At 36.8% G+C, this 62,277-nt stretch overlaps 2 protein-coding genes and 1 long non-coding RNA gene across 5 annotated transcripts; 2 read left to right on the forward strand and 1 right to left on the reverse strand.

Annotated features, from left to right (window-relative positions):
* Positions 1-13,008: 13,008 nt before the first annotated feature.
* On the forward strand, positions 13,009-13,244 carry LOC102530909 (dolichyl-diphosphooligosaccharide--protein glycosyltransferase subunit TMEM258-like). Its single transcript, XM_072971768.1, is given in 2 exon segments — positions 13,009-13,201; positions 13,204-13,244. Coding segments are annotated over 2 exon segments (234 nt in total).
* A 4,705-nt stretch (positions 13,245-17,949) lies between these two features.
* LOC140699392 (uncharacterized) lies at positions 17,950-19,356 on the reverse strand. The gene is made up of 3 exons (XR_012077546.1): positions 18,747-19,356; positions 18,524-18,639; positions 17,950-18,003 (listed from the first exon to the last, which is right to left on the reverse strand). It is a non-coding gene; the product is annotated as an uncharacterized lncRNA (long non-coding RNA).
* On the forward strand, positions 19,247-59,170 carry SLF2 (SMC5-SMC6 complex localization factor 2). 3 transcript variants are annotated; one of them, XM_006210508.4, is made up of 20 exons: positions 19,247-19,550; positions 22,177-22,220; positions 22,723-23,450; positions 24,759-24,816; positions 28,970-29,958; positions 30,946-31,016; positions 33,317-33,439; positions 34,360-34,527; positions 35,491-35,593; positions 38,740-38,815; positions 39,607-39,748; positions 44,212-44,314; positions 45,234-45,410; positions 46,752-46,849; positions 47,409-47,496; positions 48,899-49,030; positions 49,483-49,560; positions 51,302-51,388; positions 53,597-53,665; positions 55,825-59,170. In XM_006210508.4, the coding sequence occupies exons 1-20, from the start codon at positions 19,411-19,413 to the stop codon at positions 55,858-55,860; spliced, it is 3,510 nt and encodes a 1,169-aa protein (XP_006210570.1). In that variant the 5' UTR covers positions 19,247-19,410; the 3' UTR covers positions 55,861-59,170. The 3 variants fall into 3 exon arrangements, with proteins under 3 accessions (XP_006210570.1, XP_031538580.1, XP_072827868.1); XM_031682720.2 differs by having other exon boundaries at positions 19,253-19,550; positions 28,973-29,958; XM_072971767.1 differs by lacking the exon at positions 19,247-19,550 and adding an exon at positions 19,614-19,799.
* The last annotated feature ends 3,107 nt before the right edge of the window (positions 59,171-62,277 follow it).

Consider the following 62,277-nt stretch of genomic DNA (forward strand, 5'->3'; position numbering starts at 1 on the left):
TGCTCTTTGTAGGGACCCCTAACCAGGCCCCTGGACAAGGAAAGCACTTCCATGTCTCCTCCTCCTTACACTGGCTTCAGGCTGCACCTTCCAGGGAGCTCAATGAATAACACCTTCTCCCCAAGGCTGCTTCTACCTGTCCTCAAAGTTAAGATCTTGGTCTCTTGGTCTGCTTAGGTGCTGGGCCTATTGGGTTAATGGCCTTCTGGCAAGATGGTGGTGAAGCCACTAACGCAGGAGCCTTTCTCCTCTGCGCTTCTAACCCTGGCAGCTCCCTAGGGTGCCCTGTCCTAGCCCGTTCAGATGCCTACCCAGCCCAGGTGAGCTTCCTGCATTCTGTCACTTCAGTGGAGTTAAAAAGCACAAATATTTATCCTCTAGCAAGAAAAATTGAGAAGCTCTCCCAGAAGAGGAAGCATATATTGGATGGTGTGTCTCATTTCCATCGCAAGATCTAGGCTCAGCAGAGATCCATTTCCAAAGGTCCCATCACTTAAAGGAAATTTTCATCTGGCTGATTCATCAGCACCTCAGCATCCATTATCCAACTCTCCCCCAAGCTAATTTGTCATCCCAACATTGCCAGGTAGTTGAGCTTTATTAGTCCAACCACGGGCTTTGGGTTCCAACCCTGGTTTTGTCACCTATTAGCTGGATGATCTCAGTTAAACAATTTAACCCTGAACTGCTTTCTTTCTGTGAAATAGGGATGAGTGTTTGTAGCTCCCTCTCATGGCTGATGGGAGGAATTAATAGAATTATGTCTGTAAAACATGTAGCATTTTGCCTGGCATATAGTAAGAATGTTAAAAATAGATTAAAATGTAGATATAGATATATAAATACACTTCCTTTCTTCTGCAAAATGGTGCTCCATGTCAACTCTCCAGTATCCTTTAGTGATGCCATCATTTCCAGAAAAGTCTGCCACCTCAGAGAGACAGTGATGCCTATAGGAGCGTCCTAGCTGCAAGTGACAGATTTATTATAAATTAATGAATTCACATTCTGGTTTTAGGCATCAGTCTTTCAAGCCTGATTAATATGCTTTTGCTACCAGGACAAGGATCTGTTTCTAGTTGCACACGAAGTGAGTTTTCTGAACCTGTAAGGCTGAGGCTTAGACCCTGGACCAGAGAAAAGTCTTCAGGTTAATGGTTATTCCCTGAGAAACCTCCCAGAAGACAGACTGATCACCATCCTTGGGACAACTGGTCACCCCTATCTCTGACATCCCTGGGTTTGCTGCCTCTTCTTCCTTTTGGAACTGTTCTACATTGGGTACGGGTGTTCACACATAGTAGGTGTTTAGGACCGACTTGTTTTGTCAGCGTGTGGCTGGGTGCGTGGACGGTTGAGTGGGTCAACGGGAATGTGTGCCTCTTTTTGAGGCAGGGGAAAAGCACTGGTGGCCTAGCAACAGGGGAATCTGCCTAGCAACAGGGGTGGGAGGCAGAGCCTGTTGGAATAGTGTAGAATGGCTGACTGAAAGGCAGATAGAAGGGAGAACTTTCTGAATCTTGTCAGCCTGGGTCTCAGGCCAAAAAAGAGAACGCAGACCCAGAGAGACCAGGAGAGATGTGTGGGAGGCAGGGCAGGAAGAGAGGCAGCCCATCTGGAAACGTTACAAACCCAAACTGGAAAAGCCTTGTGCATTTCCCAAAGTTTGCTGAAGCAAAAAGGTGTGCACCCGACCCCAACGCCGAGCGAGCTGATGCCCCCAAATAGACATACTGGAAGAGGACAGCACCTTTCTCGCCCTCCAGTTTGCAAGGGTGCAGCAGGATATGCTTTCTTGCATGCTGCCAAGTCTGGAATTTGTTCAGCTCAGAAAGCCACAACCGCCCCCTGCCCCCAGAAAGAATAAAGACCTATATTCACTTAAAATCAATCCAGAGACAGATTAAGCAACTTTCGAACACAGTCTGTCTAGGGCAAGGAACCATTAAGAACTCGGGACTGGTCTGGCATGAATCGCTCCCCTCATCCCTCCTTTCCACCCATCACAGGACGAGGGCTTGGTCATCCCCTCCTGTGAACTTGCAAGACCTTCCCCTAAAGAGAAGAAAAATTGTCATCAGCCTTTGACCTGATTAATAATTAAAAGTGCTGAGTCTGAGCTGCCCCTAACAGCGAGGTGCTCCAAAACCCCAGCAAACTTTAACAAATAACCAGCCCGCTCAGGGGAGAGAGGAAGCTTTTTTCACTAGACAAACTGACAATTAGCCGCTATTCAAATTCCCCTCTAGTCTTAGCATATTGGTTCTCCTTTGAAAGTGGCTCGGCATGGGGTAGAATTTTTGGCCTTGAGTTTAGAACTACTGTGCATAAAATCAAAGCAAGGAAGCCAGCGGTTGAGAGAATAGAGGCTATTTGGGGATTAGTGATTTCAGACTTAGATTTCTAATAACTTGGTGAGTGGTGAGTTAGGAATGTCCTCAAGGAGCATCAGGCAGTCGACACCGTGGGACATGTCCCCACATTGAACTGGAAAGCAGTGAGTCACTACCCTAGAAGGCGGAAATACAAAATGGCACGAACTGCAACTCAGAAGCACTGCGTGGTAATCTGCTTTTTGTAACTGCTGCAGGCTGCATCCGATGCTTACAATCTTGGGGTAACATGTGAAACCCCAAGTTGGGCTCAAAGTTTTCTCCCCAAAGAGCTGCAAATACTGGCACCCCCACATCGGGGAACTATTCATGGAGAACAAAGGGAGGAGAGTGGGTTAGATGGGAGAGGGGAGGAGGGGGCAGGCATTCAAACTGCTCATTTTCCCCTAGGAAGCATAAGGCCCAGCCACTACGGTGGGTGAGCAAAGCAAATTGGTAATGGGTGATCCAGATTGCATTGCAGAGTCTTGCCTGCTTTCCAGGCACTTACTGAACTTTATAACTCTTTTGGGGGTAAGGTACAAAAATTCAGAGTTTCTTATTGACCAGTGGGGGAGAGGGCATTTGAGCTGGCTGGTCCAGGTCTGCTGCTTTTCCACAATACTGTACTGTATTCCATCAAGAGGTTTTTTTTTTTTTTTTTTTTTTTGATGTATTTTTTGGAAGAGGGGGAGGGAGCTGGAAAATCACGAAGTGAACAGCAGCTGCAGGCACTTCAAGACTGCAAGAGCCCCGCCTGGAAAGCACTGGAAAATTCAGTTTTTTAGCAATGGAGAAAGCAGAAGACAGAAGTGGGCAGATGGCTGCTCACCCTAGGCACCTGCAGGGCAGGAAGGCAGTTCTGTGAGGATGAAGTTCCCTTTTATTCTTTTTTGTTTTAATTGAAGTATTCTTATAAACAGTGAGGTGGATAATGCATAACATATGGCTTGATGAAAGTATATAAGTAGTCGTGTAATCACTGGTCAGATCCAATGTAAAGCATTACCACCACCCCAGAAGTTTCCCTGTGTCCCCACGTCATCAGCATGCAACCATCCCCTGAAAGTAGCCACTGTTCTACCCCATCTCTGGATAAGATCTGCCTGTTTTTGAACTTCACATAAATGGGATCATAGAGTAGGTACTCTTTTGTGTCCATCTTGTTATGCACAACATAACATCTGTGAGAGTCATCTCTGTTCTTGTCTATTTATCCATTCTACTGTAGGGACATTTGTGTTACTTGCAGCATTTTTTCTGTTGTGTATTAAGCTGCCATGAGTATTCTTCTGCATGTCTTTTGGTGGATGTTAGCACTCATTTCTGTTGGCTATATACCCAAAAGTGGAATTGCTGGGCTGTTTATTTATTTAAAAAATAACCTGAACTCAGAAAGGCTGAGACCATGTCTGTCTTCGCTGTTCTATTCCCAGAGCTTGTCACAAAGCAGGTACTCAGTAAATATCTTTGAAAACAATATTGATAGAAATGTCATTTTTTTCCAAAATTAATGTACACATTTGATGCAATTGTAATTAGATAACAAGAAAGTTTTGACTGGGGGTAAAATGAATAAAATGGTCTTAAATTTATACAGAAAAATAAATGCGTTAGAATGGCAAATAAAAACATGAGAAAGAAAAAGGGGGAGATTTGTCTTACCAGAGATCAGAATGTACTATAAAACCACTGTAATTAAATCAATTCATTATTGGCATGGGAATAGATAAATGTATATTCGGAATAAAATAGAGAACCCAGAAATAGACCAAGTGTGTATATATGAGAATTTACTATATGACACAGTTTCAATTCCATGAAAAAGGATGGATTATTTAATAAATGGTGCCAAGACAACTTCCATCTGCAAGAAAATAAAACCAGACTCCTATTTTATACCACATACAAATATAAATTTCATATAGATTAAAGACAAATGTAAAAAATAAGACAATAACAATCTTGAAAATTTAGGAGGCTACTTGTTCGATACAGAGGCAGTGGGGCAGGGAGGGGGGAACTTGGTAAACCGAAACTGGAATCCAGAGGCTATAAAAGAAATATAGACATATTTTACCTTGTAACTATAAAAAAAAAAAAAAGCTTTGTATGGCAATAAAATCAAAAGACAAACAATACATTTGGGGGGAAATATTCCTAATATACAGGACAGATGAATAATTAAAAACAACAATAAACAAAAAGGTTTTATAAGTGGACAAGAAGGAGACCCAATAGAAAAATGAGCAAAAGCTGTTAGAAAGCACTCCACAAAAAAAAGCATATTTAAATGGTCAATATGCTTAGGAAAAAAGCTCAAAATGATTAGCATTCAAAGAGACGCAAATTAAAGTACAATGAGATATTATTTTATACCTTTCAAACTAGCAAAAATTAAAATGAGGCTAATTTCCATTGCTGGCAAGGATGCACAGAAAAAAGTTTTTACATTGCTTTGTAGAAATGTACGTTTCTACAATCCTTTATAATCAGGCAACATCTTTTGAAACTGGAAATACATATTCTCTTTGATCCATCAATCCTCCTCTTACATCCCATAGATATGAAAACACCAGTACATAATGAGATAGATATAGGTATATACGTGTGTGTGTGTGTGTGTGTGTTTGTGTATCAGCATTATTTGTTTTTACTGGCCATTCTCCACCCATACCTCCACCCCAGGGGAAAAAAAAAAACTAGAAACAAACTAAAACCCACTAATAGAGATCAGTGGTTTGCTAGTTAAAACCAGGAAAAAGCCCTAATTTGTAGCTTTGGCAGATTCCTATCATGTAAATATTTCCACCATACCTAGTTTCAAGCTACCAGCCTGTCATCATGAATGCCAGGATCAGAAGACATATGAACTATCAGCTCTAGAAAGAAAGCTGGGGGCTCTAGCACAACCCTACTTTGAATGAATTATAACACAGCCACACCTTGGAGTATTATACAGCCATTAGAAAGAATGATTGTCCCATAGAAGTTTACTTGGTAGATTTCCAAGAGGTATTACTGGGGAAGAAAAGCAAGAGGCAGGAGAGTGTTTAAGATGACATAATAATACTTTTGTAAAATATCTATTGACAAAAAAAGATATGTGTGTGTGTGTGTATTCTATTTATGTATGGTCATAAAAACATAAGAGGAGGCAGGCAGCACCAGGAAAAAAGAGTAAACAAAAAGAGCACACTTGTGCATTATGTATCTATATAAAAGTAAAATTACTTTTAATTTACAAAAATAAAGACATATTGAGCCTCTGATACATACCCAGTTCTGTAATAGGCTTTTAAGAATATAGGAATATGTGAGTCATGAGTTCATTCTAGCCGGAAGTATAAAAAGAAATAGTCACAGGGCAATTTATTTTCTCCTATTAAGTGTTAAACAATAGTGCAACAATAGATGGATAAGTACAGTGAGGGGAGGGGCAAGAAAATCCCCTAGGGGAGAGGTTTTTTTTTCACTAAGGCCCTCTTGGCACAAGCTTGCTGCCGGGTCGGGGTCTCCTCCACCTTCTCACAGTGGGCCCTGGGGACCAGCGGGCTTTTGTCTCCTTGGAGAGAGGCCATTGCCAGCCTTCCCAGCTCCCCCATCCTTGCTGCCCCCAAAGACAAACCCGTTTCATTTTAAAACTTTTGCTGCTTTACTGCTACTGGTTTACTGCTAATCACCATGGAAACAGATATGGGAAGACATAAACACCACAATTGGGGAAGCCACAAACAGTTAAGAATCACACAGGAGTCACCAGGTTTGGTGCCTGGGCCTGGCCCTTGACTCTTTTCTCATATAGTAACTGGAAGTACTCACGGGGATACCTCCATCCCCTTTCATTCCCGCTCCCAGTCTTTCTCTCCCAGAGCCTCTCTCTTTGGGTGGCCAACTATTCACCAAGCAAGACCTACTCTGACTTGCAATCAGCTTTACCTTGGGGAAGGGTCCTTCCACCTGAGAGGAGTTCTGCTCTCTCACCTCTCTTTTGCTGGGTTTTGTTTATGTATAACACACCAAATAAGCCAGACAGGTAATCTGAGTGTCTCTAAACCAAGGATTAGCTAAAGCTCAGTAAATCCCACTTGCCCCCAATAGACTTTATCTTCAGGAAGCTTCAGACCCTGATGAATTCTCCACCCAAAGAAGTCTTTCATCTGTCAAAACCCCTCAACACCACCCCATACCTTCTTCTCCGGAAACACTATCCCCCTCACAGCCCAACTAGCCATCTCTCGTCTTGCGCTCTCTTGCAGTGGTTTAGCCTTCATCCCTAGACTGCCAGGAAACTGGTGCCCATCCTTCACCTGGTGTCAGCCATCTCCCATTCAAGCACAGCTTTAAGAACTAACTGTGCTTCATATCTTGAATGGATCACATATTACATGCCTCCAGCTTGCCAGAGCATTTACGTAAAGTTATGAATCACACACAAGGCCTGTTTACATAGGAAAAAGAAATAGGGTTTTATTAGAAAATCTGCAGTGATGTGAACCCTAGGGGATCAAGCCAAGTGGGAAAAGAAAAAAACAGAGTTGGGAATCTTAATAGATGAATGCTCACCGAGACCAGCGGGACAAGGGGACAGGTAGAGTGTGGCCAGAGATCAGAGGTGGCAGCAGAAGGTCACAAAGAAGTCATGGGAAATTGCAGTGAATAAGGACGAGCCTTCGAGCTGGGCTTGTGGGAAAGATTTCATATCTGAGTTTGGCAGCAGTATCTCAGGAGTTAAAAAGGAGTGGTAAGACCACACAACCACAACAACTGATGAGTGATATTCCCAGACAAGGCCTAACTGCCTGCTGCCTAAAATAAATTCATTTTATTTTGTTTTTAATCTTCATTGTTTTCCTGATTACAAAAGAAAGCATACTCACTATAAAAATGTCAAAAGTTACAGAAATGTATAATGGAGAAACTAAAATTCTATCCTTCAGAAATAACCACTTTTAATTAGAGGTATATTTACTCAGATTGCTTTCCCTGCATATATGAACATTTACTATATATGCACATATATGTAAAGTTTTACAAAATCAGTATCATAAAATCATGGCCAGACTTAGAACTTAGTCAACCCTAAGCCTGAAAATGGTTATGGTGTCCCCTACTCTGTCCAAGGTTCATTCAAAATAAAAAGTACTGAACAGCAAAACAACATATGGAGGTTAACATTTTTATTTTTTCTTTAATTATTATTTCAGTACTTTAAAAAACGTGTATCTATATATTCTTTCAAAATTGTTTTTTTTTTTTTGCTTCCCTAGCACCCCAACCATCCACCTGGTTTGTACATTAGGTCATCTAATACTACATATAATACACATTGTCTTGCAACTTGTTTTTCTTTTTCATGTAAGATATATCTTGGGCATCTGTTCATGTCAGTGTCTAAACATTATTGTGACTGGCAGGTGTGGGCTCTTCTCCAGAGAAAAACATGATCCTTCAGCCGCTGGTGCCTGTAGCCAAGTGTTAGAATCTTGGTGGAATTTCACAGCTTTAATACACTAGCGTTATAACCACTGACAGACAGTTCCTCCAGATTCAGAATTGAGTTCACAAGCAACTGAACTGCCTTTAAACCTTCATGGAAAGAGGTGAGATATAAATAAATAGATTGACTTGTTCATTTAGTCACAGTGGAGTTCAACTTAGGAGCAGAGAATATCCTCATCATAATTAAGAGTGAAGGTAAAAATCTGACAAAATTCATTAACAGAGGTTTTTGTTATACATTATCACTCTTACAGAATTTAGAATTGGATTACACCTTAATTTTAATTTGGTTATTAAACTATTACTTAAATACGGTACTTTTGTTACTGATTTCTAATTGCAGTACATTGTGGACTGAGACTGTTATTTATCTTCTATCAGTTCTTTGGCATCCTGTTGAATCCTGCTGTGACTTAGAACATGGTCATTGTAAATATTCCACATGTCAATGAAAAGAACATACCCTAAAACTGCAATTTTTATCCAACATCCTGGATAAAGGAAGAAATCAGGAAACTACAGTCCATATTCCTATTTGAAATTCAAATTGAGAGACAGTTTCTCCAAAATTGTAAATCCTGAAACTTGCTTGGCTGAAACCCTCAAAAGCTTTACAAAAAACAGTTTTTTTTTAATTATGAATGTTTTCTAAAACTTTCCAATAGAATTTAAATGATCAAGTTGAAAATAACAATTCCCTGACAATCCCTTTAAGTCTCAATTCCAGAGAGGGGAAGCAGGGGCACTGCTAATTTTTTTTTATGTATTTTCTTCCAGACATTGTCTATACATACAAAAAATGCAAATACATATTACATGCCTAACCTTTAAAGGAAATAGTAGAGGGGAGGGTATAGCTCAAGTGGTAGAGCACATGCTTAGCATGCATGAGGTTCTGTGTTCAATCCCCAGTACCTCCATTAAAAAATAATAATTAAAATAAATAAGCTCAATTATCTGCTCTCAAGAAAAAAAGAAATAACATATAGAAATAGGATTTTATATATATATACTGTTATGTACTTTGTTTTTTTACTAAACATATCTCAGGCATCTTTTTATTTCAGCACAATTATATCCTCTTCATTCTTTTTAATGGCTGAATGGTATTCCACAGTAAAGGTGGTCCATAATTCATTTAGCAATCCCCTATTGATGGTCACTTGGGTTGTTACTAATTTTCTATTACAGACAACATTGGTATGAGCAATCTTTGTTCATACATGAAATTGCTGCTGCTCTGCTCAGTCTTATCTCAGGCCAACTGCTCCCCGCCACTGTATACCTCACCCAAAGCTCTCCTCTTTTTCCTTTGCTGCAGACCCAGGTATTCAACCTGCTTCCCTCTCCTTCAGAGGCTGCCATTCCACCACCCATCCTAAGCCTGGCTAAGGAGTAGCATGTAGGTCCCTAAGCTCCCTGTTTTGCTGGTGCTTGATGACTAGCACACAGGCCTGTTGGGTTTTACTTGTTTTGTGCCATCACTCCAAGAAACACAGAATAACATCAAGAAAAGCTGTGGAGTGGTACAAAGCTTACGATGTTTTTACTTTAGTAGTTCCTGGCTTTGGTTTCTGTCTACCTTAAGAAACAGTAAATGAAAAGCCTAATTTCCAAAGTTTGCCAACCGCATTTCTGATTCCCAAATTAGGGAAGTCATCCATATGACTTCTTTTTTCCATCGTATTCCTTCTTTCCAAGTCTGCAAATGTCTTCTTGCAAGACAACACTTTGTGGTGCTGAGGACACATGACTGGGTTCCTGATTCAACAGGTCTCTGTCCTGTCATTTATGGTCACCCTGAGTGTTTGCTCCAACCATAGTTTTTCATTATTATGCAACGTCTGTAGGTAGGCTGCAACATTCTATGACTAATAAACAGCTTGAAAATGTCAGAACTTTGAGTCCTAAAGCCAGCTAATTCTGAGTGAGTCACACATATCCTCCTGGTACCTATAACATAAGGCCAGCAGAATGCATAATTTCCTGAGCCCTGCAGAGTGGGTGATGGAGGCCGCACAAAGAGGGGGCAGATTTCAATGAGAGAATTCAATCCCAAAATAAGCTTTGGGTATGAGTGTCTCATGGGTCAGTACATCTGTGGACACCTGTTGTTTTGCCATTTGTTCTGCTGAATTGGAGACACCCAGAATCCCCCAGGGTGGGCCCTTGACTTTCACACCTGTCCAAATCTGAATTTTTCATTTGTGATTTAAGTCAGCAACAACTAAGGGCCTCTAGAAAATCAGGCATGGCACTTCTAGGCTGTGCTCTACAAAACAAAAACAAAGCATATTTTCCTGCTCCCATCTACCCAGGAAACGTTTGTTTCTGTTCTGGTCATAAGAACACAAAGTGAGAATTTTGTGCTTGAAAGAGTTCAGAAAAAGAACATTACGATAAAGACCATCTGAGGCCCCAACATGGACAACTAGATTCTGGAGGAGTCTTGGAACGGATGGTTTGGATTTACCACATGTTGAGACCACAGACTGAAGCCTGCTTCAAGGGTGAAGAGAAGAGGGAAAGTGCAGATTTGGTGAGTGGCTTGGAGAGGACTAGAGTGGAAATAGCACTGGTTTTTAAAATGCAAAGAATGTTCTCAGACTCGTTTAATGTAATGTATTTTTCTAATGCCTCCAGTTATTCCTGGTATGGTAGCTATGTGCCTGGGATGGATGAGCTGGAGAAAGAAGAGGGGAAGACAGAGTCACTACTGACCAAGACTCAAGCCAGGATTAAGTGAACAGTGGGAGTTGCCCCTGAAATTTAAGTTAGGGGGACACCCATGTGTCACCTAGGCCAGCACTGCTTGTACACCAAGTATATTCTCTTGCCCTAGGAATCTCCTTCTGAGGAATTGACCCTGTGTCAGGAAATTGGAGGAAGTTAGGACTAGGCAGGGGACAGACTGGGGGAAATGACCAGCTGTCAGAGCAAGCCACATGGAGAATATAACACCCCAAAGACAGTGGATAGGTGTTTCAACATTCTCAGTCCTAATTCTGAAAATAGCATTAAGACATCCAGAACAGGTGGACAAGCCATCCATGCAAAGATAACCAGGTGCCTACAATGAATAAATACTGGGTATTAGTAATGGATTGTTAATGAATAGGGGTAATCAGAATTAATCTTTATTGAGCACCTTCTATATACTGGACACTATTATAAGCACTTTATATTTATTAACTGATTTAATACAAGCCAGTGAGAGATGTACCATTACTTCCCCATTACAAATGAGGAATCTGAGGCATGGAGAAACTAAGTAACTCCCCAAACAGTAACAGAGCTCAGATTCAAACCCAGGCAATCCGGCTTCAGAGCCCGTACGCCTGACCACTCTGCTATACTGCTTCTTGAGGCCAACAGACAGAACCCTGTCCTACTGAAGCTTCCAATCTCGAGAGAAGACATATAGACAATAAATCATTTCAATCCAGAGACATAAAGATTATAATGCAAAAAAGGGTTGAACAAGGAGCAACCAGGTCTCCTTAGGGATGTCAAGGAAATTTTTCTAGGAGGACAACATAGCAGTACAAATGGAGTGCACAAAACCCCAGAAGCACAAGTGAGGCTGATATGTTCGAAGAATGGCCAATACCATTGTTCTAATACGTGGGTAAAAGGAGAGGAACAGCGTGATGGCCTCACACAAGCAGAGAAGGATTGGATCGTGGAGTACCTGGTATGGCATGCCAGAGAGTTTAGTTGTAGATTTAGGGCTTTAAAATTGGTTTATTTGGTGATTGTTTTTGTTGACGATATTTTTGTGCTGCTTTGTTTCCCTGTAAGTAATGAATTTGGGAGTGGCATTCTCAGATTTGCTGGTTAGAAAGATTGTTCAGGCTGCAGTGTGGAAGTTGGAATGAAGAAGGGCAAACTGAAGTCGGAGAGACCAATTTGGAAGCTGTTGCAAGAGACTTTGCAAGGGACGATTAGGACCTATATCAGGGTGCAGAGGAAAGATGGAAAGGATTTTTGAGTATTCAAAATATGTATTTTTCAAAATTCTACAAACTAAAGAAAAATACAAGAGCTTATAAAATGGGTGAAATATAGAAATAGGCAATTAACAAAAGAAGAATCCAAATGTCCCAACCCGACAAGGTGTGAAGAGATACCCAACCTAATAGTTAAGGGAATGCAAAATAAAACAGTAAGAAACCACTTTCACCTTTTAAATTAGCAAAAATAAAAAAGGATGACAATATCAAATATTTGAGCAGACATGAGGAAAACAGTGCTCTCATATATTGCTAGTGGGACTGTAAATTAATTCAGCCATTTATAGAAAGCAATTTGGCAGCATACAATAAACTTGATAATGCAAATGCCCTATGACCCAGCAATTTCCCTTTTGAATATATAACCCATAGAAATCCTGCACATGGGCACAAAGACACATATACAGAGATGTCTGTGACAGCATTGTCTGTAATGAACAAATAAAATGTATGCATATGAACTGCATACATAAATAAAATGTACATGTGTGCATATCTTTAAAAAACATATACAAAATAATCCTATATATTCTTTATGATTAAATATACATATATGTAAAAAATGAGGAATCATAGGCTTGGAGAACTTGTAGACTTGAAGACCACAGTAGTTGGGAGAAGGGAATTAAACTGGGTCAATGAAGAGACTTAGCTACTTTTGTAATGTTTTAATATAAAAAATAAAGAAAACCAGAAAAGAGGAGTAACTGGTTAAAACTGTAACAGTTGTGAGTTCAGAGTGGTGAATATGTGTTTGTAATATTATTCTTTGTATTTGTCTATATCTTTTACATTTCTAAAATGAATCAGATACAGATATGTGTGTGTGTGTGTACATCTATTTTTAAGAGAGAAGAAACGATACAAATGATATTTAGAGTGCAAAATCACTAAGATTTGGTGACATAACAGGTGGGGGCTAAGGGTGACAGAAGGGAGAGATTAGTAGGACTCCCAGGTTTCTGGCTTGAGTGACAGGTGAGAGGAGATGCTGACACCATTCACCAAGATAAGAAATACAGGAGGATAGAACATCAAATTTGGAAGTCAGGGAGGGAAGATAATGAGTTATATTTAAGACACATTGAGGCAGAGCGGCAGATTACCCTGTGCCCAGCAAAATGGAGCTTGAGGCTATGAGCAGATACACTAGTCCAGTGAACCCAGCTGTCTTTCCCCATCTGACCGTGGTGCTGTTGGCCACTGGCATGTTCTTCACTGCCTGGTTCTTCATACATGAGGTCACCTCCACCAAGTATACTCAGGATATCTGCAAAGAGCTCATCTCTTTGGTGGCTTCACTCTTCATGGGCTTTGCGTCCTCTTTCTGCTGCTCTAGGTCAGCATCTACGTATGAGCTCCCAAGGGTTCCAACCAGGCAGCTTCAATGAATCCTTGCTTTTGTAAGTTAATTTTTTTTTTTTACTATTGCTGGAAGTATCCCACCTGCTACTCACAATAAAGGCAAATGTGTGACCAAAAAAAAAGAAAAAAGAAAAAAAAAAAAGACACGTTGAGTTTGAGAACCCAGCAACAAACATTTGTTCTACCAAATCCCTGATCAGGCAACATAACTTAATGTCCTCCACGTTGCCCACAAGGGGCCAGTAAGGACAGGGGTGTCAGTGGCAAGGTCTTACAGAAGGGAGGTGAAGGAGAAATGAGCAAAGGTTCACAGAAATAGTGGAGGTCTTCATGGAAAACGATTAGTGTAACACAGTGTAACTTCTCCTCTAAAACCATTGATTCTTTTATTGGGTGGTAGGTAGGTAGGTAGGTAGGTAGGTAGATAGATAGATAGATAGATAGATAGATAGATAGATAGATAGATAGATGATAGAAGTTTCTTTGGAAAAGTAACATGTGCACCTGGTAAAAAACAAATTTCACAAATAGGAAAAAACCTCTCTCCAGAGGCAACTGCTGGTATTAGCTTCTTTACCTATGTTCCAGTTAGATACTTAAAAGAACCAATGGATGACATCTATTAAAAATATAAAATGTAGGGGGAAGGGAATAGCTCAGTGGTAGAGGACATGTTTAGCATGCATAAGGTCCTGGGTTCAATCCCCAGTACCTCCATTAAAATAAATAAATAAATAAATCTAATTACCTTCCCCCAAAATAAATATATATAAGTGTATATAAAATGTACATATCCTTTGACCCAGCAATTCCCTTCCCAATGTATCTTACAGATATTCTTCTATGTTAACAAAAGTAGATGTATAAAAGTATTTGTTGCATCATTGCCCGTAGTATAAGGCTGAAAAGGAACTAACTAGTCCAGCAATGGGGGACCAGATAAGTAAACAGTGGCACATCCATACAGTAGAATATTATGCTGCAGTTAGGAAGTCTTTTGGAAAGCACAGCATCCTTGCAGAGGTAGGCTTGGCGTATACAGCCAATAACCCCTTTCATTGATATAAGCAGTGATATGTATACACTGTAGCATACACTGTTCTGCAACTTAATTTTTCATTTAATATATCTTAGAGATTATTCTATACCCATTTATATTGTTTACAAGTGTTGAGAGTTCAGCTAAACTACTCCATAATATTGCTGCCTCAGCATTCATGTTGTATGGCCACGCAGCCTGCGGGGGCCTTGAACTGACCTGATTCATGTAATTATATTACCTACCTGGCCCCTGTACACATAAATGTGAGACCCTTCTTTGTACTTCTTGAAGCCAGAAATCTAGAATTTTGTGTAAAATCTCTTGATTTTTAAATGCTGCCCTCCATCTTTGGAAAAAAAAAAAACTCTTTGGGAGCTAAAAGGAGATGAGGATGGTTCCTTCAGGAGGCCATCTTATCAGGCCTGGCATAGAGGGCTCAGTAGCTTCGCGCTGTGGAAGTTTATAGTGTAAGGACAGTGGTAGTGGAACAGACAGGTCAGAGCCCTGTAAAGAAAGGCCTGATGGGTCATGATAGGTATGTTGAATTCTGAAAAAAGCATTGCAAGAGTGTGAGATCAAATGTACTATCCTCAAGAGATTCTCTCCTTTCCAGGGTGGTAGGGTTTTACGTGAGGGACAGATTGGACAAGGGATATAAGATCTTTCTGTCTCTCTTGCATCATTCTCCCTTCTCTCCCTCGTAGTCCCTAGATTACTGAGGACAAGGAGCAATCTGATAGGGCCACCTCAGCCCCTCCTCTCCATCTTTAAGTTATTATAGCCTGGGAAAGGTAAAAGAAAGCTTCTTTGGAGAAAGTCTCCCCCACTCCTGAAGGGTATGATCTTAAAAGAGCATAAGAAGAGCTCAAGTTATGTCTTCCCATCCTCTCCACCTGCAGAAGTGACCAAGGAAGCCTATCTTTCCCCACATCTTTTCTGCTGTTCAGTGCCACCGATACACAGAAGTGTGAAGTATGAACACAGATTATAGCAGCAACTTTCAAACACTCCCACCCACAATAGGGTCCACAGAAACACCTTTTACATCACAGCCCTATAAGATACCTATGTACGATTAAACAAGTAAAATTCTTCCAAAACAACACGTACTCATATACTATGCTCAGTGTAACAATCCTCTCTATTCCATTGACTCTCTCTCTTTTTTCCAGTGTGGTCTGTGACTCATTACATCAGTTTCAAACCCTCTAATGAGTTACTAACCAAGTGTGAAAAACTGATTCCAAGCTGGAGTCCCCAAAACCATTATTTCCCAAGCAGTCTCTTATATTTCGGATGTACAAATACTATATATGCCTACCACGATTAGTAAACAAGATGTCTCTAGAAGAAATGTGGAGATTTTTTTCTAGTTAGTTAGTTATTAGCTTTTATGGTTAACTTCCATTTGGAAAGTTATCCCTTTCCAAATGATGCTGATTTTCCACGAGTGGAAGTGATTTTAAGTTTCCTTCTAAAATTAATGTATTTAAGTTTAAAAAGTGATTTACAGAAAAATGTTAAGTAAACATTAGTATAGGAAATATTCAGGTATGTCAAAAATTACAAATATGTTACTTGTATCCTAAAGTGCGGAAAATATTATCTTGCACCATTCCATAATGAAATTATAAGAAACTTACTACTTTCCTTAACATTAGATCTGCTTCTGCAGAGTCTTACTAATTGCTCCCAGGAAGTTTAAGTTTCACGACATGGCATTATATGATGTTACATTTGGCTTTTCTGCAGCAGCCCCTTAAAACCAAGCCAGGGCTATTTCCAAGCACTTGTTGGGCAGTTTTGAGTTCAGCATCTATTTGCAAAGTGATTTGTGCAGTTCTAGAGACATTGGAGCTCGCCCTCCATCTTCAGATCATCACGTGGTCTTTCTTTCTCTGTCAGGCTTTCAAGTTAATTATTTCCTGTTTTTCTGAATCTGTTCCTCATCCCCCTTCACAGGTCACCCTCCACTCTCCCCTCCCCACACATTCTTGGCCACCAGCAGGCAGCTCTACAGCAAACCCATCTTTGTCTCTCAGCCTACCCTAGAGTACCCTCCAACAAGAGCCTTGGAGTTTATTCCAGAGTGTAACAATCTCAGAGCAAAAGTATGTCATTACTGTAGAATCAAAAGTTATATTCCCCGCTTGTTAGTAACATTCTGCATACCTCACTGACCTTTTGTTCTTTCGTCCCTGCTTGCTAAGGGACTGTGTGAGCCAGTCTCCCCAGATTGTTTTCTCTTTTTGTGACTGTTTGGATCTCTGGCATCAGCTGTATTGTCACTCCTTTCAGGACTCCCACATTATCTTGATGCTTTTAGCAAACTTGATCAGTTGTTCATGTAACATTTTTTCTGCAGCTGCCTCATCCCTTCCCCTCAAGGCCAGTCTGTTCTCCTCCTGTTGTCTTCAGCAATTCAGGGTGCTAAACTAAGCTGAGGGGTTACCCCATAGCAGCTTCATGCCTGGAATTCACTCCATTCCTGTCATCCTTGCCTCTTCATCCCCATACCCAGAAATCTTCTCAAACTGGCTTTTTATGATCATCCAGCCAAATTACTTTTCCTCCAAATTACTTTTCCAACCCTGGCTGAAGTTTTATCTTAAGTCTCTAACTCAGTTTTGTATACTTTATTCATCATCCTTTTCCCCCAGCCCCACCCCAGGTTTTCTCTCCCCTATTCTTCTCGTGTGCAAATACCTGAGCTCTTTAACACCTTTCACCTCATATAGCTTCCAGGCCATCTATTTCCTGCCCACTATAAATTAATATGTAAAAAGCCATTACATTAACTGTGCTCATCCACGTGGTACATATGTATGTGTAGGGAGAGAGAGAGAGAAATTCAAAGTAGGAAAGAGGATATAAACACATAACGGACTGCCCAATGCTACCTGGAGGGAAGCTCCCAGCAGTTCTGGTTAGTATGTTCAGCATATTTCACTCTGCAATCCAAATCTGTATCACTTTCAAACACAGTTTAAACAAAGAAAAGCCTTGATGCTTATTGAGGATTTAGATAACTACTCCCTGTTAAGAAGAGTTTTTTTTAAATGGTGTTTTCATTATGACTCCATCTCCATTTATTGATCAAGGGATTTCTTGCCTCACTTAACTCCATAATCTGTTGCTCAGATTAAGAAAATTTGAAAACTATTGTTTGGTAGCATAAGTACAGATTTTAAAGTGATACCTTGGAGGCTGAATGATTCAAATACTATAATCCAAGAAAAGCAACTAACTGATCTCGCAGAACATGTTTTTACACATTACTCTATTTCATGGACTGAGCATGCAATGAAATGAATCAGATTAAATGTTTTGTAGATGTGCTGTTATAGAAACAGGAACTTGCTAGTGCAGTAACATCCAACAGAAAGCAATAATAAAAGAGATTGGAAATAACACATGTAAAAAACCCTTAATAAACAAATATATAAGTCACTATTCATTCAACACATTTGGAGCATCTATTGTATTCTTTTTTATGTGAGGAACAATGCTAGGTATAGTAACTTCTCAGTTATTAGGAACAGAAAATTGCCCCTTACTTCAGTATTTCCTTTCTTGCATCCCTACTATGTAGTATAGCTATATATGTATACTTTGGGGATGAATGAGAGATCTTGTACGTTCACTGTTCACCTACCCTCCATTTTGCCACTTTGTTAGCCACTTTGTTCCTCATTTTTCCTCCTGAGGGCTAACAGGGAAGGGAAGGAGGTAAACTTCAGGTCAGTCAGGCATGCTTAGCTACCAAAGCAGTTAAATCTCAGTACAATAAACTTTAAAGACTTGTCTAAATTCTTTAGTGTCATTTAAGATTTTGTTCCATCCAGTTGATTGAACAGGCCTGCCAGTTAAAGCTTGAACATATTTGAGATTGATATTTTGGTAATAGCTATTGTAACAATATTTGACTGTCTCTAGACGATTTTGTAGTAAAGTGTTAAGAGTCTGTCTAAAGAATAAATGAAAGGGAACACTAACTTGCCCAGTACTTATTACATGAGAGGCTCTGACCTGTGCAATTTACATTGCTTATCATTTTGTGGTTTATAATTACCCAGAAAAGTAGAATGCCCATTTTACAGATGCGGAAACTGAGGGTCAGAGATGCTCTGACCAGCCTCTCAATTTGTAGCAAAAACCCTGGCTAACAGCCTCCAAAGCACAAGCCCTTTGCAAAGTACGATTGGAGATTGCCGGCAGTTTTCACTTACCTATGCTGTCCACACTTAACATGGGTAGTTGAAAGCTAACTCTATGTTCCTTTCAAAAATCCCCAAGGAATCTGGTTATGGATAACTCATTTCAGCAACTGAGAAACAAAATGCGTCTGTGAAATAAAAACAACCTTTATTTCAATTGGTTTTTTCTCTTTCCTTCTTAAAAAGAGAAAAAGGACACCACCACCCCCGCCCCAGTACTTAACAAGAACCTCACAGAAGGAACATGTCTTCAGATTGGGCTGTGCAGACTACCAAGGAAATGGTGACAGCATCAGGGTACTCTGGCCTAAGATTCAGAGACGATGCAATGAACAGCTGGGGATTTCTGAAGCACAAGTGTGTCACACAGGAAACCCAACTGTTGGCCATTCTCGCCGAGGGCAGCTGCCAGCTAGGGTTTGCTTCTGCAAACCTAGCCCTTCTCCCTCCTCAAGACGGATGCCACCAGCTGCCGCAGCACCCTCGACTGCCCGCGACTTCCCGCCCCCGCGAACCCGCCTAGGCCGAGGCGGCCGGGACGCCGCGGCGCCCCCCCACCCCCGTGCACGTGACGAGGGGCAGTTTTCCTTCTCCCCTCCCCCTTCCTGAAACCCCGCCTTCCCTGAGAGGCTGCGGCATTTTATTGCGCCATTACTGGAATGACCACCGTGCCAGCCAATCAGAATGCGAGGCTTCAAGTAAGCCCCGCCCCCTTGGTCCTCAGGTTCCTTCCCGCTCACACCGGAGTCACTTCCGAAGAGAGAGAACCGCCATGAAGAGAGAAGGGGGTGCCGCCCACCTCTGCTCCGACAGCCTCCCTGAGTCCCAGCAGCAAGACGGCAACCACGCACCCAACTTCTCCAGCCACAGCTCATGCCGCCGTCGCCAGCGGCGCCGACATGACAAGGCGCTGCATGCCCGCTAGGCCAGGTTTCCCCTCATCCCCAGCCCCGGGGTCGTCGCCCCCGCGCTGTCATCTGAGACCCGGTAGTACCACCCCTGCTGCAGCGGGAAAGAGAACAGAGAGTCCTGGGGACAGGTACCGTGCAGAGGGCTTGAGAAGGGGCCGGGTCGCGGGGGCAAGGGTATGAGGGAGGACTGCGGACGGCCGCTCTTCCAGTTCCCGCCATCCTCCGCGAGCTCGGGCCTCCGCGTTCCGGGGCCTGGCAAACCCCCGCCCCGCCTCCGCGCGGGGGCTGCTGGGAGTTCGAGTCTCCTTTGCCGTAGTTGGGACGCTGTTCTCGGTCCAGTGACCACAGCCTGGAGGGCTACGGACAACCTGCCTTAGGTAGAACTTGATTTTTGTCCTTTACTTTAGCTGGACCCGGGGCCCTAACTGCTAAATGCATATTTAAGTGGTTTTCTGTACGTTGCCTGTTCTACTTATCTTAGTGGTTGAATAATATAAGCCTTTTTTATATTGTGGGTAAAATTATGTAAGGTGTGATGAGGGAAACCGTTCCACGAATTGCTTTATAGTCCAGTACACACGATAAGTCATAATTAAAAGAACATACGGATTTGAAATGTGATGTGTTTTCAACTTCAGTAACTTTACACCTCTCCAGGAGGTCGGTTTTTTGTAAAGATTTTGTGGGAGCTGTGTAATGAGATGGGGAGTTTCGTCAAATGACATCCTCTGACAATAAAATATGTTTAAATTCTCTGCGCACTTGGTACTGTCTTTTTTATTTTAAGTTTAAAAGCTTGTAACATCAGTTTAACAGTAAATTTATTTTCTAATATTGTGGTTCAGGTCCACAACCCCTTATCTTAATTCTGAAAGCCAGAATAAGCTATGAAAACCGGAAGTTTTCCGTTAAGTTTGGCACCACATCTTGCTTGCTTGGCAGCCAAACCTGACCAGAACTGATAGAAGGCTATAGATGGTCTCTATCCCGTTAAGTGTTGTTGTTCTTAAGTTTTGCTGGAGCAATATTAATGTTTGCTTATGGACCCCACTGGGGGCTTTACATAATGCATCCACGTTACCCCCTTTATAAAATCCAGTAAATTCAGAATTCTAAAGCACATTTGGCCCCAAAAGTTTCAGATAAGGGTTTGTGAGCTGTTACAATTTTTTAACCTAGCTATAAAGTATAAGTAAGTAATGGACCTTTCTGTGCATATGAACTTAGGAAGTTGTTCCTCCTTGAAAGTTACATTCATGGTTATTTTACAAATTTTTTGTATGTTTTATCTAAAACCATTTTTCTCTCAGGTGTATTAATCGAAAAGATACAATATTTTAAGGAAGAGATACAGTGTTACAGTTAGTAATTAATGTAAAAACTTTTAGTATTATCTTGTTTTGAGTTATTTACCTGCTTTTTAGTCCATTTTCATCTCTCTTTTCTCAACCAATAACTGAAGGCATTTCTTTCTTCCCTTTGCAGAACCTCTAGTATTTATTATTTTACTCTTCCGTGAAGTTAATTTGCCTGCTATAATTTATTTTATGAAAACAAATACATAGATTCTTCCTTAGCCTGTCACTCATTCATTTCATAGCTACTTAGCTTTTCTACCACATCTCAAACAAACATTGTGGACTCTCAGTAAACCATTAAAGATGGGCATTGCTATTCTAATGTGACCAGTAAAGTGTACAGATGTAGAAGCAGCTTAACCTTCAAGGGACTTGGATTGTTCAAGTTTTCTCTGAGCATTCCAACTTCATAGTGGATAAATGTTTAGAGAAACTCATTTACCGCTTATTCTTTTTCAGTAAAATGAATACGTTTTTAGCAAAATTTACCAGAAAAGTAATTTTTTGCTCTATGTATAATAACATCCTTCTTTATGCTGTTGACAATTCTAAATACATGAACAAACCAGAATACATATTCTGGTAATGTGGTCCTAGTTCACTTTGTGTCCGTTGTAGGGTACAGAAAGCCTTAAAAATTGAAACAGTTTGGTTTTTGTTATTCTTTAGCTTTCTTCCTTTTCTCTTTGTTTTTCCAGGGCAAGGCATTATTTTTATAAATATCTTAAGAATTCTTAGTAAAAAGTTAAGATTTTGAAACATTACTTACTTAGTTGTGAAGACTCATTCCAGTTTTTCCTGTTACTTAGATTAGCATCTAACTGTAGATGTAGTGTAAAGTTACTTGATCCATTGTGCCTTTTGCCCAGCACACTCTTCAGCTGCCTCTCCAGACAAGCCAAATCACCCATATTTGCCATTCTACCACCTACTTTTGTTGAGTCTGTTCGGGTTTTACTCAGTTTTTGTAATCTCCATTATTCATTCAGCAAACATCTATTAACCATTATTTTGTATCTGTCACTGGATATAATAAGGAATAGAATCAGATCCCTTCAAGATCTTTTATTCTAACATATAGCAGCAAGCACTTCAGTCTTAGGAAGCACTCTACCAATTCCTTGGATCCACACTCCAGAATTGTATCAGTAGTATGGATTATGTAAACCTCAGTTTTTTTTTTGCTTTTATAAATTTCTTCCTATAGGAAGTAGTGAATTATATTTTTAATTTTTTATAATCAGCAAAGCATTATTGTCATTGTCAGAACTTGATTAAACCAGATAGTGAAATTCAGCCTATAGTCTATAAATCTAGTATTCTCCACTTAATCTGGTTTATTAAGGTTTTAATATTTGCTAATGTGATCCCATATTAGTTATGCTTTTATTTTCAGGAAGCAGTCAATTATAGATTTCTTCAAACCAGCTTCAAAACAAGGTATGTATACTGCATTTTTTGTGGGATCTTTTGGGAAGGGAGACAAATTCAGTTTTTAAATCTACTCTAAACTCATTAGTTTTACTAAACCTGGTATTCAAAATTGAAAATACAGTGAAGATGCAGTTCTGTTTACAAAGATAAACAAGTTCTAAACATCGTGAAGAAACTCTTTGCTGTTATGCTTTCTTACATTTAAAATATTCCAGGCAGTAATGTTCATAATGTGTACTATTTTGATTCTCTAATAAAGTAACTTATTTTGTTAAGTAGAGCCATAGGGAGCTGACATGATGTAGCAAAAGGGAGCTTTATGAAAGTAAGTCTTAAATTCTTAATTCCCCCACAATAAAATGTGTATCATCTAAATAACAATTTGAAAACTTGTAGTAGCTTAATATTTTAAATATTAATAATTTATAATAAATATATATTTTAAATGTAATAGTTTGTGTTATTTTTAATAATATACAATGTGTATATGTTTTAATTGGCTGTTTAGACAGACATATGTTGGATTCTCCACAAAAATCGAGCATCAAATATGGAGGAAGTGGATTGTCCATCACTGGGACAGAGCAGTTTGAAAGGAAACTATCTTCACCAAAAAGATCTAAACCCAAAAGTGTGCCATCAGAAAAGAGCCCTATCTTAGAAGCTTTCATGAAAGGTGTTAAAGAGCACCATAGAGATCGTGGTGGTGTACATGAGTCACATCGGCCTTGTGTGTCACTGGCCACCAAATGTCCAAAGACGGTTACAAAATATGTTCCTCCTTCATACCTCTTGTCAAAAGAGACGAAGAAAAAACATCAGACTCCAGAGGGAAGGAAGTCACATTTCATTCATGAAAACAGCAGGGAGAAAAATGATGGAGATCGAGGCAAGACCAGTGCAGATTCTAAAAAGCAGGCCACAGTTACAGAAGCTGACATCTTCAAGAGCAGCTCCAGAAGTCTTAGCAGCAGGAGCAGCCTATCCAGGCACCACCCAGGAGAAAGCCCACTGGGAGCTAAGTTCCAGTTGTCACTAGCTTCTTACTGCAGAGAAAGAGAACTAAAGAAGTTGAGAAGGGAGCAAATGGAGCAGAGAATCAACTCAGAAAATTCTTTCTCAGAAGCAAGCAATCTTTCCTTAAAATCCTCTAGTATAGGACGAAAATGTAAACCAAGTCAGGAACAGAGTAAACAGAATGATGTCACATCTGGAAACAGTAATCTTTCAAACCTGGTATGTGCAATAATTGCTAAATTAGCTTGACTACTACTGCTTTATCATATTTAGAATACTAAATCTAAAAATACTTGATAATTGTTAATATCATCCTGGTGCCTTTTGTTAAGGAAATACTGATACACAATTTGTGTAGAAGCTAGTTTCATTAACTTTCCTCAAACTGTCCATTGAACCTCAGTAAAGCAGTGTGTCTTGCCCTAAATTTTTTCCGACCAGGAACAAAGATCTTTTTTAATCAAGAAAGTAAGTATTTTTTTTTTTTTTGGCAAGTATAGTCGTTTTTAAATTAAGCTGCACTGAAAAGAGATTCTTGAGGAGTGGAACATCTGAAGCAGCAGGAAACGGTTTAGAACAGAGGTTTTCAAAATGTGGTCCCTGGACTAGAAACATCAGCATCACCTGAGAACTTGTTAGAAATGCAGATTCTCAGACCCCAAGCCAAACTCACTGACCCAGAAATTGTGGAGGTTAAGTCCAACCATCTGCAATTAACAAGCCTTCTGGGTTATTCTGGCGCACTTTAAAGTTTGAGAACCACTGGTTTAGGTAATATATGTCTTAAATAATTGAGTATCTTAGAAAACTTAGAATATGATGTCTTAGAAAACTACCCAGATGCATCTTTGGCTCATCAAACTTCTCTCTTGAGAATAGACTAAGCTTAGATTAGCATAAAAGCTGGCCCTCTCCCCTGGAAAGTCAAGTTGTTAAGTACATGTGTTTCAGAGAGCTTCTCTACAAAAAGCAACTAAAGGAAGACAAGATATCAGCAAAGTGCTATGTTGATGCTGTGGGATTTTAAAACCAAATGGACCAAAAATAAACCAAACTCTGACATTCTAAGAGTAAACGGAGGTGGTTGCATTTTATATTGCTGAAAGGTATATTTATAAACTCGGGCTCATTTGCAAGGAATTTGGTGCCTCTACCAGTGAGGTTTACTAATGATCAATAGAAGTTAGTAACACTTGGTCCATTTTTATAAGATTTCAGTGTTTGGTGGTATGTCAGTACCTAAACAGAAGTATTGAAGAGTGAGTTGTAACCATTTGATTGGCAAATATTAGACTTACTATTTCTTTATTAAAATAATAATAAAGTGTGCTAATATTAACCTTGAGTTACTAAAAAATCTACATGTGAAAAAAGAATTCAGAATATGTTATTATAGAAGTTTGGACTTACCTCCAGATTTGGAGCTTGCTTTATAGTATAGAAATCTGTGTTTAAGAACTATGAAGAAAAGCTTACATTCTTGACTGCTCCCAACTCCTAATTAATTTTATCTCATTTTGCTAATAGGAAAATGGACACTTCTCAAGAAAAAGATCCTCCTCTGATTCATGGGAACCTGCTTCAGGTAGACTTAAATTTAAAAATTTTAAATGAATTTGCATTTTAATAGCACTGTTTTTTATTTATATTTGTTTAAATGTACAGTTTCCTTCTTAGAGGTAAATTGTGTCTCAGATTAACTAATAATTTCTCATAAAGTTACATTCAAAAAGAATAGTTCTTGAATTTAGTATATGTAACTGTGGATTGTCTTGATTCTCCTCTGCCTTCTTCAGGAGTTCCTAACAATGTGTTCCTCATATTGGTATTCATTGTTCTACTTTTGAATCCTTGGCTACATTAGGAAGCATAATCTTATATTCTTAGAATTGTGAACTCTCTGAGGTCTTGATATTGTAGATGCTTTGTATTAAGTTTGAAACTGTTACCATGGCCCAAAACAATGTTTCTTAATATTTGAAATACAAAGATTTTTAATAGCAAATTTCAAGGACATCTACATGATATTAATTTGTACTTTCAGTATCTATTGGTTGGAAAAAATACATAATAACAAACAGCTACTGTTAATTGAGTAATTCTTAAAGTATTCTAAAAAGAATAGTTAAAAAACTAGAAAATAGAACAGTGTAAAATTCAAATACCATAGAAATGTGTAACACAGAAAATGAAAGGCCCCCAGAAATACCACTGTTAACAATAGTCTGGTGTATCTTTGTTTTTTCCTGCTATGACTGCAAACTTTGAAAAATGGACTTTACAGATTTTCACAATCAGTAAGAAACATTGGACATACTGATAATAATAGCCAACATTTATTGAACACTTACTGTGTGCCATGCCCTGTTCTATGTGCTTTTAATCATTTTGATTCACATTCTTACAAAGTGGTTGCTTGTTTTGTTTTGAGGGTAGAGGGAGGTAATTAAGCTTTTATTCATTAATTTTTAATGGAGGTAGTCAGGATTGAACCCAGGACCTTGTGCATGCTGTGCACACACTGAGCTATACCCTACCCTCTACCCCCCCCACCCCCCACCCCCGGTGATTACTTTTAGAGATGAAAAAACAGAAATACAGAGAGACAATTCTGACTTGTTCTTCTTTAGGTTTTTAGAGGTGTATTTATTGCATTTTGACCAAATGATCTGGAGTATTAAAATCAGTCTTCAGCCAAGGCTGAAATCATATCTTGCTATCACAGAAGGAGCTTCTAGGATAACAGGAATAATTTTGAAGTATATGTATTATTTTTAATTTTTTACAATATTGCTGGTTTTAGTGATCAAATTTTAGTGGATTTTGACATTATAGTACAAGAACAGTGATTTCTCAGGCATGAGATTGCTCTTAAACTCACTGTATTACATATTTGTAACACTGACTAAATTATCACTTCTGCAGCAAGGTGATTAGAAAAACAAAATATTTTTAGGCTAACTCTGCCAGTATAAGGGGCCACTGGTAGTGGTGTTACCACTAAGCTGTTCCGCACTTTTTTCCTCTGCTAATGACTGAGATAAAAATTCTCTTCAATTCATGCTTACAGATTTCATCAGTGGTGACTGAAGTAGTTTCATTTATATAATCCCACATACTGAAGTTCCTGAACACTGCTTGAAAAAGATGTTTTCTACATATTTTCAGAGGCAGGCTTAAGATAATTGCCTTCACTTATATTTTGATTTCTAATAGTTTTTGCTTGTGTTTCATAATCTTCATTTATAATTATGGTATTGTACTCTTAGTAAATATACATTTATACTTCGGTTGACTACCAATAGAATATAAAAGGACAGAAGGGGATTTTTCACTGTAGATTACATGAAGAATGTTTATCTGATCAATAGATAAATAGTAAATAGACATAAGAACCCAAATGTTATGTTATATTTGTACTACTGCTGTTAGACTTAACAGTTGAGGTGGTGATGTGCCTAATCACACATTCATTAATCACACACAAGTTCTGGGATTTCAGAAATGTTGGAAGGGTAGGCATTTAGCTCTTTGGTCTTCCAGAGCCCTGTCCTTTGGCAGAATTCTGAGGACCAACTTAATCCATCCCTAGTTTATTCCGTAATATTTTTGTTTGGGTTTTTTGTGGGAGGAGATAATTAGCTTTATTTATTTACCTGTTTATTTTAATGGTGGTACTGGGGCTTGAACCCAGGACCTCATCCATGCTAAGCATGCAATCTACCACTGAGCTATACCCTCCCCCTCTGAAATTTATTAATAACCAATCCCTTATTGAGTATTTGGATTTTTTCTTTTTACAAACTCAATCCCTGTCTTACCTGAATATTTTATATATTAATAGATACTTGAAGTTTTGTAAAATAGATATTCAGCCTACAGGTTGTACAAGGGGTACAAAAAGAATTATGAAAGTTTTACAGTTACACCACTGCCCTAGAGAGTTTGCAAAAGGGGGGCTGCAGTACCAGTTCACCACCCTCTTAATGCTAGATGCTTAAAAGCTCTTATGAGCTGATTTTTCCTAAACTTTGCCCACATTTTCTCTTTCCTCCTAGATAAGTCTGTAATTCTTGAATAAAGCAGGAATTTCTCATTACTAGTTGTGTATAAATTCATCTGACTTCTCCAGGGAATGGAACAAAACTCAAAACTGGCAGCTCTGTAGCTATCTTTTTTGTAACCCTCAAACTTAAGATAGTCAGACAGATAAGTCTTCCCCCGAGTCTTCTCTTTTTCTTATTTTATTTCTTATCCTGCACTATAAGGGACTCCTGTCCTTTTTTTAACAAGACATTTAACCCCAGAAAACTGAGTGAGCATGGAATGATTTCTTCGGGTAATAGGAGATATCTGTAGAAGAATGAAGATAGAAGCATTTGTTTATAAATTGATTTTTTATTTTTATAAATTGAATTTTCCAGACTATATGTTGATCAAGTTATCCAAATAATTGCTTAACTCGAGGGTTTTTTTGGTTTCTTGTTTTTTTAACACAAACTGTTGAGGATTTGGAGACATCTCTCAATGCACAGAAAGAAACTTGATTTAGGGAAATTTGATTTTGAGAATACTGATTATATAAATTGTGAATTTTTAATGAATAATGAATTTTAAGAGTGATTTAATGAAACATCACATGTTTAAACCAGGAAGAAATTTTTGAAATTTTAAGAAACTGGTTAATTCAAATATATGTGGTTATTAAAGTGCTTCTGGATGGAGCTCTTAACACAGAGATAGGTTGTATTAGTTTCCTAAGGCTGCCAAAACAAAGTACCTAAGCCTACGTGCCTTAAAACAGCAGAAATTTATTGTCTCATGATTGTGAAAGCTAGAATTCCCAAGCTAAGTTTATCAGCAGGGCTATGCTGTAACAGCTCTAGGGGGAGAATCCTTCTTTGCCTCTTTTAGCTTCTGGTGTTTGTCTGCAATCTTTGGCATTCCTTGACTTGTAGAGCATCACTCCAGTCACATGACATCTTGTCCCTAGGTGTCTTCACATTATCTCCCCCTGCATGTTTTTCTCCATGTCCAAATTTCCCCTTTTCATAAGGACACCAGTCATATTGAATTAAGGCCCACCCTAATGACCTCGTTTGAATTTATTACCCCTATAAAGACCCTATTTCTAATTAAGATCACATTCTGAGGTTCTGAGAGTTAAGACTTCAACATATCATTTTGGGAGCTACAATTCAACCCATAATACAGCTGAAGATTAGAAGGATAACATGGGAAAAAAATAAACAAATAGTAGGGAAGAAGACTTAGGTGAGTTTTTTAAAATTGAGAAATTACAATTTGTCTGCCTTCAACTAGCTATTGTATACTTGTTTTAAGGTACTATAAATTTAGATACAAAAGTGTTAATTTCTAGAACTAGGGTAGGCTTTAGTCTAAGAAAGTGTATGCACTTGGAGGGAAAGTGCCTTTGGAATTCTTTACTTGATACAAATGTTGGAGAGTAACACCTTTAATTCTATTTGGTAGTAAGCTTTTAAATAGCTTTTGAATGAAGGTGAACATTTGTCATTAGCTTTGAATTTCTTGGTCTCCAGTATTGATCAGTTAATAAATATAATATTAACTCTTTTTCTTCATTCCATATGTGGTAAATAATCTCAGCCTAAACTTTCCGATTTTAAGCATTTTGTCAGAGTGTTCTAGACACTCATTGAATAAACTTTAATAAGGAAAATATACTTTTCACTAATCTGGCAAAAATTAAATTTTAGCAGGCTCTAAGCAGAATAAATTCCCTGACAAAAGAAAAAGGAACTCTGTGGACTCAGATCTGAAAAGCACAAGAGAATCTATAATGCCAAAAGCAAAAGAGTCCTTCTTTGAGAAGCGTCCTGACGGACCACATCAGAGAGAAAAATTTATAAAACATATTGCACTGAAGACACCTGGTGGTGTATTGCGCTTGGAAGATATATCCAAGGAACCAAGTGAAGAAGCTGATTGCTCCTCTGCAGGCTTGGCAACTTCAAATTCTGGCCACCATTCTTCCAGGAATAGTGACCAGATCCGTGTGGCAAGTACCAAAGAGACTAAGATGCACAAACCCCACTTATCTTTACCTCAGGAAAAGTCTGCAGTTAAAAAAGCTAGCAACCTTCAGAAAAACAAAACTTCTAGCTCTGTGTCATCAGAGGAGACTAAACTTCTACCTTTACTTTCCCATGTTCCAAGTGCTGGTTCTTCTCGGGTTCCATTAAATGCTAAAAATTGCACTCTTCCAGTTCCTAAAAAAGATAAAGAGCGTTCCTCATCTAAAGAATGTTCTGGGCATTCTACAGAGTCCTCCAAACACAAGGAACACAAAGCAAAGACTAATAAGGCTGATTCTAATGTATCTTCAGGGAAAATTTCTGGGGGATCCTTGCATTCAGAATATGGCACTCCTACAAAGTCTCCCCCAGCTGCTTTGGAAGTTGTGCCATGTATTCCAAGCCCAACAGCACCTTCAGATAAAGCCCCTTCAGATAAAGAGAGTTCAGGAAATTCCAATGCAGGTAGCAGTGCACTGAAAAGAAAACTAAGGGGTGATTTTGATAGTGATGAAGAAAGTTTAGGTTACAACCTAGACAGTGATGAGGAAGAGGAAACATTAAAATCACTGGAAGAAATAATGGCTTTGAACTTCAATCAGACTCCTGCAGCTCCAGGAAAGCCTCCTGCTGTTTCTAAGGGGCTTAGATCTCAGTCATCAGACTATACAGTAAGTAGTTCTGTGACATTTATCCTTACTCAAAGAAAGATGGAGGATTGACTAGTGAAAGAGGAATAGGTTTTTAGAACTTACTTTAAAATTCAGTATTTGTTACAACTTATAATTGGACTGAAAGTGATATAGTTCTTGTTTGGTTAATGGGTTTCCCATGTCTTTAGCTTTATAACTGTAAGTCAGTGGTCTCCAAACTTTTTTGATTGCATACACGTTAATTAGTAAAAGGAATTTTGAGCATGCACCCCAATATATTTGTATACTTATAGATTATATACGTGTACCACTATACTACTATGTACTTTCTAAAGCATATGAAAAAAACAGAATTTGAAAGGAAGAAGAAAGAAGTATTTTCCTATAGAAGTTATATAGAAGTTACTATAGACTAAGTTCTACTGGAGTTTCTATAGACGTTCCATATAAATAGAAGTTCTATTATTTTCTTCCTGCACCCCAATGGATCACCTTGCACACCCCCTGCTTTGGAGACCACTGCTGTAAATGAAGGTAGAGTGTAGAAATGTTGTTAATTGTGGTGTGCAATTTTATTCATAAAGTGCTTCATTCTATCTTGGGAGTAAGCTGAATTAAATTCTCATATGTCTGTAAAATTTGGTGGGGAAGGTGTTAATGTTTCATGGTAACACCTAAAAATTAGTTGTTTAATTCCACTAAAATAGAATTTAAAAATAAAGATAGGGTAGCCATGGAGCCCTTGGGTGTTGGCAGTCAGTTCCTAAGGCTAGCAGGGTTTTTATAAGTAGTGCCTTTCCTAATAGATGGTAAAATCAAATTGCCTGCAGTACAAAATTCTAGGTTTAAAGCATGATGGTGAAAATTCTTTTTCAAGAAAGGTATCCTCCTGGCCCAGGTTATTGAAATAGAAAATATTTTTTAGTACTCGGAGTAACTTAAAACATCCCAATTCTTCTACTAAGATATGTTATAAAGTATTTCTAAATTTTCTTCTTGTTTTAGGAACATGTTCATAGTGGAACTTATACAAATACTTTAGAGCGTCTAGTGAAGGAGATGGAAGATACACAAAGGTAGGTTAGCATCATGACTGCCTTGCTAAATTTAACATACTGTTTGTATGGCTGGCTTTTAATTTACCTTAAAAAAATGAGAAATTAGCATGGCTTTTGTACTAGAACTGTTATAACAGTTTTGTTGTCAGCTGTGTTAGAAATAAGGTGTTCTTGTTCACAGGCTGAATCAAAAGATCCAGGTTTTCATGGTATACTGCATTAATTAATAATATGAATTCCTTTTTGTTTACTGCAACTAGTATCTAACTGATAGCTGAAATTCTTGATCAAAAACATGGGTAGAATTTTTTTTGTATTTTTTTATGCAGATGACAAAATATTTATAACATAAAATTTACCACTTCAGTCATCTTTAAATGTAAAGTTTCAGTGGCATTACTGTACATTCACATTGTTGTGCAGCCATTGTCACCATCCATCTTCAGAATTTTTTTTTCCATCTTCCCCAACTGAAATTTTATACTCAAACAGTAACTCCCTATTCTCTCTTTTCCCCTACTCACTGGCAACTACCACTCTTTTTGTCACTATGAAATTGACTATCCTAGGTTCCTCATATAATGGGATCATACAGTATTTGTCCTTTTATGACTGACTTATTTCACTTAGCATGTCTTCAAGGTTCACCCATGTTGTTGCATGTGTCAGACTTTCCTTCCTTTTTAAGGCTGAATAATACTCCATTGTGCATATACACCACATTGTGTTTATCCATTCATCTGTTGACAGACACTTGTGTTGCTTCTCTTTTTTGACTATTGTAAATTTTGCTGCTGTGAACATGGGTGTACAAATTATTTCTTCAAGTCCCCACTTCCAGTTCTTTTGGGTATATACCCAGAAGTGGAATTGCTGCATCACATGCTAATTTTATGTGTAATATTTTGAGAAATTGCCATGCTGTTTTCCATTGTGGCTGTACCATTTTATATTCCTACCAGTAATGCACAAGGGTTCTGGTTTCTCCACATCCTCACCAACACTTGATTTTTCTGTTTTTTAATTGATAGCCATCTTTACGAGTGTGAAGTAGCATCTCATTATGGTTTTGATTTACATTTCCCTCGTGACTATTGATGTTGAGTGTCTTTTCACATCCTTATTGGCCATTTGTATAGCTTCTTTGGAGAAGTGTTTTTTCAGATCCTTTACCTATTTTGTTGTTGTTGTTGTTGTTGTTGTTTGCTTAGGTAGAATTTTTTTAAACATTTGTATACCCACCTAGTCCAGGTTTTGAAACCAGTATAACCAGACATGGTATTTCTACATCAAGTTACTCTTTTGAGGAAGTTTGGGAATTATAATTACCGTAATAAAATTTCTGTGACTGGTTGCAAACTGCTTTTGCCAATGAGAGGGGAAAAATAATACTCCTTAATAATTCAAAGACTATCCTTGAAACTGACCCAGAAAACTTCACTAAAACCTCACTGGCTTGAAGTTGATATATATGTGTCTCAAAGTTGATAACCAAGTAGATAAGCATAGGAATTGTAGACAATTAGTTAGTGAAAAATATCCCCCTTTTTGAACTTAGAGAAATTGTCTATTTTAAAAATTTCATGAATTCATGTGACTTGTGATGTCAAATCTGAAGTTGCTTATTTAAAATTGAACATTGCACAGACCAAAGGCACAGGTTCTAATTTGATCTGATGATCGACTCTTGTAGTGATAGAGCAATGCATTTACTGGTCATTTACTGTTGTGTTATACTCATCTACTGTGGAGCTGAAACTGGGAATAAGGTCCTTGGTTTAAATAACTTAATTTGGGTGAGCATTATAAGCAAGGGCTCTAAGAGCCAGACTATCTGGCTTTGCATCCCAGCTCCTTGCATTGTGAGCTTGAGCAAGTCAGCTTTTCTGATGTTCCTTGTGTATGAAATGGGTAATAATAAACTACCTCATGGGGTTGTTGTGAGGGTTAAAAGAGTTCATACATAAAGTCCTTAGTACAGTGTCATAGTAACTGCTCAGCCGTTGTTGGGTATTGTGATAATAATGACAGTGACAATGATAATGACTACTGCTTCTAGAAAGCCTAGTTAACAGTATTAGACTGTTGGTCTGAAGTCAAATGAGCATTAAAGATTAGAGGGGATAATCAAATTAGTGCCATTTATTCTTTGCCATTTTTCCTTCCCCTTTCTCTAAATGATTTGGACATCCTTCTTGAAGTCCTAGCTCTAAAAAAATATTCAAGACTTTTAATAAGAGTTTTCTTTGGTGCTGCTTTTAGACATAAAGATTACTTTTAGGATAAGCCATTTTTAATAACATTCTTTCAATTCTCAGGCTAGATGAACTGCAGAAGCAACTACAGGAAGACATAAGGCAGGGCCGAGGCATTAAATCCCCAATCAGAATTGGCGATCAAGACAGTACAGATGATGAAGATGGCCTCTTAGAAGAGCACAGGTACGTGAGAAATATAGTAAATAAGTATGTAACATCTATGTATGGTGACATATCATACTTGGACTTACCATTTTGAAATGTATAGAAATACCAAATCACTATGTTGTGTAACAGGAACTAACAATGTTGTAGGTCAGTTATACTCCAAAAACAAACTTATAGAAAAAGATCATCTTTGTGATTACCAGAGGCAGAGGATTGGGGGTAGGGAGGGATTGGATGAAGATGGTCAGAAGGTACAAACTTTCAGTTATAAGATGAATAAGTACTAGGAATGTAATGTACAACATGATAAACATAATTAACACTGTTGTATGTTGTATATTAAAGTTGAGAGTAACCCTAAGAATTCTCATCTGAAGGAAAAGATTTTTTTTCTGATTTCTTTTAATTTTGTATCTATGAGATAATGGTTGTTCACTAAACTTGCTATAATTTCATGTGTCTGTAAATCAAATCATTATGCTGTATATTTTAAACTTATAGAGTGCAGTATGTTATGTCTCAATAAAACTGAATAAATAAAATCATTCAGAGGAAAAAAGAGCACAGGTACAGCACTTTTCATAATGTATACACTATTAAAGATACATTTAAAATTTTTGTCTTTATAAAAAAAATGGGCCACTGATGGTTATTTACTTTGTGAATAATCTATGATGGGTTTCTAATCCATCTGTGATGGATTTGAAAGGCAAATGTTAAGGCCAAAGTACATTTTTTGTCCTTTCTCCTAGTTATTCTAGTGGCTCTGGACTATAACTACTAACCGAAAGTGGAAGGAATGAAACATGTGTTCTCATTGTTAGTCTTCTAATCTGGGATTAACAGTGGTTCTAAGAAAAGGGTTTTTTGCACTCAACCTTTAAATACAAAACTATATGCAGTGTAACTGGCATTCAATAACTTTTTTTTTTCAGGGAATTTCTAAAGAAATTTTCAGTTACAATTGATGCTATTCCTGATCATCATCCAGGCGAAGAAATTTTTAATTTCCTCAATTCTGGAAAAATTTTCAATCAATATACCTTGGATTTAAGAGACTCTGGTTTTATTGGACAGAGTGCTGTAGAAAAACTTATTCTTAAGTAAGTAGAAAAATAGACATTTTATTTTTTCCTGTGTAAAAATTAAAAGATTTCTTCTGACTGATGTAATTGTCTAAAATGTTAAATTCTTTTATGACCTATCCAGTTCCCTAATCCTCTAACTTATTACTATTATTCTTTGTGTTTTATTATTTAATTATAGGAAGCACTGTAAAATAGTTTGACACATCACATGCCTTTATTAAGATCAGTATGTAACAACAGTGACTGTCAGAATAACAGGGGCTTAAACAAGAAGTCTATTTCTTTTTGATGTGGAAGTTTAGGGGTAGGAAGTCAGGGCTTGTATTTCACCATGTAATCTTTTTTAGCCACCATCCTTAGTACCTGGTTGTTTCAGGTGCTACTTGAACTCCAGTCTTTATATTTAAATCCCGGAAATCCCACACATTTCTACTATGGTTAGTTGGGTAGAACTTAGTCAACATGGCCACACCTAGCTACCAGGAAGGCCGGAAAGTGATTTTTACTTCAGGCAGCCAGTGTGCCCAGCTAATCCCCAGGATTCTGTTACCAAGAGAAAAGACAAGAATAGATGTTGGGATAGACAACTAACAGTCTCTATCACAATGCCCAAACTGCTCTAATTTCTCTCTGTATAATATCTCAGATCCAAAGAGATTGCATTAATTCTGTTGCTGAGTTTTATGGAAGTACAAGGCCAAGTACAATGTTCTGAGACTTGATAGGCTCTTTAGCACTGCCAGCTAACGTAGATTTATCCGCCAGATAAATCTAGAGCCAAGCCAACAGATTGGATCAGCTTTAGGCCTTCAGTTGAATTTTATGAGTTAACCCATCCCATGTGTAGGGTAGAGTCCACCTCCATGGACTGAGATGGTTTGCTTGCTTATTTCCCTGATTATGTCAGCTGTGGTGGTGGTGGTAGAAGTTTCTTAACATGTGGATAACAGTCATAATGATTTTATTTTATGTTTTCAGATCAGGAAAAACAGATCAAATTTTTTTGACAACACAAGGCTTTCTTACTTCTGCTTATCACTATGTCCAGTGTCCTGTACCTGTGTTAAAATGGCTATTTCGGGTAAGAGAAATGTTTGGGAGACATAGTTGCCTCTTTTTTTGTATTTTCTGGTCAAAGATAAACTTAAAATATAATCTTACTTACACATTACTATAGAAAAATTAATATTGCACATCAAACCCATGATTTCAGTGAGTTAGAAGGAGGCAAAAAATTGGTATAAAGAGGTTACGAAAGAAATGGTAATGCAGGTAGTGTGCAGGATGGTCAGTAATGCTAGTTATGCATAAGACATTTCATCACACTGGTAAATCACTGTTACAGTTCTCTTTGGAAGAGGACTTCTAATGCTTACATGCCTGGGGTTTTTTGTTTTTAGGGTTTTTTTAACCTTGTTTTCTTCTTATTTTTATGGAGGTGCCTAAGTGTATTTTTAGGATTTGACTTGTATATTAATATTTCCCCATTCATATACATGCATACACACACACACACACATACACACATATGGTGCAAATCCAACTAAATATTTCTCTACCCCATTCCTGTTTAACTTTTAAATCTGCTTGAATAGCTATCTTAATTTTGTATTATCTACATGTAACTTTATAGGTATCAGTGGTGTCAAAGAACTGTAAGTATTATATGTGAAGTGAAAAGTGGGAAAAACACAGAGTTTCTACTCTGGGCTTTAAATAGCATTTTTTTTTTTAAATCTCACATTTGGGGGGAGGGTATAGATAGCTCAGTGGTAGAGGGCGTGCTTACCATGCATGAGGTCCTGGATTTAATCCCCAGTACCTCCTCTAAAATAAATAAAAACCTGATTACCTCCTCCCCCCAAAAATAAATTCAGAAACATATTTTTCTAATCACATTTGGCAAGAACTAGATATTTCAGTATACTTTTTCATTCATTTTTTATATAGATGGCATGTTTGAGTGCCAACTGTGCCAGGTCCTGGAGAGAACAGGAATAAAAAAATGTGTGTCTGATCTCATGAAGTCCACATCCTAGTATAGAAGAGACAGAATAAACATGTATATGTACATTTATAGCTATATTATGTCAGATGGTAATTGAGAGAAGAGCATTTTAGGCAGAGAGAGTAACAGGTGGTACAGACTGCCTGGCAGGAGCATTTAGACCCTAGTTTTTGTTTTTGTCCTAATTAAAGCAAAATTTGCCTCCCAGTGTTCTTTTTAATCTACTAGTACTAATTATCTTTATCTATAGCTTCCCAGAATAGGCCTCACTTATCTAACAGTCTTTTAGTTAAACAGCTATGATGACCCTCACCAACTCCCCATACTAAATATTCTCCAGTCACTAAATATCCAGTCTCTTTACTGATCACCTTTTTGAATGACCTATAGCTTGTCAGTGTTACTCCTATAGTGTCCCCTCTACCACCAGTAAATGCTCCAGATAAGGGCTTTCTTACCAGCAGATTCCGGCAAGACTCTTACTCATCTACCCTACCCACATATTTTTCTGTTTATTACAATTCAAAACTTCATTTGTTGTCACACCAAAACTTCATTATTCTCTAATTATGTAATTTTTTAAAACAACTTTGCATTTATCTGTGTTTTCATCTTGTTGATCTGGGCCCATCATTATAGCCTTTAAAACCCTAATGATAACATAAAAGCATTTCTTCATGTAAGGAATTTTTTAATATTCTTCATATTTATTCTTTGAAAATCAAACTAATAATCTCTTGTTAAGGGCTTTTCTATGTAAGACACTGTCTTATTTCTCCTTTTCAATTCCAGGTCCATTTTTCATTATGGAGAGACTTTCCAATTTATAAGTATTTTTTTAGAAAGCATGTCAGAATTCTTTTAATGCTGTAGTCCTCACTAATGGTTTATAAATTTAATTGTTAAAATGTAATTTAAATGTTTGCATCTTCATGATTTTATCACATCTAAACATAGTACACCAGAAGGACAGTGCAAACAGAATTTGTGCTATTTTGTAACTTGCTTATTTCAAATAACAATAAATTTTTTAGTATTTTCATCTCAGCATAGATATGCTATCCTTTTAATGGCTTTATAGTATTCCTTTGTGGTGCTGTACCATGATTTACTTGTTTAACCCAATCTCAATCGGTAGATATTAGATTGTTAATATACGCATCTTTATGTATGTATTTATCTCAGTGTACTGTGTTGCCCCCCTCTTAGGATTCATCACCCCCAACAAAAAGATTGTTATCAGAACTTGTCCTGTGTCTAACATGATTGTGAATGGTGCTGCCACTAGGGGCAGGGGGTAACAATGCCAACATCATAGCAACGACATTTTCTTACACAGGTTGATTTTGAAATGACACAAGCCATATGCCTGATTGAAACCGGAATTTGGATTATTCCCCCTTACATTTTAGATTTAAATTTATTATAATCATAATTCATGGTTCCAAAGCAAAAAAGAAAGAGATGGAAATACAGTATATTTTCCTCTACAAACAAAATCACTTTAAAATTACTTTTAATGTATTACATGATTTTTAATGTCCTTTAAACTTGAGATTTTCTCCCCAAAAAGTTATCTTATAAAATTACATTAATTATATGCTTCTGCATGTAAATTCCTGTACATAAAAAAGCTGACTAAATCGCCATATAAGGACAATGATGTTGCATAAGTATTACCAAATAACTTTACAATTTTTACCAAATAACACTCATACTACCTCTTTCCTAGTACTCTTGTGAATACTAGGTATTACCAAAGCTTTTGATCTTTACCAATCTTGAAGTCAACTAATGATATTGTATCATTTTTCTTTGCATTTCTTTGATTACTAGTGATATTGAATAGCTTTTTAAAAGTATATTGGTATATTAATTTGTATATTTATATCTTTTCAAATATTTTAACTAGTCTGTGGTTTGATTTTAGCCTTGATGTGATCAACTTAGTAACCTTTTCCTTTATGGTCTTTGGGTTTCATGGCATGATATGAACTAGAAAGGCATTTCTGGTAGTTTCAAATGCTATATTTATCTAGTTATAAATGAAACTTGTTAAAAAAAATCAAGCAGCATGTTAGAATGGAAAGGGTTCTGACTTACAGAAAAGACGTGGATTTAAATTCCAACTTGTATTTCATTGGGTGGAATATTTTAATCTCTGAGTCTCTTTGCTCTTTCTTCCCTCTTAAACTCTATTACTTATCTATTTTTGACAGATGATGTCAGTTCATACAGACTGTATTGTGTCTGTGCAGATTTTAAGTACATTAATGGAAATAACAATTAGAAATGGTGAGTATAAATTTACTGTGATTAACAGTGTGAATTATTGCTTTGTACATGGTCTCTTTCACATTGCTAAACATTAAGATATTTGGAAATATAGAATAAAAATTATTTTTGTAATGTAAAATTTTAATAATGAAATGAAACTCCAATTAAAAAGTGGGTGCATTTTTCCAGTTGCATTGAGAAAATGGGGTATAAGATCTTACAAGTGGCATCCCTTGCCTAATTTTTACCAAGTCATGGCTTACTGTGCTGGTTAAGTGGAAATAGTTGCAAGTTTATTTATTTAGATAATTAACTTTGATGGCTTTTTAATGGGCAACAATATTGTACTGAGGAGATTGAAAGTATCCACTGCAAAAATATGACAGCTGCTTTCTCACCTTTGAGATCCCTTATAATGAAACAAGCATTGTGATTTACCTTTTTCACTTGTCTTAAGGATTCAGACTATATAGGCACTGAACATGGTAAAATCTTTCTGCATTAACAGTAGTTGATTTTTTACCAATATTATTTCCAGTCTTTTCAAAATATGTTACTTCCTCCTGAGTTACACCTTTTTATCCATCACTCGCAGATACTTTGTTCATAAATGTCATTTCCTTCACGTTTATTTGAAAATCTTTACTTCCTATATGATCATTCAAATTACTGTATTATTAACATATCATTTCCAAGCTGCCATTTCTATTAAATTATGGTAATCATGTTTCACATCCAGACTATTACCTTGCAGCTGTGGGTTTGTGAACCTGGGATTTGGTAATAAAATATTTTCTTCTGTTAACTAGATACTTTCAGTGATTCACCAGTTTGGCCCTGGATCCCATCACTATCTGATATAGCTGCTGTGTTTTTCAACATGGGAATTGATTTTAAATCTTTGTTTCCTCTGGAGAATCTTCAGCCAGACTTTAATGAAGACAATCTAATGTGAGTGTTCTTTGCATAATAAGGTCCTGAAACATTCTTTTAAATAATATTAACAACAGTTAATATTCATTTGATAAATTCAGTATCTGTTCTTGATTTTTTTTTTAATTTCTCAAAGTTGAAATGAGTCTTAAATAAGGTACATTCTTGGTGGAGAGGTAATTTATTTACTTATTTATTTATTTTTAGTGGAGGTACCAGGAATTGAACCCAGGACCTAGTGCATGCTAAGCATGCACTCTACTATTTGAGCTGTGCTATCCCAAATTAGGGTACATTCTTAACATCTGTCTTAATCTAAATGCCATCATCATATTTAACAGGGAAAAATGGAAATATTTTTAAAATGTAAAAAAAATTTTTTAATTAGGACTGCCCATTGTTGTTTAACATTATTTTGCAGCTATTGGCCAAAGCAATTAGACAAGAGAAAAAAATAATAGATACAAAGATTAGAAATGAGTTGGTGCAAGATTCATTATTTGCAGAAAAAGCGATTTAATCTATACATAGAAGCCTAAGAATCAACTCAAAAGCTGTGACAAGCAAGTAAGAGAATTTGGTATGGGTGCCAGGGTAGTGTTTTGGGGTTTTTTTGGGGGGGGGGGGTAATTAGGTTTATTTATTTATTCATAGAGGAGGTACTGGGGATTGAACCCAGGATCTTGTGCATTCTAAGCATGCCCTCTACCACTTGAGCTATACCCTACCCCACTAGGGTACAGTGTTAATAAAGAGAAATTAGTAACCTCCAGGTATATGAACTGTAGCTAGTTAGAAGATAATACTTCATTTACAGTAATAAGAGAAATATATGAAATACCTAGAAATAAACTTAAATAGAATCTGTGTGTGTAAAAACATTACTAAGAGACAAAAAGACCTTGATAAGTGGAAGAGCATATCATGCTTTCAGATAGGAAAATTCAAATTCATAAATACGTTAGAGCTCCCCCTAAGGTAAACTATGAACTTAATGAGATCCTAATAAGAAATGCCAGTCAGATTTTTGTGGGAAAAGGAGACTTAGGACTCTACAGGTGATTCTAAAGTCATATGGAAAAAATAATACCCAGGAAAGTTTTGAGAAAGAAGAGTTACGAGGTGAGACCGACCTCGTAACAGATAGTAGCAGATAGTAGCAGATAGTAGCATGGGACAAGTGCAAGGATTCAAAGCTCCATCAGTGGAACAAAATAAGTCCAAAATAGAAACAACTACTTAGTAAAAGCTAAAAGTAGTATTTCAAAAAATGAGGAAAGAGTGGGCTGTTCAGTATCTTGTATTATCCAATATTTGAAAAACTGGACAGCTATCTGGAAAAAAATTTTGCATCCATACTTCAAACTGATAGAACAAAGATTTAAATGTATACATTGAACCCACAAAAGTAATAGGAGAAACTGACAGACTTTTTTTTTAATAATCCTAGAAGAGGGGAAAATAATTATATGTATGAACTAACACTCAAAAGTCCTAAAAGGAAAGATAAACATATGTGACTGCTTAAAAAAGAAAATTTCCATGACAGTAATCACCATAAACAAAGTCAAAGGAAAAACCTCAAAAAAAAAAAAAAAAAGAAAAACCTCAAAATGGGGAGGAGGGGTGGGTGGTGAGAAGACTATATATATCATACTGCATAGTGCTATAGTATTTAGTATTGAAAAAAATCCACATATAAATGGACCTGTGCAGTTCAAAACCAGGTTGTTCAAGGGTCAACCATACCACAGTACTACATGATCCTCCTCCGTTGATTGAATCCACAGATATGGAGAAACCACATGTATGTCATGGAAGTGTATAGAAGGCTGGCTGTACCTTATATGAGAATTTTAGACTTTGTGGCAGGTGCCCCCCCCCCAACACCCATGTTGTTCAAGGGTCAACTATATATGAATGACATTCTGATCACAGACAAAGGCTTAAATTAATAAGAAAAAGATCAATAACCTAATTAGTAAAATGGACAAAGGAAGTGAATAGACTGATCACAGAAAAATTAAATAGTTTTTAGACTTTATGAGAATATACTAATCTTCACTTTTGAGAAAAATGCAAATTTTTGTTAGTTGATACTGCCAGAACCAAACTCTTCATCGCTCCGGTTCTCTTTCCACCTCATGTAGGATCCCTCCTTGTTGCTCAGGTGTAATCTTTATCTGAAAATTTGTTGGATAGTAAATTTTCACATAAAGACTGTATAAAATCACTTTAAATAGGAAAAATAATGCTTTTCCAGACCATCCAAAAACCCTGACCTTTTCCCCCAAACATTGTCAAAGTACTCAAACTCTTATATTTAGAAAATTAAAATACTGTTTTATTAGTTAACATTTAATGAACTCAGTAGTGTGTGGTGATTTTGTATATTGTATATAGCAGGTTTGAATTTTTCTTCACTGTAGTGAGCGGGTACTGTAGTGGAAATAGTGAAATAAAGATACATAATGATCGCATTGAGACACAATAAATGCAAATAATATTTAGCAAAATAGTTTTTTTGGTTGACTACTTGCCAACTGAAGAGTTGCCTCAGTTAGGTTTGGTGGCTGGAGCAGATAGGTGGTGGCTATAAGTCACTGTTGCTGTATACTGGTAGGCAAAGATGAACACAGGTAAGGAAGAGTGAGTTGGTAAAGGAATGAGTGAAACATAATAAACACCTGTCTAAACAACATGAAGATGGTACTGAATCCTGTTGAGATATGAACACAAGTCACATGCAACTTACCCATTTTTGCTAGTATGTATATGCATATTTATAATAGCAAATTTCTATCCAAATAGTAGATTTGGAGTGAAAAATGTTTAAAGATTGTCAGAGTAAATATTCAGGCAGCAAGAGTAAGACATTAAAGAATATTAGTACAGTTCTTGTCTTGACCATTATTCTGCAAGTAATACAAACTTAAAATTTGAGTCCTAACCTTTTTATTCTATATCCCATCAGTTGTCACACCCCTGTGTTCCTTTTCCTCTACCTGTCTTACAGCTATTCTTTCCTTTTCCTTTCCAATGTCAGTCTAATTCAGATATTCTTTTCATGTCTAACATGGCTAAAATCTCTTTCCTCCTGGGGGCTTTCCACCTCCAAGATACGCATTCTTTTCACTGTTAGAAGATTCCTTTTATGAAAGCTTCTTTCTCCATTATTAAACCCTTTACATCTATATTGAAGACTCTACAGTTTGACTCTGACCAATTTTCTGTTTTGTTCACCGTTTTGTTCTAACCAAATTGATCTGCTTGTTCTTCCTCCACATTAGCCATTGTTGCATTGGATCTTCCTCAGACTAGTCTACTCACCAAGATGTTATCTTTCTCACTTGTTGAAGCACTGTTTATAAGAGCAGAAGACAGTTAATCTGTAGGGGAAGGGTTAAGTAAATCATGGTACATTAGTAATAATCATCAAAACTACCAACACTTACATATTATTTACTATATGCCAGACATGGTTCTAAGGGCTTAATATATAGTACTTCATTTGATAGTCACTACAACTATTAGATAGTATTTTCATTCCCATTTACAGGTGAGTGAGGCACAGAAAGATTAAGTAACTTGCCTGAGGTGGTAGCTAGGAAGGGACATAGGACTCCTGAGCAGATATTTTAAAAAATAGGAAAGTTCTTCATATCTCATTATGGGAGTATCTCCAAGCTATATTAAACAAAAAAAGAGAAGTGCACAACAAGAGTATATAGTATGCTACTATTTGTATTAAAGCAAGGGGGGAAAGGTATGTTCATATTTATTTGTATATATATAAAATGCATGTAGGAGGAAAGACTAAAACTATTATTGATTGTGGGGAGGGGAAATGGGAGGCTGAAGGCCTAGACTGGAAGGACAATTCTTTACAGCACAATGTGCCTTAGTATCTTCTCACTTTTTGTTTAACCATATAAAAGTGTTATTTATTCAAAAAACTAAACAAGAATATATTATCTGTCTTTTGAAGGCCAAATTTATGTGTCTCTTCCATGAACTTTCACTGATTTCCTCAATCAAAATTGGGGTGCTTAGAATTGTTTATATTGCTGTAACAGTTTCGTTAGGCCACTCATGAGGCCTTTAAATATTATGAGTTCCTTGTAGTCAGAGCCACCTTCTACATAGCTCTCTGATACCAAGAGCAACAAGGAGAGTGCCTTATAAAAAGTAGCTGTTCAAGGGAAGACGAATGCATAGAGATAGAAATCAGGTATACTTGGAGTAAAAGATAGTGGATTGACTCAGATCTGACATGAAGGGACTTTTAGGAGTAATAGAAATGTTTTTTCTTGATTTGGATGGTGGTTACACTAGTATATACATTCATCAAAACTTAAAATGGGTATATTCCTTTTTTTGTATGTGAATTATACCTCAATAAAACTTACTTTTTTTATTGTTTGGTGCTTCTCAAAATATTCTGTGCTTAATTTCACATTGCTTTGTTCACTTTTCCATAGTTCTGAAACACAGATGACATTGGGAGGGAAAGGAAGTGAGGATTTATCTTGTAAGCCAATTTTTTCAGCTCTTCCTGAAACCAACATTTTAAATGTGGTTAAGGTAGGAGAACTCTTTTATATGTCTTTAGCATGGGCTAAAACCATTTCGGTTTTTTTTTTAGTTTAATTTAATTTTTTTATTAAAGTATAGTCAGTTTACAATGTGTTAATTTCTGGTATACAGTATAATGTTTCAATCATACATATGCATCCATATATTATTCCATTTCATACTCTTTTTCATTATAAGTTCCTACAATATATTGAATATAGTTCCCTGTGCTATACAGTATAAACTTGTTTATCTATTTTGTATATAGTAGTTAGTATCTGCAAGTCTTGATCTCCCAATTTATCCCTTCCCACCTCCTTTCCCCTCTGATAAATCATAAGTTTGTTTTCTATGTCTGTGAGTCTGAAACCATTTAGTCTTCTGCTTAATGGTTTTAAAACAAAATCACTAATGTTTTACCATGAGGTTTCTTGTCTCTGAAATTTCTTAGCAATAATCTTTGTATTAAAGGTTTTTTCTGTTTTTATTTTTGTTTTAAACTAGGGTCAAAATAGAACTTTAAATCAGAATTTACAATTAAAATAATTCTAGGAATAACCTTACCAAGAAGCTTTTTGAAACTTATTTTTTGAAACCAGTAATTTTTTAGAATTAGAATACATGAAGAATTATTACTTACAATGTAACTTAGTGACCAAGAGTTAATAAAAGTGTTAAGAGTTTTAGTGGCTGAATCAAATCAATGATTTTGAACTATTAAGAAAATCTTTAGAATGAAAAATGGAGAAGGAAATACTTATCCTATCAGTTCAACTATTAACATGAGTGTTTCTTGCCTTTTTTCCTATAATGATGTTTTGATTTCTATATAGTTCTCTTGCATTTTTTTGTCAAAAAAATTTATAATATAGACTCTTAAAGCAAAATATATTTCCTGAAGTTATTTTGTCTCTGATGTGCATCCAAGTTTCTAGGCTTGTGTACATCTATACATCCAGAAGGTTACCAGGATCGTGAAATAATGTTACTGATTTTAATGTTGTTTAAAATGAGTTTGGAGAAACAACTGAAACAGATTCCTCTAGTGGACTTTCAAAGCCTCCTGATAAACCTGATGAAAAACATCAGAGATTGGAACACAAAGGTAATGTTACTTAAAACTTTGGTATTTTAGGGGGGAGGGTCTAACTCAAGTGGTAGCTTGCATGCTAAGCATGCACGAGGTCATGGGTTCAATCCCCAGTACCTCCATTTAAATAACAAAGAAACAAACATAATTACCTCCCCCCACCCAAAAAAAAAACCTTTGGTATTGTTTTTTTGTATAGCATCACAATCTGACTTCATAGTACAAGCAGAACTGATAGTTTCTAAGCTCAGTTAAGATCTTCAACAGATGAAAAATAAAACAAAGAAGGGACTATCTTTGCTAAAACTATATTTAAATTCATGATAACTGAATTTTTTCCAAAACTGCAGCTATTTATTCAACAAAAAATGTGTTACATTTGTTGGGGATTTACTGTGAGCCAAGCATTGATCCAGATGCTAGAGATACAGCTGTGAAAAAGATACAGCCCTTCCCCTCCCAGCACTCTTATTCTAGTTAGAGGGTTCGGTTAAAACAATGTAAATGTAGTCTATAATATTGTGTCAAGTTGTAAGAAATGCTGCCAATTAAAATAAAGCAGGACAAGGCAGGGATGCTCTTCTATTTCACATGAGGCAATTAGGGAAGTCCTTTCTGAAGTGACCTTTGAACAGAGACCTAAATGAAATGATAGAGTGAGTCACACATACAACAAGAATTTGAGTTGAACTTCTGCAGCCATTGAAGGTAAATATGTATAATTTTTGTTAGGTTTTTTTTTTTAATTATATTTTTCAACCTTTTTTGGTGGAAAATGTCAAAGCTGCAAAAGTAGAAGAGTGTAATGAACCCCTAAGTACTTACCACCCAGCTTCAGCAGTTACCAAGACACAATCAGTCTTGTCTCATCTGTTACCCTCATCCTATACTTTCTTTCCCTACTCAGAAATTATTTTGAAGCAATTCTGTTAGACTTTAGATACTGGAATGGTTGAGGATCCCTTAAATTCAAGAAATCCCAGGTCAGAAACATGTATTATCTTGTGCAACTCTCATCATGTACCTTTAGAAACTGGGATTTTTATTTAGATTACTTTATTCTTCAAGAAAAACTGTTTCAATACAGATATAGATATAATGTAGCAAAAAACATTAAAGCCAAATGAAATTCTGATAACTGCATCTATTCAGTCTATTCTCGGGTTTAAGATAAAACTGAATCTTTACTGTGGTCATTTTAGCAAGTTCTGGAGTGCATGCTATTTCTAAAAATGAGTGGGTTTTTTTTTTTTTTGTAATAATGCTTGTATTAGGTCAAGAAGGGACATAAATGATCTGTTAGATGTTTGATTCTACTGACCTGTTTGAAAAATCTTGATCATCCTTTGTTTTCAGGTGCCTGAACTCTGTCTGGCCATAAATGAACTGTCCAATCATCCCCACAACCTTCTGTGGTTGGTACAGCTGGTCCCTAACTGGACATCACATGGAAGGTATTGAAAAGTGAGAACTAAACACTAAGAAAAATGTATGTTTACATTAATGAAATACTTTTGGGTCCTTTATTTCCTTTCATCATTCCTTGAATGCTAGATCAGTCTTTTATTTCATATTCAGCTATGGGAAAAGACATTGATAGCCTGATTCTGATTAACTCAGATCACTTTGTGATACTCTTGATTTTTAATTTTAGCTTATCTGATAACTTAATATAGATGACATATACCATGAAAATGAATTCAATTAGAATATTTTTACTTTAGTAAAAAAAAGAAAATTCCAGCAACAAAATAGATTTTTTAACAGTAAATCAGCAGAGTCAAAGATAAAGGCCTTTAATGATGTGTGTGAGCTTCACACAGCTCTAACTTTGTGTACCAATATTTTACATGAAAATTTTACTGTTCTAGTAAGACTTACATGTTCTTATATAGCCTTCTCTTGAAACATTAGCTATGTTTCCAATTAGAAGAACTTCTTTTGACTCACTCATTTGCTTCTTAAGCAGTATTGATTAAATACATTCTAAATACTTTAAAATTCTAATTTCAGGCAACTGAGGCAGTGCCTCAGCCTAGTGATTATTTCAAAGCTTTTGGATGAGAAACATGAAGATATCCCTAATGCAAATAATCTGCAGGTATAAACAACATTTTTGTTTTCTTTTAATAAATGGGAAAAGTGTAGAGAAAATTGATGGATCCTATGTCAGAAGGCCTGGGGTTAGTGCTTAACTCTCAGGCATAGTACTATTCGTGTAATCTTTTTTTTTTTTAACATACTTTATTATTTATTTATTTATTTATCTGTTTACTTTCAATGGAGGTACTGGGGATTGAACCCAGGACCTCGTGCATGCTAAGCATGCACTCTACTACTGAGCTATTCTTCACTCCCTACTATTCGTGTGGCCTTTAGAATGAGACCCAGTTTCTTCATACGTATAATGGAGATGGTATCACACCCTCTACCTCATAGGGTGGTTGTGGACAATTAGAATATATAAAAAGGACTGGAAAAATCATAGTGTGTTACATAAATATGACATTATTTATTAGTTCACCTTGTCAACATTAGTGATTTTATCACAAGATTGAAAATTGCAGAACTATTACACATAAATTGCATCTTGTACCTATTTTAATATTAAATAGTCTTTAAGTTATAGAGCTTAAATGTGGTTTCCCTTCAGTATTTGTTCAGTAGTAAATATATCACATATTTATGACTGTGTATAAACATGTCCTATGGAAACTCCACTCTGAGAAGTCTTGTAAGCGTTTTACAAACATTAATAGCGCTATTGGGGCTTTTCATAGTTGAATTTGAAAACTCAACATAGAACCTGATCTAGATGCGGTATTCTTGTTTGAATTACAACTCAGTACAAGATACTCTGCTAAGTCCTAGGGTTAAAAAAAAAAGTGAATAAGATAGAGGGACTCAGCCCTTGAAAACATAATCTAGTAGTTGAAACAGAATTAGCCAACCATTATGGTACAGTGTAGCAAAAACAGTAATGGAAGTATGCACGAGGTTCTGTGGGACAGAGATTGAAAGAGACAGCTGACTTCTACATTAGTAGAGTTGAGGTAGATTAGATTCTAGATTTTTGGGGGGAACACACCAGAGCCACCAGGGTAATTAGCAAATAGCTCTCAGTCCTTTCAGTAATAACTACTGTTATCAAAAGAAAATTCTTTTCAGAATTCAGTGACTTCTCAAGGGAAGGACATTCAACTTTGCTGACTTTCAAATAATATCTCAGAGAAAGTACTCCCTTTGACCTCCATTGTAATGCCATTTGGTCTCCTCCTTAAGCTCTTATCCTCAATTACAAGTACTAAATCTTTAATTTAAAATCCCTTTTAAGCAATTGAGGACTTTTAAGTAAAGAAGAAATAGATATTGTTGAACTATAAGAAGCTAAAGGGGCAAAATCAGAGAAGGCAAAATGAACAGAGGACACACTGAAAAAAAAATAGCCTAAGAAAAAGCAACTGTATTGCTTAATATTGTTCAAGGTCTCTTTCTTTTGATAGGTATCAGTCTTACATCGCTATCTTGTACAAATGAAGCCTTCTGATTTATTGAAGAAAATGGTCTCAAAGAAAAGGGCTGAACAGCCAAATGGCACTATCGATGATAATCTTCATTTGGAACTTGAAAAGCAGGTATCCAGGGCTAGATCATCTCAAAAGAGTACTTATGAACATAACCAATGACAGCTTCCTAACCATAGACAGATAGCATAGGCATTTCTGGGTTTAGAGACTAGATATATTCTAGCAAACAAAATTATATAGTGAATGATATTTTTATTTATTACTGTCGTGAAATTCTTCAATTAACTAGAGAACTGAGATAAAAGGATGGTTGTTGGTAATTTAATACTGGGAATATTTTTTGTAGCCCTTTTCTTGTGCATTCATGAGGTGGTAAAAGGAATGCACTTGAGTTAGAAATCAGAAAGCCTGGGTTAAATACTTGACTTATCCTTACTTACCAGCTCAGTTAACTTTAGCAAATCCCTAATCTTTCCTGGGCAGTTCTCCTAATGTACAAACTGGGATGACATCTGTGCTGGTTAATTCATGGGTGTTCATTTTATTCATTTCTCTAACAGGCGTATTATTTGACCTACATTCTACTTCATTTAGTTGGTGAAGTTAGTTGTTCTCATTCTTTTTCTTCTGGACAGCGGGTAGGTACTGTTCAGTGTTTTTTTGTCTTTAAAAAGTGTCACTATTGTTGCAATGAATTAACATTCTTTGTACAGAAGAAAACTTAATATAATAACTTTAATCAAGTTAACTTTGGATTCGCTCCAGAAATCTCAGCATACACTGGAAAGAGAAGTAATAATAATCTTGCACTTATATCATTGACAAGAATTATTTGTCTACAAATGTTAGTTCTGCTTATTGGAGTTGAACTTAGCATCATTACTTGGCAACAGTATAAGACATTAATAAGATATCAAGATCACCAAAACCAAATGGGATAATAACTCTTAGCTGGTTTCTTCCCATCTCGTCTCCCACTCCACTTTTTTCATTAGAAATAATGTTTGCCTTCAAAGTTAAACTGATGGTAAGTCATGCTACTTCAGATACGCATTTCTGAATTAATCTCCCTATGTTAAGATTTTCATTTTGAGTGATTTTATTCTTCCTATACTATCATGTAACTCCTGCGGAAAATTCTAATTTAATTTTTCATATTTCACACCTTAGGTAATCCAACCCCTGTTTAAAACTTTGTATCTCCATAGGCATTATCAAAAGAACAAAAGACTGGTTCATGTGTTTTTATAAATCCCCTTGTGCATAGAACTATGTTTACTCTCCCGGTTGGAACCTGATAATAGTATATCTATAATGTTGTTATACTTTACTCTTTATACTTTTTAATTTTTTTCTGATTAGAAAACAATTATTGCTTTAAAATTTGATTATTATAAAGCCATGTATCACAACATTGTAAACTGACTATACTTCAGTAAAAATATATTAAAAATGAATAAATAAAACTAAAAATGAGCATTCTTGGGGGAAAAAATCACATAAGGTAGAAAGTGAGAGACTATAACCCATTGCCATCCTGTAAATTTCTCCATAATTTATACATATACTAACATAATTATTTTAACAAAAATGGAGTCATGCTATTCATATTACTTGCAGCTTGTCTGTTTTCCTACTTTAAATTAAGCACTTCTGTCTAATAACTATAGTATCTCAAAATCTTTATTGACCTTTATTGATGAGCATTACATTTTTTTGCAGTTATACATAGTGCTATCATGAACCTATGCAAGCATTTCTATAGGGTAAATCTCCTAGAAGTAGAAATGCTAGATCAAAGATTATAAATTTTTCAAATTTTTATTATTTTTAAATAGCTGTTACCATATTTCCCTCCCAAAAAGTGTCCATTTACATTCTCACCTTAGTATATTCAACCTTAATATACATATGAGAGTGACTGTTTTAGACTGTACACTTCTAAAACTTAAGGCACTTAATTTTTCAAGGAACTACTATTAAAGCTTGTTTTGTTCTTAGAGAAGAAAATTGGTTAGCTGTTACTTGACTGACTATTTCATTAGAGAATGTGTTAAAGAAAGGACTCTAAATTTCTGAGCACTACATCATGATCTAAACTCTAGGGTTGATTTTCATTAATGTGCCTTAATACATAGCAAAACAACCTTTATTTTTTGTGTATTTTTTTTGCATTAACTAGCAGTCAGCCATCCGTAGTCTTATTGTTGTGGCAGTTACTACTTTTTATTGCTTTGACTGCTATTATGTTGGATAGTTAACATCAGAAATTACTAAGGTAGATATTTAAATGATTGTTAATTGTTCTTGCTACATAATCTCTTTGTTAATTTGTAATGCTCCAGAGTTTTTTTCACCCCTTGCATTTTTTTTATACAGAAACACTTTGTACACCTCTGTGGGGCTTTGGAAAAGCATGTTAAGTGTGATATTAGGGAAGATGCAAGACTATTTTATAGAACTAAGGTATGTATTTTTCTCACTGGGTTTTTTTTTTTAACCTTGGTTTCATTAATATTTGAGTAAGAGAAGCATATAAGCCTCTAAAAAAGAACATAAAAGATTAGAAATATGACTTTCTCCTTTAACAACAGTAATCAGCTTCTACTAAGTACTTCTGGCTAGATTGAAAGTGTAAGGGAAAAAAATCTCAAGGCAAATATATTTTTCACTTTACTATACTTTCTGTTCTAAAACTCCTGACAGCTGAAGAGAAAAATTTTTCTAGTACTTATGAAACTTCTCAGTCTTTTTTCCCATTGTACAAATTAAGACTTTTATGATTGAGCTAGCTTTAAGGATTAAAACATTGTTTAAATATATAAGTTTTAAAACAGTGGTTATAAAATTTTGTGATGGTTGAAATTTGTTTTATTCATAGAGAAGAAATAGGTTAACTGTTACTCTTTGAATATTCCATTAGAGAATGTGTTAAAGGAAGGACTCTTCAAATCTCAGTCCTTCATCACCTAGTCTGAGCTCTAGGATGGAAATAATTCAGCAGTAAGCTTGCTAATAAGCTTTTTTCTTAAAGGTTTAGTATATTCAAAGACAAGCTAGATAGAAAAGCTGAATATATGAGTATGGAGTTAGGAAAGAAATTTCAGTATTAAAAAAAATTTTTGACATGTTTTCCTGAAACAATAAACTTAAACACTTTTAAAAAATTTTTTTCTTCTGAGGATTTTTTTTATTCCAAATCATCTTTTAGCTTTTGCAATGTAAAGCTGATTCTTTCTTGCCATTGGTGTCTGAATAGTCATTGAATGTGAAGTTTCAGCATTGTAACTTTATATTTTATATTAATTAGCTGTAAAGAGTAGCCATTTCAACAGTGCCCATTCAGATTTAGTATCAGTATTTATTTTTAATAGATTTAAGTTAATTACAAAAATGAGCAACTAATGAAGTTGTATCAGATTGCACATTTTCAAATACATGAAGAGGATGGCCCTTTGCCTTAGAGTGTAAAGCATAGTTTCAGAAGCACATTCTTTTGAACATTGGCTAGAGTTACTGGCCCATAGACCTTGGTGGTAGTAGCTACTGCTGACAGACATGCTAAAAAGGAGACCACCCAAGGTTTTTGTTTCTTAAAGCCAAGAGCTGGGCGTAGATTGGTGCAAAGGTTCCTCTTACTTAGAGTGGAGAATGACACAGAGATCTATGGAAATTGCTTCAGGAGATGGTCCTGCTGAAATAAATGAATTATATGCCTCTCCACAAGCCTCTAGTAGAAAAGGTGGTGATTGTTTTGGAAAAACTGAACTCTTAAGTGGGAAAAAAAAAGCAGACCTTGGAACTTACTTTATAAACTTAAAGCAACTGTAAAATTCATGACTTGTTTAAAGTATTTTGTCAAGCAGTTATGTTCAAGAACTAATTGAGAATCTCTAGTGTGGTAGGAAAGTTTGTTTCACACACAGACTTGCAAAACCTCCAAATGTAGGAATAGACTGAGTATTTAAAGAGGAGTCATAGTGCAGTCCATCTTTGAACAACACAGGTTTGAGTTCTAATTCTGTCCAAACTGTTTCAACTTCCTGCCCTTGGGTGAGTCATTTATCAGTTCCTTTGTTTTTGAGGCAGAGATAGCAGTATAAGGATTTTTCTACTGTGCAGGGGGTTGGCAACCCTAGCTCCCACATTGTTCAAAAGTGAACTGTACTTTGAATAAATCTAGAGAGGCTTAACAGTGAATTTTGGACCTTCTGATAATGTGGAAAGGAACAAATGACAACCATTTTTTGTGGCCTTGAGTTTTTCAAATGGAACTTGGGAGGCAGAAAACAGCCAAAGTCTTGTGTCCTGTGATAAAGCCCACTCTTCAGTTTCTCTATCTGGGTGTTCAAAAGTTAGCAAGTTGAAAATACATATCTTGAAAACAGAAAATGTTTTTCTGGATGATCTTTAGAAACTAATGGGAAAATGGAGTCCTAAGCATTCAGTATTTTGGATATTATGATGAAGAAAGTTCTTAGTCTTAGTAATCACTATGACTTGAAAGATCCTCCAGAAGATGAGTAGTTTATTTTCTCTTTCTTGACAAAAAATTAAATTGAGTTGTTGGGTGTGGGTCTGTCACAGCTGTCAGGTCTTTTATATCAAACATTAAATTGATTTAGGTGAGGATGTTTTGATCTGATCCCTTTTCCCTTTCTTGATATTTTTAAGGTAAAAGACTTGGTTGCCAGGATACATGGAAAATGGCAGGAAATAATCCAGAACTGTCGGCCTACTCAGGTGTCATTTTATTAAATGACTTTATTTATTCTTAATGGTTTTACCAAATGATATTTCTTCATATTGTTCAAAAAAGTATGACAGAGCACTTGCTTCTAGGTATCTTAAGATAAACTAAAAACTCAGTGTACTTTGTATATATTTTTAAATTTTTGTTTGCTTTATATTCATTAATTTATTTCCAGAAGTGGTTGCCCTCATTTTAAAATGTTACATTGCATCAAATGGAGGTTATTTCATATGGAGCAGGTTTCTTAATATTGAGATAAAGTTCATATATCATACATTTCATCCAGTTAAAGTGTACAGTGGTTTTTAGCATATGCACAGTGTTGTACAACCATCACCACAGTCTAACTTTAGAATATTTTTGTCATTCCAAAAAGAAATCCCATACCTATTAGCAATCACCCCTCATTTCCCAACCACCTGCACACTCATCCCCACTCCCCACAAGCCCAAGGCAATCCTAGGCAAGCACTGATTATTTTCTGTCTGTATAGATTTGCCTATTCTTCACATTTTATATAAATGGAATGATTTACCATGTGGTCTTTCATGACTGGCTTTTTTTGTGTAATATGTTAAGTAAATTCATGTTGTAGCGTTATATGTCCATTCTATTGCTTAATAATATTCTATAGTACGGATATATCACATTTTGTGTGTCCACTTATTAAATGGACATTTGAGATCTTTCCACTTCCTGGCTGTTATAACATGCTTCCATGAACATTGTGTACAGGTTTTGATGTGAACATATGTTTTCAAATGAGAACATCTTGGGCATATACCTGGAAGGGGGATTGTTTGGTCCTGTGATAACTCTGTGTTAAATGTTTTGAGGAACTGCCAGACTGTTTTCCAAAGTAGCTGCAATGTTTTACATTTCCACCAGAATGTATAATATTTCTAATTTTTCCACATTTCTTGCCAACACTTGTTATTATCTGTCTTTTTTACTCTAGCCATAGTAGGGTGTCAAAGTGGAACATCATTGTGGTTTTAATTTGCATTTCCCTAATGACTAAATGATGTTGAGCATCTTTTTATGTGCTTATTGGCCATTCCTATAGCTTCTTTGAAGAAATGTCTATTCAGATCCTTTGCCCATTTTTTAATTGGGTTTCTTATCTTTTTATTATTGAATTGTAAGAATTCTTCATATGTTCTAAATACAAGTCCCTCATTAGGTATATAATTTACATATATTTTTTTCCCACTCTGTATGTTGTCTTTTCATTGTTTTGATGGTATTATTCATAGAACAGGAGCTTTTTATTATGGTAAAGTCCAGTTTTATCTTTTTTTTTTCCTTTTGTCACTTACACTTTTAGTGTTATATCTAAGGAGACTTTGCTTAAGAGGGGCATTGTTTAAACACTTGCTGTTAAGTTTGCCGTCCTGCTTGTTTACAAACCAGCTAATGTGGGATTGTGCAAAATGCTTCTCAAATTTTAATGTACGTAAGCATCAACTGGGAACTTGTTGAAATGCAGCTTTTGATTCAGTGGGTCTGGAGTGGAACCTGAGATATTCTGCATTTCTAACAGATTCTCAGATTGATGCCATTGATAATGGCATCCAGGGACCATACTTTCTGTAGATATGGCCAAGAAGTTGCTTGTATTTTATATCAGAGTAACAGGAACACTGAAGATTAGTTAAGAAGAGCAATCTCACTGTTTTACGACATTTTGACTCTTTTGCTATTGATATTCATAAGATATTCCTGCCCTTTTAAAGAAGTCATTGTGAAATTTTAATACTTTGTTGTTCTTGCTGTTTTAGTTTCTAACCTCAATAGACTTTTTTTAGGCCAGCCATCTTTGCTGATGTAACATTAAAACAGAAAAGAATTTAATATCAAAACTCTGTATTAATCTGCTTAGCATTTTACTTAATCTTCTTAAATATGTCCTTCCATATGTGTGTGTTGGTGAGGAAAATATCTTGTACTTACTTACAGTTCTTTTAATTGTTAGACCATAATATGTGAAACTTAAATCTGATTACCATAAATTTTCAGAGAAATATATAATATCAAGATTTTATTACTTTCATTATCAAAGCCCATTGTGTGATGATTAGTAGTTTTATAAGGATTAATAAATAATCTCATGTTCCTTTACCCTGTTTTCCCCCCTCCCCTTTTCTAGGGGCAGCTTCATGACTTCTGGGTACCAGATTCTTAACAGGAGTTGCAGCAGCAAAATTACGAACCAAGAGAAATTCAATAAGAGCCTTTCCTAAAAGAAGTAGAAAGGATTACTGCAGAATCCAGTGGAATGCTAAGAAAATGTGCAGTAAATGTGCTACTTGAATATCTTGTATGAAGCTGATAATGAAGAAATTGCCATTTCTGAAGCAGATATGAAGTGTGATCTGCTTAATTAAGGCAACTGGCCTTTTAGAAGAGCAGAATCCTGTAACAAGAGGGGAGAGGTAGAAGCAGCTAACAGTTGCATGTCTGACTTGCCCCTGTTAACTCCTCTTGTTAAATGTAAGCCAGTTGTCTTTTGTTTTGTTTTTGTTTTTGTTTTTGTTTTTGTTTTTGTTTTTGCAGCACTTGGATAATCAAAGGAAGTATGTAAGAAAGGGTTTGGACCAACTTTGAGGAGTTGGACATGGAAACAAAGATCAAGTTGCAGTTTGGTTTAATTTTCCCTCTTGGTTATTTTAGGAGTCAAAGGGAAAGCTTAGAACTGAGTTTACTGACATAAAAGATAGATCTCTTCTGTAACTTCTGTAAACCACTGGGAGGTTTCGATCCATGCAGTTTTCTTCACTATTCAAGATTATAAATCTGTTAGGTTTTTAAAATACATTTAAACAAACATTTGAGAAACAGAAGTTTGTTATATTGTCAGATCCCTTTAAGGGGAAGAGTTTAAGCTATTAAACAGTGGCTCTGTTTTTATTCCAAAACATACATTTGCAGTTTGTTTTGGATTTCTTCTAAGTGCATATATATATTTTTTTTTAATACTGGTTAAATTTTAGAATCTTGGCTAAATCTTAGAATTCTGCCCCTTGGTAGCCATATTACAGAAATCTATATTGTAAAAACTTAAAGATCTGAACAAGTTTCCAAAAACCTTACTTTCATGAGTATATAACCTTGGCAGAGACCTGAATGGTGTTTATTCTTTGGTACACTACGCACGCGCGTTTGTGTGTGTGCGCGCACGTGTGTGCTTGTATTTTAAAGTTGTTGCACTTGAAAACCACAGCTGCTCTAAATTCTTAAACACTGGAAAGCCATCCTTTGGTTTAAATGGTGGAGGGTTAGTAGAAGTGCACATGCTGGTCTTAGCCCAGGGGCCTTTTGAAACCTTTGGTAGTAATAGCCTCTTACTAGCTAACTGAAAAATTCTTTTGTTGACTGAGCGTCTCTTTTAGGAGGGTTTGTTTCTTGAAAGATAATGCCAGCTTTTTTTTTCTTTCTTTCTTTCAATATTGACGTAGGTGACACTGCTCTCCTGAGCGCTCTACTGCCTCTAGTTGTGGGGAGAAGGATAATGGAGGGGGAGGGAATTGGACTTGATGTTTATGATTTGAGAGGGAAGAAAACAAATTTTGAAAAATAGCTTTCTACCTCTAAATTGAGGCTTAGAAGTAAAAAAGCATTTTATCTTAAACTTATCATTTTAAATAGTATCAGTAACTTTTGAGCCCATGTCAAGCATTGAGCAGTTAGAGATTTTATAGGGAAGACTTAAGTTAATCCAGTTCCCAAGAACCCGAGCTGAATGAGGCTTCAAGAGTCAGACCAACAAAAGTTATATTCTGTGTTGAGTTTACTGGTAAGAATATTATTATCCTGATACTACCTCTCAAGGGTATTGTTAGAAAATGCCACTTACGGTTAATGAGATAGATACAAAGAGTTATATTTGACAGAAGCTTGAAACTCTGGCATCTATCTGCCCAACAATGGGGGCTTTCACTCTCTGTAATTTAATACTTTGTAGATACATTATTTGTGTGTAATTTTATAAGTGTTCATATTTTTCTCATTTTGCATTGTGTAAAGTGTACAAAATCTCAAAGTATAAAATACTGCTTATATTGCTTGTAATTATAGTGTGTAAATATTTTCTAATCGTGTACATTGATGGGGGGACAAGTGGGATATTCAGGTTTTTTTTTTAAGTGACCCTTTTGTATTGCAATTTCAACAGATAACTGCCCATCAAATTTAAAACCACTTTGATACACTTTTATTTAGCAGTTCCAATAAGAAAAATCTATTTTTAATTGTCTTTCTCCATTAGAGAAAAATTACTTCATCTGTCCCTTTAAAATAAATGGCCAAACATCAGTTTGGACCCTTGTATTTATGACTTTGGTAGATGTCTGTAGTCTCCAGGTCATATTCCAGCCAGTATTTGCATTGGGGTTCTCATGAAAAATGTTTGTGATTCTCTTGAGCACAAGTAGCCCATGGTTTTTCTCCCAAATCAAGTATTATCCTTCTCCCTCCTGAGTCCCCATACTTTGTCTCCCTCATGCTGCTGTTGCCCAGTGAATGGGATAGTAGTGGGGGGGAGTATGTTCATTGCACAGAGAATGTCAGGCCACTTTTGGGACTTGGCAAACAAAGCTTGCACTGAGTGGTGGTGTGTTTGGCAGTATTAACTGTGCCAAAAATCACCTTGTCTAATTTTCTGGATATGTATGTCAAACTTATTACCCTTATTGCAAGCTGAAAATCAAGGTACTTGTGTTTATGCTTTTGTGTGTAACTGTTTGCCTTTTCTAAACTACTTTCGTTGTTATCCTGAAATATAATTCTGTTGGTTATATCATGTCAAGTGAAGAGGCTCTCCATGCACAAAATGCATCTATGTAGCAGTAAACAGCATTACTACATTTTCTGTCTATATCTCCTGATGGCAGTGGTGCCTTTGTCACCTTTTGGAAGGTTGGCGTTTTGTTTTTGTTTTGAAATAGAAGTAATAGCTTGCTTTTGACTTCACAAAATCTCCCCCAGATGTAAAAGATAGAAAATGGTGTGTTGTCATCAAGGCTCAGTTGGAGTATTTGCATTTTTATTTCTGTCAAAACAAATATAGTTGTTGGGGACTGGCCAGTAAGAATGTGTGGAGTCTTTAAACCAAGAGTAATTTTGAAATTAAAAAAAAAGAAATTTAAGAGGTGACCCATTAACAAGTGACTGAGTTAGAGAATTAGGGAAGGACTATCCTGGTTTGTCTCTAGGGAGGCAAGATTAGGGTACTGTGGCTGGGCGTGTGGAGCATGATCTGCAGTTGTTATTTCTTACTCATTAACAGTGTTGGTGCACCTCATTATTTGTGTGTTTGTTTTCCCTGGGCGGTCCTGTCAGCCAGTTAATCCACCAGCTCTTAGGCAGTTTACAGGTAAAGTAAATGCAGATTTCTTTTTTCTTTCCTTTTTTTTTTTAAGATTTTATACTACATCTTGTTTAAAGTCCTATGAATGTATGTGTCTGTTATTAAAATGGCTTTTTCTCAGTTTGAACATGTGTTTGGTAATATTTGGGAGTGGGGGTGATTGAGTATCTGGAACGTCCTGTTTCTTCCCCTGTCCCATCCCCTAGATTTTACACTGATTTCTTCCTTTCTTCTTTTTGCGTTGGATTCTCCAGTCAGTTTTTTAGCTTGATTTCTCCGGTCAGTTTTTTTGCTTGATGTCTCCTGGTTTTGGAATACATTAAGCCATACTGGTCCACAGTTGACTTTTATATAACCCAATTAATAATTTGCTGTATACTTTGCAGTCAGGAATTCAGTAATCTCATTCTCACATTACCTTATTCAGTGTGTCCATTCAACAGCTATTGAGTACCTACTACATGGCAAACACCCTTTTTAGGATTCAGTAGTGAACCACACAAACAGCTCATGAATCTTATCTTCTGAAATCCAGGTGAAAAGAGTTTCTGTTATAAGGCAAAAGAAACTGGAAAAGAATACCCTTGGCCTGGCTTCCTTGTTCTACAAATCAGGGCAAAGAAAGGGGAAGCCATACAGTGCAGAGGCAGAGCTTAGAACTACCTCCAACCTGCCTGGCAGATACAGCTCTTGATATGACCCCTGAGGGGAGACATAGGTTGATACCTCCTCACAGGAGAAACTGTTCTTATGAACTCATAGATGGACTAGGCATGGTTGCCAGAGGCCTCGGATTCTAGAACCATGCCAGTATTTCCTTCTCCCTTCTGACAGGCTGATTAGAAAGAGGCTGACCGCCTGTGAGCACTTTTCTCCAACTGTAGGGTGGAGGGATGGGGAGTGATAGCCTAGGCAAAAGCAGAGACAATGCCTTAAGTACTTACTGGGAGGTGTGCGGTGCAGCCTTGTATAAGTTAAGGGCCTTGACCCTACCCTTAGTCCTGATCTCAGATCCCAGGTTCACTGTTTGATCTTTGGCAAGTTGACTTCTCTGAGCCTTAGCTTCTTCATTTCTTAAAAGGAATACTAATGGTGTCTACCTCAGGGTTAGTGAGCTAATGCATGAAAAGTGCTTAGCAAAGTGCTTGGCATATAGCAAGAATGCAATAAATGCTAACTTACTTAGCTCTTCTCAGATGACAATTAAAATTGATCTTGGCATTTTGGGGTTCACTGACATCCAAGCAAACCATATTTCTTAAAATTGTAGTGTCTTTAAAAATAAATTGTGTCTATGCATTCTGATACAGGGAGCTCCAGAGGCTTCTCAGTCCAGCTCCATCTCTGCTGGAAAAAAAAAAATTGTAACTTTTTAAAAAATCCAGCATGCTAAAGCTGAGAAAGGGGTGGTGGGTGGTGATTTTCCATCATTTGCAGGCATGTCCTGACACTCCCTTTTCCTTGCTAACCATTCCCCAGGCTGGAGTCAAGAGAGGGCAAACCAGAAGGCCCAGCTTTGGGTCTGACTCCAAGATGACTGACTGGGAGGAAAACTTAACAGGCAAAACAGGCTTCTGAGGCATAGTGAAACAGTGAGACTACAGCATTGCTGCACTTGTGACAGTCCCTACTGAAGGAGCACCTCAGCTATATATGTGGCCAAAATAAAGATCACATCACCCAAAGGGAGAGTGCTGGGCAGAAGAGGTGAGATGGCAAAGCAGGAACAGAAATGCTGCTGGCTGCAGCGAACAGGAAGCGGGTCAACTTGACTAGGCCAGAGTTCTCTTGCCTCAGGGAACCTGTGCTCAAGTTTCAGGATTTCATACCTACCCCCTTCACCTAGGATCCCTGCTACAGTGAGTAAATCCTCTGTGCAAAGCCTGGAGCCAAATGTATGTAGGTAGCTGAGGACAACCAGCTCTGCCCTCTGCCACTTTCTTACAGCAGAGTTGGGGAGAATAGCCTAGCAAAAAACAAAACTCATATTTGTGTTCTGTGTTTATGAAGTACACCAGAAGGTTTTCAAATGGAATCCTCTCAGCCACCCTATAAAACAGCCAGGGTAGTGACTTGAAGGATAAGTAACAACCTGCATGAAGAATGACTGCCCTGTGTCCCAGGATATAAATTCATGGCTAAGTTAGGATTAATTTCTTGGTTTGACTTTGAGTCTCTTCCACTGTCACTATTCCCCTTATTCATACTTGATCTGCAGAGAGGAGTATTGTCAATCAAAGGGGTTTCCTATAGAAAGTTCCATTAATTGCCATCGCATCTGATCATTTCATTAACTTCAGAGATTGAAGTGGGGGGATGGTAGAAATGGATAGTGGGCTAAATCTATATTATCAGAGGTAGTGGAGTAACTGCCCAACTGTTATGGAAGTGACAGGCCAGCCAAGAAACAAGCACCACTCGGAGGGTTGGAACACTCAGATTTATTACGCCGGCGGGCTCAGAGGGGCTTCTGCTCCGAAGCTCTGAGCACCTCCAAGACGTGCACATGAGGTTTTATAGGGTTAATTACAAGTATGGGGCTATTAGCCAATAAGGTTCAAACAACAAAAAGCAAGGAATCAGTACACTGGAGCTTATCAATTTGGAACAGATCACGTTACTGACACTTGTTGAGCTTGGATTTACGAGTTAACTTGTTAGCCCAGTAAACTGACACTAAACTTTAGATTTACAAGTTAGCCCGGTAGAACTTATATCAGTAAACCGACACTTATCACACTTAGATTTGTGACTGAGCTCGTTAGCCCAATAGACTGACACTAAACTTCAGATTTATGAGTTAGCCCAGCAGAACTCAGATCAGTAATCCGACACTTGTTGCACTTAGATTTGTGACTTAGCTTGTTAGCCCAGCTGGGCTTTTCCTTCACATTCCCCCCTCTTGATGCTTTCACAACCCTTGTTGGAGTAAGCATCATCATTTACCTGTTGCAGGGGCTCATAATTGGAGGCTAACATCTGAAGTTTTATAGCCTCTATCCGCTCACTGACAAAGCGGGTCAGGAAGTTTAGGACACAGGGCCCAAACAGCAGAACTGCAAAAATCAGGAGTAAGGGACCTATGAACGGTGGCAGCCAGGAGGTTCAGCCCCAGGGGCCTGTCCATGGGCTCTTATCTAAAATATGTTTTGTTTTTTTCCACTCGGTCTTGTAACTCTTGAACCATTCCTCTGACAATTCCTGATTGATTGGCATAAAAACAACACTCTTCAT

This window comes from Vicugna pacos, chromosome 11 (genome assembly GCF_048564905.1).
Source record: "Vicugna pacos chromosome 11, VicPac4, whole genome shotgun sequence".
Lineage (NCBI taxonomy): Eukaryota > Metazoa > Chordata > Mammalia > Artiodactyla > Camelidae > Vicugna > Vicugna pacos.

What these genes read in the sequence shown, in the direction of transcription:
- SLF2 (XM_006210508.4), top strand. Translation starts at nt 19,411, where the DNA reads ATGACAAGGCGCTGCATGCCCGCTAGGCCAGGTTTCCCCTCATCCCCA. An exon ending in CAAACCAGCTTCAAAACAAG is followed by an intron (nt 22,221 to 22,722) that starts GTATGTATACTG and finishes TTGGCTGTTTAG; the next exon opens with ACAGACATATGTTGGATTCT. An exon ending in GGAAATAACAATTAGAAATG is followed by an intron (nt 38,816 to 39,606) that starts GTGAGTATAAAT and finishes TCTGTTAACTAG; the next exon opens with ATACTTTCAGTGATTCACCA.